This window comes from Chiroxiphia lanceolata, chromosome 3, assembly GCF_009829145.1.
Source record: "Chiroxiphia lanceolata isolate bChiLan1 chromosome 3, bChiLan1.pri, whole genome shotgun sequence".
NCBI lineage: Eukaryota > Metazoa > Chordata > Aves > Passeriformes > Pipridae > Chiroxiphia > Chiroxiphia lanceolata.
Window position 1 is genome coordinate 98,792,791 of NC_045639.1, and position 72,089 is coordinate 98,864,879.

The following is a 72,089-nucleotide window of genomic DNA, read 5'->3' on the forward strand; positions in this document are numbered from 1 at the left end:
GTGGACCTATGCCTTCCACCAGAGTGGATCTGAGAGGTGATAAGGTGAACACACACGTGATTCTACTGCAGTGTCCTCAAGTCTCTCAGTCTAAAACTTTTTCTGTGTTTAATACTTTCCTGATCTTGGGACTGTGGAAGATGGAAAAGAACCTCCTGCTACTGCCCTTAGGTCCCATCCTGTTCTTCCAGTAAGAGGTCACATATTGGGAGTTACCCAGGCTCCCAGCCCTCTGGGTGCTTGCTTACAGCATGACCCCTCAAATCTTAGCTGGAAAAACTGTGAGGGAGGAAGAGTGGCATAGGGTGCAGACAGATAATTCACAAACCTTTTTTGTAGCTATCAGAGCTACTGTCTTACAAATATAGCAACTATTCATTAGGGAGTATTAATTGGTATAGTCATAAGTGCTACTCTCTATTTGCTCTGGAAACTGAGAGAGAAGCCATTTATATCTGTTGAATTGTAAACTTCTGTAACAGTGGGGAGTGTTCTCAAAACCCCACTTACCACAGGCAGCTGGCCCCAGTTTTTTTCCTGCTTGAACATATGTGGAGTACTGTGGTTTACCCAGGGCTCAAACTAGTCTAGCTGTTTAAGGTAAAAATCAGAATTGTTTATTTAGAAACTATTTTTGATATCACAAAAGTGATATCAAAAGGTGTTTCAAAAAGAAATAATTTGTGAAGATACCTGCCATGTGGATAATTTAGCACTTACATTGTTGTGGAGTGTTGAGATGTGGCTCTGAAATAGTTGCATATTTTACTCAAGTCAAGAATGCTGGAGGCAATTGCAAGAACAGGGAGAATTTCAGTAAGGGGAAAGTGTGTTAATTATCCATGCAAAATGTTCACACTTGCTGCTGTGTTTCATATGTTTTCATATCTGCTGAAGCAAAGCAAGAAAAGTGTTGTGCTGGGGCAGTGTGCATGCATGGCTTAGAGCTGAATAGATGTAAATGGTTAAAAAGGGGTTCTCTGCTAGAGAGGAGGAGGGGAAAGTAAGAGTGCATTCCCAAAAAAGTACATTCCCAAAATAAAAAGCTTACATCATGGACATCTTCAGTTTTCCCACACTTCTTTCCTAATTATTGTCCTGCAGGACAGCTGATCTATTTCAAACAGGAAGCTGTTTACAGATAACACTTGCAACTGTTTTGTCTGATTTGTTGAACTGTCGAAAAGCAAAAGACAACCTCTTTGCAAATTAAAAACTGTCAGACTTCTGTAAACAGCAGCAATGAGGTTCATCTGTGCAGTGTCCCTGCAGGCACAGAGCATTCTGCAGTTCCCATTTTCTCAGCAGCCATAAGGTAAGAGACTTTTATGCTTTAATTCTGTAGAAGCAAGTAGAGGAAAAAGTCTGTGTTTGTTAGGGGGCTACCTTGTATAAGACAAAATATGATTGGCAATCCCCAAATAGTAAGGGAAGGTAAGGAAAAAAAGAGCTTGATATCTCTCGGGTAACACTGGACCTTTCTACTGTGAAGCACCCATGTGGGTTAGATCACTGAATTCCTGTTTCGTTTAAGGGGGTTTGTATTTAAAATATACAAATGCCGTTGGAAGGGCTCACTTTCCATTTAGCAGGGAAGGACAAAGCAGTATATGAATTTTAACTTTTTCTACAATTGAAACTTATTTTACTTCATTAATGGGTTGTAATTTCTGGTAACAGATATAGGCAGTTCTCTGTTTTCTGCTTTAAAAAGTGATCTTTTAATACAGCTGCAAGGTTGGCATTGCAGAAGTGAAACATGACAGAAGATCCAGTAAGAGCTGGAATTACACCACTGGATAATTAAGAGCAATCTCAATGAAAACCAAATCATGCTGGAAGTAGTACTATGCAGAAATGCCTAATGAGATATAAGGATGTATAAAGATAAAAAATCTTGTTCTAAATGAGCGGGAATATGAGAATAAACCATACTTTGGTAAGCAGAAGGGCACGTATGTCTGCTTTTCAGTTATGAGCTATGAAAAATTGAGATTCATCAGGGATTAGTGAGTTTCCATTCTGACCTCTGTGCGTACATACATGTGTGCTCAGTGTAGGCAGTGAAATTCTGAAGGGGGATTGTTTTCAAGCAAAATCAAATAGATGTGGAGAATCTTACCCAACTTTACTTGCCATATAGTGAAACAGAGCAACTGGACTGGAAACACTACAACTTTGACCCTTGGGTATTGAAAGATTTTTAAAATATGGCAAATGTAAAAACTGTTGCCCTATGTTTTCCTCTCTGTAGCTGAGATCTTTTATATTTCATATCTGTATAATCATTTACATGATTACGAACATTTAAGGCATTATAATGATCAGAAAATACAATACAAACACTGACTTAAAGGTCTCACTTATAACAATGATACTATCCTAAAATTTTAGTATGTTACTTATGCAGCACTGGTAAGGTATGCTGATGTTGTAGACAAGAAGTTAGACTTCCAAGTTGAGTATTCCTTTTAAAAATGTTTGGACTGTCTTTCATAAAATTCTTAGATGAACAATGAAATTATTGTTTGAATTAATGTATGAAAGAAAATATTTAACTTAAATTCATAGTCAAAATGGCATTTTAAACATGGCATAGTCCCAGAGTCAACAGAGAATTGCAGTGTGGAAGCAGCAGAAATCTACTGTGTAATTTGTAACTGTACATTATGTTCAAAACTATTTTTTCTGATTACTTTTGAGTGATTTTACACTTTCTAAAGCTCTTATTTAGTCATCTTTAGGGCTGTTCAAAAACTCTTGAGCCAGAATCCTTTTGAAGTAGGAAGACTTCTGGCAAAATACCTTTTTAAAGTAAAGTGTCAGTTCTCTGGGATAGTTTAGTTCTTTTTGTCAAATGATTTTGGCTGAAAACCAGGAGCATTTAGCCAAAAATATTCTCATGGTTTCTCTGGGGAAGCGTAGTTTGTGCTTTGCACTGCATTTCACTACTGGCTGAACTTCACAGCTGAACCACGCTTCCCATACAGCTGTGTGGTCAGGGTCTGGCTATTTTAATTTCCCTTGATGAAAGGAGTGTTAAGATGTATTTTGGAAAAGGTAGTCTAGTGAAAGAGGCACAGACTGGGCTCATAAGGCATCAGCTGGTCAATAACAAGTTGGCAGCTTCTTAAATTTCGACTCCTTCCTTCTGTTTTGCACAAGCCATCCTGTTTTTCAGCTGTGAGAGTAGGACCCTTCAAAACAGTGTGATATGTCAGTAGAAGGTTTAAAGCCTTTTGATGTTTTTATCCATGCAAACAACTGTACAAGGGAGAGAATATTTAATAATGTTTCTAAGGCTTTGTTAGTGCTTCTGCCAACTTCTGTGCTAAACGTGCTCCATTTTATGTATTCAGAACTGAAAAATGCAAGGGAGCACGGCTGAATTTTAAGATCTTTTAAGAACTCTGGAGTCAAGAGGCAAACAACCTAGTAGGAGTCTTAAGCTTTAGAAAGAGGTGGTTTTTGAAAATCCAGCTAGGTCTCATCTCGCCCATTTAAGTGTCTCTTCAGAAAAATGTAGTCCTGGGTGATTTGCCTCTAGTTGTATAAGATGTCTGTAGACAAGAAAAGAATGGAAGTTGGTCTACTCAAGTTCTTCATTAGTGCACCAGTCTCTTATTTGTTCATTAGGATCCAGGGTTCCTTAGCTGCTGGGACTGTTTGGATGCTACTGCCTCAAAACTGTATCAGAAGATTAGTTAGAAGTTCCATAGGGTGTCCTGGAGGCCAGGACAGAGGAGTAAGACAGATGATGGGGAGTTTTAGGGTTTACATTGGTTTCCTTCTGCAATGAATAATAGAACGGTTTGTGTTGGTTAAAAAATCATCTAGTCCAATAGTACAGCACGTGAATGAAGCATAGACATGAACAAACAGTGTCACAGTGCTGCAAGGTCGATACCAGGCTCCAGACCAAGAATCAGCAATGTTTAGCTGTTATATGGAGTGAATGGAGAAGACCTAAGTGCTGAAGAAGGTGACTCACCACAGACAGCCAAGTGTGTGAGGGCCACAGCAGCTGTCTGAAAATTGTTTGTGAGAGAGGTGCTTCATGATTCCCTCTGCTGGATGTAGGAGTGGATAAATTCACTATCTCTAGTGCCAAGTGCCTGGAGAAACTCAAGTTCCAGGAGGTGGAAGCTTGCCTTGAATGTGTGTGCCCAGTTTTCCTTCAAGCATGGAGGCTTTGAAAAATGGCTCTGAGAAAAGAGTTTTCTACAGTTCTCTTTGAAAAATGAACTGCTGCTACCCAGCTGTCATGTAATAACATACTGTCTGGGACCACTTACCTGGGAAGCAGGAGATCCAGATGCAGCTCATTGCACTGCTTCAAACCCCCACCTCCCATCTGCTGAAAAGGTGCCCTTGTCACTAACCAACATAGTAATTTGGAAATGGGACCACTGTGGATTGTGTCCACAGCTCCCAAGGCAGTTTCTGATTGTTGATACTGCTTTGAATTTATACAAGAAAAAAGAGAAGGTTTAAACAGTCCAGGGAAGTCTATTCCTTTGGCATGAGAAGCTAGCCTGCATTAGAAACTAGCTTGCGAGAGAGAGGCATGTCCCCACCATGTTTTAGAAAGGAATGGCAGTGTTTTCTATCCTTCCTGTTTATCATGTGCTTAGAGGAAACTGAATGAATTTGGGTATGTTTCCTTGATGGGCATAAAAGGACTAGGTGTCTTGTTCTCTTCAGGCAAGATGTTGACTATCCCTGGTCTGTGCACTGAGAAAAGCTTAGCTGCTCGAGTTTTCCAATAAAACCACAGGAACCTACTGCCTCTTAAGGTGGCTGAATTGTTAGGAGATGTTTTTGGATGCTTTGAACATGGGATGAGGCCACAGATACAGATTCAGGGGTAGTGTTGACTTAAGCAGCTCTCATCTGGAGGTTCAGGGGTGAAGAATGTGGGCAAAGGATGGAGAGTGGAAAGAGAAACTACCTCAGCTTTGGCTGGTTTTTGAGTAGGGATCTTGAAGAGCAAAACTGTGTCCATAGGTGTGCTTAGGTTCCTGGTGCCTGTCTTTGTCTAGTCTTAAGCATGGCTCACTCTGTGATTATTTTCTTTTTGTCTTGCTTACTAACTGCAGAATAAGTATAAATAATAACAAGAAAACATTCCTACAGACAACACTCTAAGATTTTCAGTTTAATTTGAGTGATTATCAGGCTTTGTAGATCACCCCAAAATCTCCTGTTATGGTGCTGATGATTTTAGCAGATACTGAAACTTGCTGATAATAGGCATGCATTTATGCATCTTTAGTGGACTCTTTAGAAATGATCCATGGGCCTTCAAGAGACCATGGATCAGATGTTGATTTGATCTCCATGTGGTCTGAATGCCAGGGTCAATCTGCTCATTTGGAAGGACAAAACAATATAAGTGATTTTATAATTTTTATTCTACTTGTAAGTAGAATTTTTGATTATCATCAGAGAAAGATTTGTAAGAGATCATCTAATTTTTGGGAATTAAAACAAAGAGCTTTAAAAAATTGATATGTGAAAGAACTGGAAATGTTAGATGGCACAGTAATTATGGCCAATCAAGATAAAAACATCAGACAAGAATGTAATGAAGGCCTAGCCCAGGGAACAGCAAAAAATGTCTTATTACATAGGAAAAGAAAAATGTGTCTCAATGAGCTTCCTTGTCAGAATGGTGTTAATGAGAAAACAGGTCTCTGATGGCTCACTGGGGTGGAGTTACGTTCAGGAAATATTAAGGAAACAGATACTGAGAACATGTGGCAGAGCAAGAGAAGGGCTCATCATGCATGCTGGGGAGACTCCAGGGCAATGGATCTGTAGGCAGCACCCGCAGGTGCAGTGAACTTGAAGTTTAAAGCTAATGTAGAGATAAAGTGAGGTGATGTAACAAGAGCTGTGTTATGAGCTGCAGCTGAAAAACCTCTTTATTGGAGATTTTCTTCTTTTCCTCTTCAATATCATCACAAATTTGGGTTTGTTCCACCTGGCTTTGGGGTGATAATTGCAGCCTTACAGTACCTGAAGGGAGCCATCAAGAAGGATATGGAGAGACTTTTTACAAGGGCATGTAGTGACAAGACAAGGGGGAAAGGGCTTCAAACTGAAAGAAAGTAGGTTTAGATTAGATATTAGGAAGAAATTATTTACTGTGAGAGTGGTGAGGCTCTGGAATAGGTTGCCCAGAGAAGTTATGGATACCCCATTCCTGTAACTGTTCAAGGCTGAGTTAGGCAGAGCTCTGAGCAGTCTGGTCTAGTGAAAGGTATCCCTGCCCACGGCAGGGGGATTGGAGCCAGGTGATCTTTAAGGTCCCTTCCAACCCAGGCCACATGTCAGAATTGCCTTTTGTATAATTGTGGAGTGTCAAAAAGTCTTTAGTCACTCTCTACTTTTTATGACTTATGTAAAACCCATAGAAGGTCTTTGTGGACACCTGGCATCCAGCCAAGATCAACTCACCACATCTGGTCTGACAGTTTTTACTCTGTCTCCTAAGCAACCCTGTGTTTAAGCATGCATTTTCCCATTCAGACTTAATTCACATGTGGTTGCATTCACATTGTTCCTTAATTTTAGGGAAGGTGATGTTAAATATTGCAACTACAGTGTTTGGTACATGGAGTTTCCTCTCTGTGTAGAGTTGGTGCCATCGTTTTGGCAGCACTGAGTAACTGCGACACATCATTTTTGCCCTTCGTTCTTCCTTTTCTTAAGTCAACTGGCAGATGTTGGGATTTCAGGTCAGTGTACTCTTTAACTCCTCTGAAGCCTTTTATTTTACTGGTAGCTGCATAACCAGAACAGTAGCATTAGGGTTTTTTCCTGTACGTGCCCTATAAATTCTGAACGGACACAAGTGGAGGTTCAAGTGATCACTGCTTAGCTGTTCTGCAGCTTCTTAATTTGTGCACAGCTGGCCTGTGGTTATGTTCTAGCTGTGTGAAAGGTGCATCTGCTGCTATTGTTAGAGAATTTGCCGAGTACCAAAGCAGATGGAGATGCCAGCAGTTATCACTTACTAACATAGCTTGTTGTATTATTCCCTAGAAATGCACATTATTAAAATAGAGAAATCTCTCAGGGCAGTTGGTTAGATGAAAGGACTTTAATGAAAAATTCCCAAAGGGAGTTGTCATCCTAAAGAATCTTTTGGTAGCAGAAGCATCATGGTATACAGGTCAGGGAAGCAGCACCTTCAGGTTATATGAATTCAGATAAACATGCTTGTTTTCAAATTGTGTTCAACACATTCTGTCTATTTTTCCTGAATTCATATTTCTTTTTCAAAATGAGATGAGATTGTCAAAAGCATCTCACACTGAATAGTCACTTTTACTTATTTTCAGTTTTTAAAAATATTTGTCAACCGGTGCATTGTACATGGCAAAGGATTTCGAGGACAGGTATTGTGTTATGTGTAAGAGCTGCTTTAGGAAATTTTGCCACTGGAAGATATTCTTTCAGCTAGGTTCCATTTGGCATGCCTTTTAAGTAGGGTTATGACTATTGCCAATGATATTAGACTGATTAGTGAAAGTCTGCTGTAGCATATTAGTGTGAGAATACTTCGACTTCCGAGAACTTTGTCAATGTCTAGTTGTCTGCTGGAATTGTGTCTTTGTGTGTGCTTCTACTAAGTCACATCAGACCCATAAAACCCTGTTTATTTTCCCACTGCATTTTGCTTCTACAACCATTTCTGTGTACCAACCATATATTTTCTGTTAATGTGGGGAGCTGTTTAGATAGGTTCCTTTTTCTTTTGCCTTCTTTCCCTTATCTGCACTTGGAAAGGTGTGTCAGCACTCTTAAGAAAAAAAGGACATTGGGTAGTACTATTGCTATGAAGATCAACTGTCATTTCTCCATTGAAGATATCGTAGAATCACAGAATGGCCTGGGTTAGAAGGGACCTTAAAGATCATCTAGTTCAGCCCTCCCGCCATGGGCAGGGACACCTTCCACTAGATCTGTTTTTTCAAAACCCAGTCCAGCCTGGCATTGGACACTTCCAGGGATGGGGCATCCACAACTTCTGTGGGCAACCTGTTCCAGTGCTACACCACCCTCACAGTAAAAGATTTCTTCCTAATATTTAATCTAAACCTACTCTGGTTTGATACCTTTCCCCTTGTCCTGCCACTACATGCTCTTGTAAAAAGTCTCTCCACATCTTCTTGTAGGCTCCCTTCAGGTACTGTAAGGCTGCAGTTAGGTCACCCTGAAGCCTTCTCTTTTCCAGGTTGAACAATCCCAATTCTCTCAGCTTTATGTCACAGGAGAAGTGCTCCATCCCTCTGATCATCTTGGTGGCCTCCTCTGGACTTGCTGCGAAAGGTCGATGTCCCCCCTGTGCTGGATGCAGCACTGCAGGTGGGGTCTCATGACAGCAGAGTAGAGGGGCAGAATCAACTCCCTCGACCTGCTGGCCACACTGCTGTTGATGCAGCCCAGGACACGTTTGGCTTTCTGGTTGGAGTGCACATTGCTAGCTCATGTCTAGCCTTTCATCCACCAGCACTACCCCTAAGTCCTTTTTGGCAGGGCTGCTCTCGATCTGTTCATCCCCCAGCCTGGATTGATACTGGGGGTTACACTGACCCAGGTGCAGCACCTTGCAATTGGTCTTGTTGAACCAAGGGTATTGCCATGGGCCCCTTTCTTGAGCTTGTCCAGATTCATCTCGCTGGCCTCCCGTCCTTCAGGTGTGTCATCTGCAAATGTCATTAAAAGAGATATTAAATAAAACTGGTCCCAACACAGACCCCTGAGTGACACACTTATCACTGATGTCCATTGGGACGCTGAGCCATTGACCACAACCCTCTGGATGCAACCATCCAATCAGTTTCTTATCCATCTAACAGTCCACTCATCGAATTCATCTCTCTCCAGTTTAGAGAGAACAATGATGTGGGGGACTGTGCCAAAGACTTTACAGAAGTCCAAATAAATGACATCTGTAGCACTTCCCTTGTCCAGTGATGTAGTCACTCCACCATAGAAGGCCACTGGGCTGATCAGGCAGGACTTGCCTTTGAAAACCTTTAGGAAAGTTTCAGCATAGGATCACATAGAGAGTGTTATTTCATCTCCCAGCCTGAGAACAAAAAGAGCCTTTTGTTGAAATTGCATTGATACTGCCCCAGTTCAAATGCCAGATTTTGATCATGCATGCTTATGTACCATGGTGTTTTGTTATGTTGAGGATATAATTCCAAGAAGTATGTACTTGTCATTTGAGGATAACACCCTTGGATCATTTCCATGACTCTTAGTGGCTTGCATGCTATTGCAAAATGCCTGATGTCGTTCTACTTCCTATGGTCTGTATCTTTTGCTGGATATTATTTTCCATTGCAGCCTGGTATTTTGCCATATCTCTCCTCTTTTAAAATGTTCCCACTCTAATTATGTGCTGGACTTTTTTTTTTTTCTGGTGAATTTAGTCCTTTGTATTCTTTCACTTATGCATCTTTCTGCTTTCTGTATGCCTCTGGCATGCGAGGGCACAGTTTAGCAGCGCACTGAAGGCCATCTCAGCTGCTGCCAAGGGCATTTCTTTCCTTGCCTGGCATAATTTTTGCAGGAATGATGGCCATTTTACCCTCACCAGGAACCAAGAATCTAAATCAACAGAAAAACAATATTACAGAAAGAAGAATAGCTTACTGCCTGTGCTAGCTCATGATGGGATCAGCTGGCAGTTGGTGACAGTACAGAGAAGGGGAGGGTAGTATGTGACTGCCGTAGGAAGCCAGGCTGCTGTTAGCCCACCCATAGACTGACTTAGGTAATTAGTGATGGTAGGACACTCCTCACCTACCTACAAGGCTGAGCTAGTCGTACTGGGCAATGAGTAGGTACCTCCAGAGTCAATTATCTGTCCTGTGTTGGGATGAAATGAATCCACATGCCAAGGTGCCTTTCTCTGACTTGGTAATACAGGGAGCTCAGGGTGATTTTCTCAGACTGACCACCTAAGCCTGAACAGATAAATCCCACCCAAGGGTCTGCTTATAACTAACCTCAGCTTGAGGTCTGTATCTAAACAAAATTGTTCTGATAAATAGGCATCTGCTAATGCCAACTGTGCTCTATCTTGTTCACTTTTTGAGGTGTCATACTTGCAGTGTTGGGAGGAACTGGGCAACAGTCTTTATTCTTAGGCAGCTTCCCATTATTTTTAGAACCTCCCTTAAAAATAGCTGTCACTTATCTAATGTGTGAGAAAATGGGGACAAAAGCTATTTCTGCTCTGTGTTCGTTCTCCTCGGTAGGATGCTGTGGCAACCAAAAGCAAACATTTTTCCTGTCCACTTGCCCTCTGGGATGGTGCCATTGGTCATCTGTCTTTTCTCTGTTAGACCTCTGGTTTTTCACTTTTGCTCTGTGTTTTCCCAACTAGTGATCTACATTCTAAGTCTCTTGTCTTTCTCTTTCTCTAGCCTCATAAACTGCTTTGCTTAGATTTTGTCTTCTGTCTGGGCATTCCTGATCTGCCCCTGTGTTTATACGGGAGTCCATTGTGGGACATGAAAACAGAAAGCAGGGAAGGGAGAACACTAATTTTTCCCCTTTTTAATCCAATGTCCTACCACACTAAGCTTGAGCTGGCTTCATCATCAGGCTTCTTCCCTGCTTCCTTCCATCCTTTAATGTGGCATGCCTGAGTGCATTCTAATTTCACTGACTGTGTCCACCCAATATTAGCAATTACTCTCCTGGGGAACTGGAGTTGTGGGTTCAAATCCTTTTAAGTTAAGGATGTTCCATAGCTGGTACTTCACACTTTTTGGATCAATACTTGAGTGGCATTTCTGTTGTGCAAAAGGCAGGTGCCACTGCTACCATGGCTGGGATGATCAGATGGGGCCTTGATAGACCTTTCTGCCTGTTCTCTGTGCCTCCAAAAATGTAGCTGCAGGACTAGGACCACCCTCCCCATGTGAGTTTGCCTTTTGAGCCTGTCCAGTGCCCTCAAGAAAACAACTGTCAGGCCCCCCTAGGAAAACTTCCAAGCACCTGGAGAGCAATAATGTGTTGGAAAGCATAAGTTGCTTGAATGGGCATTAACCACTTAAATACTGCACAAATACCCCAACTTCTGCAACCAGTCCTAAACCTCTGTGGATGAGAAGGGAAGAAAAGCAATGCCTTAAAGCTTCATAAATAAAACTACAAATGCATATGTGCATAATATATATTTATTCATGTAAAGAAAAGTACCCTGCAACATTCTCCACGTTATTCACTGTTTCATGGTGAATCCTTAGTGTTTTATTTCCTACAGAAATAAAACTATGTGTGGGGATAGCATCAGGTACTCGTGTCAATGCTTTATAGGAATGGGGCTGAACTGAGATGGTTTAGACATAGGTTTTAGAAGAACTGACACCTACATTTGAACCCTGGTAAGTTTTTTGTTGGTGGTGTTTTTGTTTTTGTGGTGTTTTTGTGGGCTTTTTTTGTGTGTGTTTGTGGGGTTTTTTTGGCATTTTGGGGAGGTAAAGAATACTGAAAATTTGATCTGACATATATTAAGGATGGCATCCAAAACTGCAAACTGTTTTTGTAAAATATAGTTGCAAACAGCAGAGATCTCGTAATCTAGTAGGGACTTTGATTAAAACATTGCAGGAGAAATTCTCATTAGTTGTATCTGACCAACATTTTACATAAAGATAAAATTCTACTTGAGCATTATTTTCTGCTGACTGAAAAGTCATAGAGAACTATTGTGAAAGATTTGGCACCTGGGTCCCATCTCCCTCTAGTTAAAGGTTTTGAAAACATACTTGCCCCTTTCTGGCACTATTTTGATCTTACCCTGAAGCCCTGATTTTATATTTTTAACACAGATTACAGTAAGTTAATTCTAACATGAATTCATTGACTTCAGCAGAACAACATCAGGAAAAATTTGTCCCAATTTTTACAAACGTTCTTCTTGATGAAAAGTGAGACTACTATTCCTACATATGTCAAAGGCATTGTACAGGCAGAACTAATAGTCCCTTATACCTCACAAATATTGGCTGAGGAAATGGCTCTACTGTGCCAGAATTAAGTGTACTTCGGGGAGTAACCAAAGACTTCCTATCAGTTAGGTTTCTAGGTAATGCCAGACTCGCTCTTTTGTCCTCTGCAACAAACGTTGCTGCTCTTCAGCATTATCGGGACCTGAAACGTGTTATATCTCTGCTTTATACTACTCCATGCTCCACAGATTTCACAGAGACTTGGTAACTGCAGCAGTTATGGTCCTCTTTTTTGCAATTCTACAGTATTAATATTTAGGGATTTTTTTTCAGTCTTTCAAGTCCATTGCTTCAACCTTTAAATCAACATGTAGAATTTAACTTGAGAGCATTGCAATGTTACGATAATGATCATTGTTTAAACAGCTTTGTAACTGATTCTGATTTTTATAGTCTAGCTAAGTGGTGAACTCTTGATTACCCAAGGTAAAGCACAAGGGAGCTGGGAGGACAAATGAGAAAATGCTTAGATAAAGTAAAAGCATAGCTACACAAAACATCTATAGGTTAGGATGATCAGCAAGGCTGTAATGGAGAAAGAAGAGGTCAGTGACACAAGTTTCATCTCTAGTGTGAAAGGCATCTTCCCCAGGGAAGGATCTACAGCCCTTGGGCCAAGGGGTGAAAAGCAGCTTGTGTGAACAGCACTTGTCCGTTCTGCCTCTCAGCACTTCCCCCAGAAACCTATCCCTAGTCTGTGCTGAGTGCTGGTGGTACCCTTGTATCCTGGGACTTAATTTAATTTAAATCATCTGTTCAAAATGTTTGAAATAGCATGAGGTCTGTGTCACAGCCTGCTATTTCACTGTTGTGATTTTGTGGGCATGTGTTGCATCTGCTAGAATGTGGCTTAGGGCCTGCCACGGTGCTTGAGGACAGACAAGCTGCCAGATAGTTCTGGGAGGTGTTGGGGCATGAATGATGAGGGCTTGAAAAGTCAGGGGAGTGAAAACCCTTGAAAGTTATTTCTATGTCTGTAGTGCTGACTCAAACCTGCTTGGGAAAGTCACCAAATGTGGCTGTGGCTCTGCAGATTTATGTGTGTCTGTACTAGGAACATACTTAATTCACAATAAAGATAATTCAGCTCAGATACCTGAGAATAAAGTATAGTTTTAAAAATAACAACAAAAAATCATAATAAGAATGAAAACAACTCAGTAATAGTGAAATAAAAACAACTCAAAGATCCCATAGGATTATACAGAGGATTAGAATTACTCTGTAACTGTTGGCTGGCTGAGCACTAATGCCAGCAAGCATCATTTGGCTTCTGCATTTTTCAGCCTTTGGTTTCAACTGGGCAGATCATCTGTGTTGTTGATTCTAAATCCAAAATAACAGCATGTAACAAGCTGCTGACCCTTGTGGAGCAGCCACTGGCAGATACGGGAACTCCATGCATGAGGCATTTGCTGGCTGAAGTGATCTCCAAGTTTTCGATCCAGTGTTGGGGAGGAAGTGTGGGAGCTCAAGGAGTGCTAGAGCCCAGCTGGCCTGGCCAGTCCTGCAGCAGTTTTGAGCAAGCCTGTGGGGCCTTGGGGGTTCTCTGATGGTCTCTCAAGGACTTGTCACTTGAAGTTTGGCTTGTAAAGCCTCTTCTCTCTTGTCAAGTGAGGTAGATTTCCTAAAGCTGACAGGTCTCAAAAGTTGTTTGGAAATTGTTGTGCTGTTTGCATTGATATGTTTTCGTTCCTAATTGAAATAGAGGCGTTTTACTAATTTTTTTTTTAAGTAAATACTGCCTTTTCCTCCTCTTCTAATTTTGTTTTTCAGTGCTTTCAGCTTACACTGATTTAATGGCCGCTATTATAAGTGCTGCAAATTAAACTTCTGACCCCTGCATAGACAGTGAGAAAACATTTGTACTTTTATAAATGCTGAACATCTCTAGGTTTCACTCTGGCATTGGTTTTACTGATGCTGAAGATACTCCAAATACTGAGACCAAGATGGCATTTTAAAAAACGGGCTGGTACCTTTCTCTAAGGACCACTTTCAGTGGGGCTTGATTTTCTAAATGCCTCTATGAATCTGGGTCTGAAAGGACTTGAAGGTAGGTCGGAAAGGCAAGGAATTTTTGACGATTTTAAAATGAAAGATGCTGCTGTGGCATATACCTGGATATCAAACTCTTATTTCAATCATATGTGGCAATTTTAGCTACAGGAGAGATTTTTTTTGAAAGCAGGAAAAGGTGGAGAAAGTGATATCCAAAGTGCTTTGGGTTTTATTCTACTATTAATGTGTCCCTTTACTGCAGATGCAGACTCTATAAAGTATTTAATCTGCAACCTCTTCAGAGATTTCTTCTGTTAGTGGCTCTTCTCAGACCAAGGTAATTTCCCTGAGAATTTGTACAGATCTGGGTGTTGTGACCTGACTGACACTAAAGAAGCTAATTTTTTTAGAACAAGTCCGTTTTCTCTGTGAGCTGACCTAACACAAAATAGGGTGAGGTGTATCTCCTCTGTCACTGAGGCTTGTAAGCCCAGCAGCAGCTAGTGGGGAATGTGCTGAAGCTTCATTGGAGGTTTTGTTTTCCCCAGAAAGTCCTTCATATCTGGCTGCTGAGCAGAGCTAACAAGCAGCCTTGACAGTTCTCTACTTCGCAATGTCTGTCTCATTTCTGAGCTGTGTAGGAGTTTGCAAAGGCAGATTAATATTTAACATACCTGGAGTCTTTGATCTTTCAATTGGAGTCTGAATACATCTAAATCCTCATAAAATGCAGACAGAGGAGATGATGCTGCCTTTTATTCACTGATGCAGAGACTGGAGCACCCTCCTAATTTCAATTCCTTCTTCCATCTCAGGCTGTTTAATTCTGCTCTCCAGCTTGTCTGTCAAGAAACCTTATCACCAGTCTGCTGGGTGCTCATGCTGAAACTGCCTAATTTCCAGGCTTTCAGCTGTGTATCTGAACCACTTGGCTTGAAAGCCTCTCTGTCTGATCTTCTGAATCCTGAAGTACCCCTGCTACAAAAAAAAGGTGGGATGCCCTTCCTAGGATGTCCTGCATGCTGGTGACCAGGTGCTCTTCTGGGCTGTGGGGTGGCACCTGCAGGCTGAGGCAGGTAGGACCCACATCCTCTGTTTGCTCAGCCCACAAATCCTTTCTCTCAAGGGTGGCTGCTGCTGAGGGTTAAACACCTACATTCAAGTGTCTGGAAGAGCCTTCCAGGCATGAGTCTCTGGCATATCCTCCTAGCTGACTGTTGCAACCACAACTCACTGGTTTTCCTATAGGGAGCACTGGTCCCTAGCTTGGCATTATGAAGGCTGTTCCTGCTATGGACCCCTTCACTTTCTAGTCAACCAGCGCTAACTACTCAGATACCAAGACTGGCCTTGGAAACCTTTGAAGATCTGGAGAAACACCCTTCTCCTCAACCTTTTTTACTGGCTAGTTTTTGTTGCTCTCTCTTTTACTTGCTGATGGTTGTGAATCACAGACAGGAAAAAGAGGTAGGACTGTCCACGGTGGATACAGTGAACTTCTCTAGGCTGCAAGATACACCAAGATGCAGCACCTTGTACTCTGGGATTAGGAGTCTTCTGGGGAGATGTAGCCAGATTCAAGCTTAATGTATGTAAAGTAATTTTAGTATGCACATGAAAGTATTTTGGAGGAAAGTGCTCTCACAGAGGTTGATACTTCAAAACTATATCAAGACTGTGTTCAAATAATTTGTATAACCTTAAAAAATAGCTGTAAAGTGGCCAGCTAGAAATTACTAGAAATCAGTGACTTGATTTCTAGTAATTCTGGCTGGCCCTGTGCATAGGCAAGAGAGGGCCAGCCTCAGAACAGCAGAGGACAGCAACACAGCAAATATTTTCCTGCTGGTTTTGTCTGTCAGAGCCTTGAGGAGCTGACCTGGTTGCTCCTTCTCCATGGCATCCAAATTTCCATTACTTTTCCCTTTCCTCCCCAGCTATTGCTGTTCTGTGTGTTCACCTTTATCATAGAAAGGCTTGGGTTGGAAGGGACCTTAAAGGGCAGAGACATCTTCCACTAGACCTGGTTGTTCAGGGCTCCATGCAACCTGGCCTCGAACACTTCCAGGGATGGGGCATCCACAACTTCTGTGGGCAACCTGTTCCAGTGCCTCACCACCCTCACAGTAAAGGATTTCTTCCTAGCATTTAATCTAAATCTCTCCTCTTTCAGTTTAAAGCCATTCTCCTTTGTCCTATCGCTGTCTGCTTGTGTAAAAAGTCACTCTCCTTCTTTTTTTCATAAGACCATTTTAAGTACTGGAAGGCCACAATGAGGTCTCCCAAGAGCATTCTCCTCTCCAGGCCGAACAGCCTATCTTTATAGGAGAGATGCCATTTCTCTGATCATATTTGTGACCCTCCTCTGGATCCACTCTAATGGGCCATGCCTGATTTTAAGGTATGCCCTCTCCTCTAGCTCTGGTTCCTCATGATTGGGTGGCAAAAGTCAATTTTGACTCTTGAGTCAAATTTGCACTCTTGAGAAGCCTTGAGTGATATTGCTGCAATTGTGACAAAACTTATCATGACCTAAATATTTGAACAGCAGTTCCACAGTCTTCTGGATATTTTTTCAGATTGACAAAGCTTGTCTATGAAGCAGTTCATGCCTGGCCCGTTAGAGGAGCACATGGTGTGTTGTGGAAATCCCCAGATTTCTGTGTTCCTCCCTTGCCCCATAGGAGGATTACCCAGCACCTGAGATTTTCCCTAGCATTTCCTGCCCCACTGTAGCTCACTAGATTATGACTGTATTGAGATCTCTTGACCTTAGAGCTCTTCCCAGGTCCAAGCATAGACACCACCTTTTTAAGGCATGGGCCTTTAGCTGCAGCTCTCTCTCCTTTGGAAGGAAAGATGGGGAAAAGATTTGAGTCAAAAGGGGCTCACAAGTCTTTGCCCCAGATCTGGATGATCAGTGAGAGCTTAGGGATGTATTGTGGAGTTCCCCTTCTCTGCAGTGTGGGTGGGTGTAGCTTCAGATGGTGTAGCAAGGGTGTTGTGAGGCAGAGCAACCTGACCTGGGACTCATACCATACCCTCCACACATGAGAAGGGAGATAAAATCTGCTCCCATCAGACCCCCTTTCTGCAGTCTCCTAGGGGATAATGGAAGTACAAACTAGACAGTAATTCAGAGGAACAATTTATTCCTGCAACTTCAAAGTCATCTACATGGTCTTTCTGCTAAGATGTCTGTTATGCTGTTTAATACCTTCAGATCATCCCAAAATTAACAGTTCCACCGTCCTAGACCCCAAATATGTTAAGTCATACAGACCCATGTACTGGTCCCATACCTGTACCTAATCTTACTTGACTTATTTTTGAAGAGATTCAGGGAGAGGAGAGTAATATAGCTCTAGATATAAAATACACATCTGTATTGTAGCTATAAAAGATGATATACAGGTACTTTCTCTTGAAACCCTGATATGACTTTCAGCTTATTTGTGTAATACAGAGTTTTAGTGAAAGAAGGACTGGAAAAACATACCAGAAGTACATAAATAACACTTTTATGAAAGTATTTCTACAGGCCCCCTAACTACTGTCTTTTGATGGTCCTTTCACACAAACTCCATTTCTGTGCTGTTATTTTCTGACACATCTCTTCACAGCCTAATTTCAGGCAATCCATTCACTTGTAGGCTTAGACAAGGGGATGTTTCAAAGGTGATTCTCTTCAGGAGTTATTGAAGACTCTGATGTAACTTCATTGCATGATACAGTGAAATATTACCCGCTTTCCACTCTCAATGACTTACATGAGGGCTATTGTGTCAGACAATTTGCTGGGCATAATTCCAGTGCTCAGGTAGATGGGAAGTGAAGTTTCAGGCGTTGAAGTAGGTCTTGTCTTCTATTGACTTGCCTCTTTAGAGCAGTATCCACTCTTTCTAAGTAGGAACTTAGTACTAACATCTTTTAGTGCAAGGCCAGGTGGCCAGGAAGGCCAATGGCATCCTGGCTTGTATCAGCAATAGTGTGGCCAGCAGGACCAGCACAGTGATTGTCTCCCTGTACTTGCCACACCTCAAATCCTGGGTTCAGTTTTGGGCCTCTCATTGCAAGAAAGCCATTGAGATGCTGGAGGGTGTCCAGAAAAGGACAATGGAGCTGGTGAAGGGTCTGGAGCACAAAGTCCTGTGAGAAGCAGCTGAGGGACCTGAGATTGTTTAGACAGAAGAAAAGGAGGCTCAAGGGAGACCTTATGGCTCTCTACAACTCCCTGAAAGGAGTTTGTGGTCTTTTTTCCCAAATAACAAACAATAGGATGAGAAGAAATGGCCTCAAGTTGTGCCAGGGGAGGTTTAAATTGGATATTAGGAAAAATTTCTTTGTGGAAAGCTTGTCAACCATTGGAACAGACTGCCCAGGGAAGTGGTTGAGTCACCACGCCTGGACATATTTCAAAGATACGTACATGTGGCACTTAGGGACATGGTATAGTAGTGGACTTGGCATTGCTGATTAATGGCTGGACTTGATGATCTTAGAGGTCTTTTCTGGTCTAAACAATTCTATGATTCTAAGCCCATATACTGTATTTTCTCTGTTCACCTTTCCAGATCCCTGTCTCTAATGAGAAACCCAAACATACAATTAAGCATTGCTTAATCTCCTTGTTAACTAAATTTCTTCTGAGCTTTATCTCACCCAATCTAATGGCAAAACAAACTGCTAAATGTGCTGCTGCAAGTTGCATGTGTGTCTGAGGAACACACAAACTGCTTGGAGGAGCTGCATCTGTTCTTCTCATGCTGTGTGGATTGTGGCATGCAAAAATACATTGTGTTAGTAGAAGGATGCTGCATGTGTTCAGAAACTGTTGAGAGTCTTTGGAATTCTTATAACTGTTTACTCATTCTTTTGTTTAGGAGTCAGTGACCTGTAAGTGCTCATTATGAAGAGAGATCTGGTTTTCTTGGTGACTCTAATTAGCCTTGCCTTCCTGTCACTACTAAGGTCTGGATATCCTCAACACATTGCAGAGGAGTCCTGCTCTGTTCAGATTCTTGTTCCAGGCCTCAAAGGTAATGTGAAAGCCTACTCCATTATTCAAATATTAATATTTTTCTTCTAACAGGCTCATTTGCACCACTGACAGTTTCTAACAGAGACAAAGAAGGTGCCTTTCGGTTGCCCTCTTATTTGTTGTATTTGTAGCCTCCTTAAAAATGCAGTTTTAAGGTCCATAAGGTGAAATTAAATCTGTTAAAATAAACATGGTTCAGAGAATGCATATGAATCTCCCAAATTTACTCCTGATCAGCAGTGCTTGTTACTCTGATACACTGCCTGGTTGCTCTCTCTGGGTTTATACTCAACAGTGGTACACGTAGCCAAAGACTGCAAAATCAGGCCCTACTTTATTACACCTGGAGAGGTTTTAATTTCCACGTTGCAATGTAATGTGAAGTATTTTGTGTTTTCTAGTATTTTGTTTGTATTCTCTTGATTTCTAAAAGCTCTAATACTTTTTAGAAGAAAGAAAACAGTAGTTAGGTTTTTGGCATTTCTATAGTTTTTGTGGAAAAAGACAACATTTTAATAAAATATACCCCTAAACTATTGCCCAAAGAAGATGGTGTAATAAGTTATTGATCTTTTCATAGCAAAAAATATACCTTACATAAGAAATCAACCAGTGGGAAGAATTAGCATTTTAAAGCAACAGCATCCATTGCAGTGTGAAATTCCAGCCCTGTTTAGTCAATAACAGTAATTTCCCTTGTGAAGGCTATAGTATTTCTATTGGAATTTAGCACCTATGCATGTGGGGAAGTACTTGTTAACTAAGGAAAAAAACCCCATAAATCCTACTAGTTTATCCTTAACAATATATCAAAAAAGCATTTTTTAAGAACCACACAATGAACCTTCCGTTTTCTTCTTGTAATTTTACCTTGTACGATCACAAAACTCACCTAATCAGGAGTGATGCTATTAATCTTTTCTAGTACAAACCTGGGCTTTACCCAGTTGCCTGAGGAACATAGTATGAGCTGCAGGCACTGTCTGTTCTGGTTACCTGATTGTTAAGAGAAGGCTCACTTCTGTTCTGCAGTTGTTCATACAGTTAAATTGTGAGCACAGCCTGGCCATAGATTTGGCTGTAGTGTAAACTGCCCTCTCTAGACATTGCCCAATTTGTGTGTTGCTGCCCTGTGCTTGAACCAAGAGAATTGGGCTGTAGGGTGCAGGTTCTGCTTGGCCAATTGGCTTTAGGAATAAAAAAGCCCTTTGTTTATTCATTATTATTTATTGTTGTTTTTTTTATTATTATAGATGCAGTTTTGGATGCCTGAACTCAACCAAAAGCTATTTTTTTCTATTTACTTCAATAAGTGACTTTTGAAGTCTTAATAGTATTTAGACCTTCTGCAGATGTCCTGCTTATAAAGAACAACACTATATCCTCAATTCTGAGGTTTGATTAAGACTTGAGTAATTTGTTTAATGTGTTTACTGTGGAAAAGGCACAAGATAGTTCTGTTAATGTGACTTCAGAGGAGAACACAAGCTAGTTAAATATATGTTGTCCAAAATTACATGAAAGATCAATTGAAGGGTCAGACTCCACAGCACTGGGGACTGAAGCTTTGAAATGAGTTTTCATTTCAAAGAAGTTGACAGGCTTGGACAAGTTTTGTGACCTCTTTGTCTTAGTTTTCTTATTTGTGTAATCAGTCAAAATTAACATCTATGATTAACATTTTAGTACAAGGATCATTATTATTATTATTATACACAGCAGAGGTTTTTAAAGTGTATAAACAGTGCAGGACCCTGACCCTTTGGCAAAAGGCAATTCTGAACCTGCAAAGCAGAAATAGGCCTGAAAACCATCATATGTTAATGATTTCACTCCATTTTGTGAGATGTAAGCCTTGCAAAATTGAGAGAGATTGATGTACAAATTCAGTGAAGCACAAAATGACCTGATACAGCTCTAGTTAATGTGAAATCCCCAAAATCCTCTCAATGCTCCAGCTCTGCTGTCAGAGGGACTGGCTCAGAGAAGTGACAATGCTGTCCCCCACTGGCACAACTCCAACCCATTTCGGTGGCCAAGGCTTCCTTTAAACTGAGCAGATGTTGGCTATGTGCCCAAATTTCAGCTCCCGTGCAGTGGGATTTGTTCACTGCAGCTTTTAGATCTGCGCCATCTCCTCATCAGCTGGAGTGCCAGCAACATCTCCAATGGTGGGGGAACAGAGCACCATACTGCTACTGGGCATGACACTGTCAGGATTTGGGAAAAATAGGTACAGGGAAGAAATGGAAGAAATTAGGGAGACCATGGGATATGAGAATGGCAGAAGATAGAAGCTGAAGAGGTGGTGCAGAAAGTGGAGCCCAAATGGGGTGGTGAAAGAGAAAGTCACCAGGGAAAAGTACCCAAAAGCACGGGGAATTTTAGAAGAACAGGAAAAGATACAGGGGGAAAAAAACCTAAACAAACAAAAAACCAGAAGAACAGAAAGAATGAGACCAAATGAAAAGACTGGAAACTCGGAAAAAAAAAAAAAGGCACAAAACCAATTAAGAGCCCACAGAAAAAAAGAGAGAATCAGAAGGGGCATGAGATGAGAATGGAGGTAGAAATGGATGATGAAGAAAACCAGTAAAGACATCAAGACTAGAAAAAGCACAAATGAGTTTAAGGTCAGCAGTTCAGGTCTTAGGGACTAGGTTTGTTTTTTATTCGTGCGTTTTTGTTTTTTTTTTATAAACTCGAGAGTATAAAGGAATAAGATGAAATGAGGAACGGAAAAACCATGGCTCTGAGAAGGCAGACAGCAGACCGATCCATGTTTTAGAAAGCTGACAATATTAATAATGGGAAAAGTGTGTTGTGTGTGAAAAAGGGATGGATGATGAAGCCTTGCTACATAGCTCACTCATATTCCTCCTTGAGTCCAGTTCCTTTTGACAGATCCATGAAATTGAAGTTACTACTGTTGTGGAGAAAAAAAAATAACATGGAACAATCCTTGAATGCTTAAATTCTCAGTTTGCTACCTTGTTTTGTCTCCCTTTTAGAATCTAAAGCAGTAATTGTCTTAATAGTCTGAATGACATTCAATACATAAAAAAGTTGATGATAGATAAATAAAACCAACAGTATTTTACACCCACACATGATGCATCTACTCACCCAGGGAATATGAGTAATGGAAGAAAGTTATCACCAGCCAAGAATGCTTAATAGCTCACATAGTTAATATTTGGTGTGCTATTTTCATTGCACATAGATGGTACAGCTTAAGAGAGAGAGGATATGAACATAAGCATAGACAAATCCTGTCCCAAAGAATCCACAAAAGAGGGCAAATAAACAGCAATGGTAAGACGTATCACCTGAACTAAGAAAGATCTTTCCCAGAGATGATGGAAGAAGAAGACTGTAGTAGTGTCAAGGCTGTGCCTGATACCCCTGATCCTACTGCAGCTCAGTTTGGTGACAGGGCTAAAATTTCTTTCTAAGCACTGTGGAGCACTGCTAAGCACATCTCACCCTGTCTCAGCTGCACTGTGCTGATGAAGAAGGTACTGTTTTACGCAGTGGGGCTGAAGCAAAGAGACATCCAGAAAGTGATGGAGAGGAGACTGAGCAGGGGATATGACTGCAAAGGGACTGTGTCTGGCAGAAAAGGCCACAACAGAGCAACTGGGTAGGGACTGTGATGCACAGATCCCAACCTCTTGCTCTGAAGCAACTCGGTTGTAGACCAGAAGAGGCTGGAGACCAGAAAGGAGGCACAGAGGTGTCTTTCTCTAATGCATGAATCAAAAGTTATTGTTAATTGGTGAGATATTAAATTGATTGAAATTCCTTAACAGAAAACTGGGATTTTGCCCATGACACCTGCACAGGCTTTGCTTTCTCAGCTTGCACAGTGCCCAGGATACATATAGCAAAAATAGGGACTTAAATGTGACAAAGCTGAGCTGGACCACTGATCAGTTCCTCTTGCCCAAGGTCTTGCTCCTTAAAACACATTATAACAAAAAAGTGCAGAGTGGTCTCTAGCTGGGCCTGTAATGGGGTAATCTCCTCCCAGAGAAAGTTTCTAAAACACCCACACTAAGGAATGTGGTGCCATCTTATTATAGGAATAAATGCAGGCAAGTGTAATGGCCTGAAGCAAGAGTGATCTATTTTATTGATCCCTAATGCACAGCTTTCACTCTGAAGAACGTGTAAAGCAATAGGCTGTAATAGCCTGTTCTCAGCCTCCAGAGAGCAGGGAAAAGTCATTGTCAGGATTTATCTTTGGGAAGAGAAGAACTCATAACCAGCCCTGAGGGGTGAAAGGCAATCATACAAAGCCTATTGGTTACCTGATAATAAAAATGTGACGTTCCCAAATGTGCCAAATTATAGCCTGTTTCGTACTAACAATATTATTCACTGGGGATTATGTGAAGTTTGTCCTCATTAAGGTCAGAGAATGGCCTATTTTTGCATGTCTGAAGGCAGGGAAGATGGTCTGGAGCCTGCTGACAGCCTGAAGAATGAAAATATAACAGACGGAGGACCAAGTTCAGTTCACAGCCATCTAGGTCTACAATAAGGAGAGAGACAGAAAGAGAGCTGGAGGCTGTGTGTTTGAAACGTGCCATGTTGTGGCATGCCATCTTTCTGGCCCCTCTCTGAACCATAGCTGCCAGCTATGCCAGAGAGCAGAGCTTGTGGGGTACATGATAACCTTTGACTTTACTGCTGTGGTGCTCCCCTCAGCTTCCTGGAGAGCAGTTAATAACTCTCCTCTACAGAAATGCAGTGGTGAGGCATCACGTGTGCTGTGCTGGCTCTGGGTTTTAGATACCGGCATCTTAATTTCTATGGGAGCCATAGAACTTTCTTTTCCTTCATATAAATCTTTTTTTGTCTAGGTGGCTGTGTAAATCATTCTTTAAACTTCTGTTTGTGAAAGAAATTTCAAGTCAATGGCAAACTACAATGGTAGGGGGCAAGAGGAGCTAAGTATCCCCAAATTTTCAGTGAAAGGAACCAGGAAGGAAAACATTTACAAAAACTGATGTTTAAATATGGTGACTCTAATGATGTGCCATGAGCCACGTGCATGTCAGTACACTGCATAGTGGTTCATACCTCAGAGGTTATAAGGCACAGTATATACTGAGGATATGGAGTAGGGAGTTACTCTTTCATGCTTAGAAATAATCCTTTAAATGATGGATGTAGCAATGCCTTTTTATAGTCTGATGGATGGCATTTTTAAAAAAAAAATGAGATTTTAGCTAAGCCATTTGCACTTGAGACTTAAGCATGTCCTTAGCAGAGGCTCAAAAAGTGTTTGGTGAACATAGACCCAGAAGTTTATGTGCTAAACTGGGGCCTAATTCTGAAGATTCTACTTAAATGAATGGTGCTGTTTTGTAGGTTGATGATACAAGTAACATCCACAAAAATAGACCTGTTGTATGAGAATTCAGCAATGTATTGACTTAGGGTTTGTCTATATTTACTCCAACTGAAGAAAATTCTGTTCTCTGTGCATCAAGTAAGGCTGTTAAATCAGATTACATCTGCTTTTATTTTTTCACTGGAGAGAATGGTACTCTTGTCACTGCTGCTAACAGAAAATAGTCCTCTTTTAATATGATTCTTCTTTTTGTTTCCTTTTGTATCAACAGGGGAGGCTGGAGAAAAGGGGGAGAAAGGTGCTCCAGGTCGACCAGGCAGAGTTGGACCTCCAGGAGAAAAAGGTAATTTTGTTAAAGAAGACGTTTTGAAAGCCATTCCTGACAAAATGCTGTCTTTTCTTGTGAGGTGATGATGATGGGAATCCTCTCTCCCTTTGCTGGGTGACTAAAACATTCTTGGCCATTTTTGTTTACTTTTGTTGTGGTTTAACCCCAGCTGGCAGCTCAGCCCCATGTAGCCACTCACTCTCTTCCCCCCCAATTTGGATGGGAGAGAGAATTGGAAGGGTAAAAGTGAGAAAACTCATGGGTTGAGCCATGCACAAGCAAAGCATAACAAGGAATTCGTTCACCGGTTCCTATAGGCAGACAGATGTTCAGCCATCCCCAGGAAATCAGGGCTTCATCACATGTAACAGTGACTTGGGAAGACAAACACCATCACTCTGAACAACACCCCCCTTCCTTCTTCTTCCCCCATCTTTATATACTGAGCACAATGCCATGTGGTAGGGAATTTCTCTTGGGATCCTGGCTGTGTCCCCTCCCAGTTTCTTTTGTGCCCCCAACCTGCTTGCTGGTTTGGTGGGATGAGGAGCAGAAAAGACCTTAACTCTATGCAAGCACTGCTCAGCAATAAAGACTACATTTCTGTGTTATCAACATTGTTTTGGTCACAAATCCAAAATATAGCACAATACCAACCAATGAAGAAAATTAACTTTATCCTGGCTGAAACCAGTACAACTGTATGCATTCCTTTGTAGACTAAGTATTACTTTGTGGTCAAAAAGATTCATTTGGAAATAAAAAAAAAGTCTTGATTTTTTAGAAAGGTCTCTGTGAAGAAAGACATCATAATGTCTTCTTCATAATTTACCTTCTGCAAATGAAAACCTCACATGAGATCAGAGGGAAAAAAATCACAAGGTTCAATTTTCTTGTTTCCTTTTTTTTTGTGAACACTCATTAATGAAAACCATTGAGGGAAGGCATAATAGGCAGAGATGGCCATGAGTGTTTCCACATATTTTGGATCACAGTTCTGTAATATATATGGAAAAATGGTGATAAGGCTGTGTGCATTGTAGTTCAAAAATATTTGGAGCTCTTGAGAGGAATGGTGCTCAATAGTGTTCAGTTATACAGTGAGAGAAACATGGCACTGCTGTCTTGCAGGAAATGCTGTCTTTTCATGTTTGTTTTCCTCCTGAAGCAAGAAGGAAATTTGACCTTCATAAGTTTTCCAGGAGGTGCGTTTTCTGAAAGGTTCACATTAAGAGTAGTCAAAACCTTTTATTTCTATATAGAAATTAAAGGTTTGATATTCCTGTCATCAGAACGATGGTGTGAGTTAGTTTTTACTGATCTGAGTTTACAGTCTTCCTTTCAAGGCAATCATAGTGGTAATTTATACTTCCTTATGATAATGCATGATCTCTTGTTGTTCTTTTAGGCAATTATGGGAGTCTGATACCTGCAGTTTTCCCTGGGACCAAAATCCATAGCTAGAGCTCTTCCCCCTACAATGCACTGAAAAATTTATAACTCCCATGAGATGTATGTGTGTTCAGTCAGTGTACTTACCTTATGTAGGTGTACTTTCAAGGACAACTGTTAGAAAAAATATTGGAAACTAAAATTTCAGCTCTTGCAAGGTAATGCAGCATGAAGTTAAAGTATGACAGAATAATTTAGGTTAAAAGGTTGTAAATAGCTCATCTAGTCCAATCTTCTGCTTTAAACAGGGCAGACGTCAATATTAGAGTAGGTTGCTCGGGGGTTTTTTCCAGTAGACTTTTGAAAATCTCCATGGATGGAGATTCCACATCCTTTTTGATCAGTCTGTTCAACAGTTTCATCATGAAAGACCTTTTCCTTGAAGCCTACTGAAACTTTTCCTGTTGTAGCTTGTAATCATTGTGTCTTGTCCTTTCTCTATGAGTCTCTGAGAAGAAAATGCTGCATCTTCTCTAGAAACTGCTTGTAAGTATTGGAAGACTGCAATTAGGTCCCCCCTTACCTTTCTGTACTGCAAGCTAAGCAAAACCATCTTTCTCAGTTGGACTCTGGTTTGTTTCCCATGTACGAGGGCCCAGAAATCTCTGGGTCCTTTTATGCAAAGGAGTTTTTTTAGCCAGCCATTGGCCAGACTTCATCAATGCATAACAGGTGAGGAACTTAGCTGAACCCATGGTATTCCTGTCAGTGTATTTCTGTAGCGTGTTGAGCTCTTCTGACTGGCAGCGGTGTCCTCCAGCGCACCATTCCTGCCAGCATGGAGCTCATTCCTCTTCTTCCTCCTGTCACTGGTGAAGGACTGGTTCCTGAGGAATGGCATTCATTATTACCTGCTGATTAGACTTTGGCAGCCTTGCAGCAGTGCCAGATAGCAGTCTCATCACCCTTGAATGCTTCTGGGCAGTGCCATGGACCTGTGTACATCCAGGTGAAGTAATTCCTCACTCAATCATCCAATGCCAGGAGTGGCATGTCCTCCTCAGATCTTTGCTACCAGATGTGCAGAACTGGGAGGCCAGAGAGCAGATTTTGCCAGTAGAGACAAAGAATGCACTAAGTGCCTCTGCCTTCTCAGCCTCCTTTGGCACAAGGTTGTCTTAACCTCTTGAGAACCTCTCTCATTGTGCTGTCTTGCATGTTTCTCTAGCTTGGTAGTTTGTCAAATCCCTTCAAAATGCTTTAGACCATCTGAAAAGTGGAAGTACTCTTTTTCAGTCAGACCAACCCATGATGTAGCATTTCATTTATTTATTTTATACTACTAAATTGGATTTATGTGGAAAATCGTTCTCATAAGGAATGCTTGATTAACTCTAATAGTAATGATAATTTTCCAGTTTTCCATACCTCCAAAAGTCCAAAATTTTGATGAGATTAAAAGAAGAAACACTGAAGTGGAAATATACTGCAAGAAAACACACTTGAAACAGAAAAGAGATGAGAGAAAATCAAATATTAATGCATACTGTATTGGTATTTTTCTAAGAAGTGCTTTCAGTTAAACACAGGCAAAATTTCTTACTACACCTGTAGCAACATATTTTTTCAGCTTTCCTTTATGCATCCAGAAATGTCTGCAAACGAGGTCTTGTTTTAAGTAAATTCTAATTAACTAGTTTTTCATTAATGCTGTACATTATCAGAATCACATTAATTTTTTTTCTGTTGCCTTTCTTTGTTTCATTTTACTAGCAAGTTCATATAAGAAAATAGGCTTAGTTTCTTGGAACTCCATAGGTATGTAATAACAAAATAACTTACAAAAGAAATGGTTTTCTTATGGTATATTAGACCTGAAATGAACAGCTCAAGATTAGAAAGTGCTGCAAATGTTTTTATCCTACCCTTTCCTCATGATATTTTCAGATTTTGGTAACTCAGAAACTGAGAAACATTAAAAGTTTCTGGTGCTTACCTGAAATAAATCTTGTTCTGACTGTCCTGATGCTTCAGGGTGACATCAGAGATACAGATGTCTTTGGGTACTGATTAAGGTTAAATTCCACTTACTTTCTTCATTGCTTTTAATTAATTGTATAGGTCAATTATGATGCATAGCATGTCAGCAGAATATAAAACTGTGTTGGCCTTATGTAAAGCGTAAAGCACTGTATCAAGTACAATGGCTGTTTCAGACAAGCAGTGTGTACTGCAGTGCAAGTTCTGGGGTGTGAAGTTCGTGGAAGTAACTGTCACTACGTGCACAGATGGCTGTACTGTGCACTCCCATGTTGGGAGTGAACTTCATTATTTCACTGAGTCATGATGCAGTCTGTGAGGCCATAACTTCCATGTGTACAAATTCCATACAGATAGTTCAGTAACAGTACAGTCCTGTGAATATTCCCAGAGTACTTTATGACAATCAAAATAAGGAGGAAAGGGTGAATTTGCTGTTGAAATGCATCATCAAAGGAACAGAACATTAAAAATATGTTCTTCAAGACATTTTAATTTTCTTAGAACTGTAGCCATTTGAAAATGCATTATTTTAGTATTTTAAGTTCAGCCTTTTTACATTGGATTTCGTTTATACTCAATGGTATGTTAAGCAAAGTCTCATCCTGTTCTTGGGCTTGGAACTCAAGTGTCTGTACCTTTGCAGTGTTAGCACAGCAACACTGACTTTGGCTTTTGCCAGCTAGCACTTTCCCAGGTAATTCTTGGGCACATTTCAGGAGCTGTCACAATGAGCAGCTTGCAAGTGATTATCCTGGCTTGAAGAGTAAGGCAATTTAGTATCGTGGAGTGTACCATTCTCAGCCACCTAGTTCCCACTGCCAGGGAACAGTCCCAGGCATTTAGTTTACTAGTACAGGCAGAGCCTCTTAAGTAGGAGAGAAGACTCATTAATTTAACTGGATTGGAGCCAGAGTGCTCAGTCATTTGTATAATCAAATTCTAAAAAGAGGCAATAATATCTTAATTTATATTTTATTATTACTGATTGCTCATTAATATGTAATCAATCAATCCTTTGCATTTCTGAGTCAACTTTTACATGAATTTATTGCTCGCTAAGGAGTGCTGCAGGCAGTATTCCATATAAAAATCCTGACACTGACAGTTGTGAATTCACAAAGTGGGTATCTGGTTCAAAACTCTCTTCCAGTTCCACCTGAACCCAGTAGGATTTTGAGAAAATCTGTGGTAAACTGAGTGGACAAAAAAATGGCAGATGGGCTTCAATGTAAATAAATATATTGCCTAGGGACATTAGGGATGCATAATTTAATCCATACTTACATGATGCCAAAACCCAAAACTGTCACTTAAAACTCAAGAACTGCGCTGAAGTCATTAGCAACAGTCCCAAAGCCAACAGAACACTGCCCATTATCAGAAAGGACAAAACAGGGAATTACTTTTTGCAGCTGATTTTGCTCTGTGTAAAATCCTGACACGCACTGTCTCAAGTAATGAGTGTGGCTCTGGCCTCTGTCTCTCAAGAGGGACATGAAAGATAAGAGAGGGGCACTAAAAATGTGAAAAAGAATAGCTGCCTCATAAGGAGAAACTGGACAGGTTGAGATTCTTGCATGTGTACAGAGGAGTCTGAGAGGGTTGTGATCAAGGTTACAGAATCCCCAGATCCCATCACAGCTGAAGCTGCTGGGGACTGATCCAGCACTCCACCTGTAATACACTTCAAATAGTGGATGGGATTGTGTGATCTCCCTGTATTGCATCGTTTGCTGCCACCACAGGAAACAAAGTCTTGGGCTGGAGGGATCACTGGTCTGAGCAAGCTTAGTATTACGTTGATAACATAATTCTAGCAATATAGATGTTTCATGAGGGCAGTTATTTGTCTTTATGTGCATCCGACTACAAACTCCTCCACTCAGGAATGTACCATACTATTACCATTTCTTTTGTTTTGAGTGTACTTTAAAATCCTTTAAACGTTTTTGCTGCCTTCCTAGATTGTATTTTTTTCTCACTCTCTTTAGTTTTCTTAGCTATTCTGATTTCTAGTCAGTATGGATTGATAATAGTCTACTCTTTTTTTCCCTCTTGTTTTTTGTGCAAAGCTTTCAAAGTTTCACTTTGTCATTAAACTACCAGTCTGCAACGAGTGTGATGGATCACTGCTGAGAGGTGTTTATTTCTCCATTGCCTACCATGGGAGCTTAGATAAACAGTTTAGACTAAAAAACCTGACTTTCAGGTGGCTAATGCTGGGTGAATATAGTTGGCTTGCCTCAACTACATAAAATGCCATCTGGGATTATGCACCGTTTGTTCACATAAGAATATATGTTTAACATCTTTGTCAACAACATGGACAGTGCACCCTCAACAAGTTTGCCAATGACGCCAAGCTGAGTGGTACAGCCAACACACTGGAGGGAAGGGATGCTATCCTGAGGGACCTTGACAAGCTTGAGAGGTGGGCCTGTGTGAACCTCATGAAGTTCAACAAGGCTGAGTGTGAGGTCGTGCGCCTGAGTCAGGGCAATCCCAAGCACAAATGGAGAATGGGTGGAGAATGGATTGAGAGCAGCCCTGAGGAGAACTTGAGGGTGTTGCTTTATGAAAAGCTTAACATGATCCAGCAATGTCTGCTTGCAGCCCAGAAAGCCAGTTGTATCCTGGGCTGCATCAAAAGAAATGTGGCCAGCAAAATTTGATGGAAGTGATTCTCCCCCTCTAGTCTGCTCTCATGAGACTCCACCTGGAGTGCTGCGTCCAGCTCTGGTTCCCCACCTTAAAAAGGACATGGACTTGCTGGAACAAGTCCAGAGGATGGCCATGAACATGATCAGAGGAATGTGGCACCTCTACTATGAAGACAGTCTAAGAGAGTTGGGCTTTTTCATCCTGGAGAAGAGAAGGCTTATTGTAGACCTTATAACACCTCCAGTACAGAGGAGATCTACAAGAGAGCTCGAGAGGGACTTTTTACAAGGGCGTGTGATGATAAGACGAGGAGGAATGACTTTAAACTGAGAGAGGGCACATTTAGATTAGATATTGGGAAGAAATTCTTTACCACGAAGGTGGTGAGACACTGGGATAGATTACTCAGAGAAGTTGTGGTTGCCCCATTCTGGGTAGTGTTCAAGGCCAGGTTGGATGAGGCTCTGAGCAACCCAGTCTAGTGGAAGATGTCCCTGCCCATGGAAGGGCTGTTGGAACTAGGTGATCTTTAAGGTCCCTTCCAACCCAGACCAATCTGTGATTCTATGTAAGATGTAACTATGTTGTAACCACTGTTCCCTCACTAATCATCAACCTTCATTGGTGTGGATAATTCAGATTATTTAGCATAAAGTGGTGCTGTAATTTATTGGTGTATGAGAATTTTCTAATTTCCAGTTACCAGTCGTTTTTAAAAGTTAAGTGTCCTGAGCATAGATTAGTACTATAACATAATTAAATCCTTTAAAAATACCATTCTCATTCAAGTTTGGTTAACTATTTGCATTGGGAATACTGACTACTGCAAGACTGTCAAGGTACACTCTGGGAAAGACTTTTTAATCTTCGCCTGTATCTTATGTTCTTTTTCTAAGTATCCTCTGCAGATTGCTGTCAAAGATGGCACTAGAGTCAAGAGGCCTTTGGTGTGGTTTGGTACACTTCTACTTTCCTTGTTAGGTAGGTGTCTGTGATGTCCTCTAATCATGAAGAATTTCTGATTTGTCTTCAAATCATTAGTAAACTACTGCTCTCTTTTCTTTGACACAATTCAATTAAATTTTTCTGTGACATGATGAATTTGTATTTCTGCTGGATTTGCCTTTCTGACACCTTTTTATTTTTCTAAGTAGTTTTATACCTTCTTGTCTGTTCCAGTTAATCCTATCTGAAGCGATTGCCATACTGTATGAAGACCCCCATCTATAGTGTTGCACAGAGCCAAAACCCTAATTTTTTTCCCTGGTTGTGCAGCCCACAGTTTGTCTCTGGTATTTTATTTTTTCCTTTGTTGTTGTTGTTGTTGTTTTTTCTTTGAGCCTGAAAAAGCCACCAAGAAGATCATTTAGAGTTTCCTTATCTTCAGTTCCTTTTAAAATCCTTTAAGTCTTCTATAATTGGTTCCAATGTATGCCACCTTCATCTAGGAGATAACAGATGACTTGCTTCATATTCTCCATTCGAACTTCATGTTCAACTTCCCACTTTTGGTCTATGGAGAATTAATTTCTTCTATTGTCCTCATTTCTTTCCAGCTCTTACTTCCTGATTTCATTAAGACTCTTCACACTGCATTTTTGACAACCATAGGGCCACTAAAAAGTGCTTTACAAAAAGTATTAAAACTTTTGAAACCCTCAAGGCATATGGGTCTCTCCTGAAACCTTGTGATTTAGTCTGCAGAAGCAGAATAAGGAAGCCCCCGGAGTGGAAGCAGGGGTTAGTCACTGTAAGAGAAAACCAAATCCAAACAATTCTTTTAATGAGCACAGGAGATTTAATGTATGTCTTCATTGCTTGAGATAACACAGTTTTACTTCTGACCAGATCACGTAGCTTTTACTGGCTATGACTGAGAAGCAGCTCATTTTCTGGGCAGTATTTATGAGAAAGAAAGTGAATTAATTTTAGATATTGTATTTTATTTATGCATTAGATCTATGTGTTTATTTAATTTTGTCCTGAAAAGAAAAAGCATTCAAACATCTGATAATCTGTTACAGAAATCCCAATTCATAAATATGTAAAGCAAGAAAGGTCACTTTCAGAGCAGCTCGATAAAGTCATTACAAGCTGGTACTTTAAGGATTCTCAAGGAAAAACCCTCTCAATATACTATCTATATTGGATAAATATCCAGTGGTAGCATCAGCACACCTGCACAGCCCAAAGGATTGCATCTTTAAGTCAAGCCATGAAACTGTTCTGAAAATGAAGCTGTATTCCAGAAAGCAGATCTTCAATTGGCTCAGTGGATTACTTCCATTCTTCCATTAGGAAAAGCAGAAAAATATTTTTGCTTTCTGGTGAAAGCCTGTGTTCAGTAGTGTCTGAATTTGATACTTATTGGAAACAAAAGAAGATTATTGATTGTAGAGTTTGCCAGTAATTAATTAGACCAACAAACCATACACATTTGGCTTCTCTCAGTTCAGAGGAAATTATTTCTTCTTGGTTCATGTCATCAAGCTACAGTTGCTTGGGACTTCATGGAATAATACAGAGGACTTCTCTTAGCCCAGTGGTGATCAGTTTATATTCTGAAACTTGTTATTTATTACACCTTTAAGTTAAAGGTAATGATGAAATGGGTCATAATATTATCCAGCTTTCAAAAATATGTTTGTCTGTCCAGCTGCAGTAACAACAGAGGGCAACAGACCTTCAGTTGCATAGATCCACAACTGAGGTTGAGCTATGACAATTTGTACAAGTCCAGTTGCTGGATCCCTATGGTAGATTTTCCTCCTAACTTGTCTCATTGTTTCCTTGCTCCTGTCTAGACAAACGGTACATAATAGATGTTGCTTTGAGCAAAGAAACAATCTTTTCAACAATCATTGAAAAAAACCTGCATAAATATTTCCTAAAACAGACTTGTGTTTCTGCAGGATGGAAGCCTCAGAGGGCATTCATCCCTGTAGTCCCTCCATACCCACTCTCCATTAATTGTCTGGTACAGTGGAAAATATTATCTCCTATGACAATATTTATATTGTATAAATAAGACAATAAGCCCAGAGTCAACCCTCAGTTACAGTGGAGCTACTATCTTAGATGAACTGTCAGTTGTGCTTGGATCCTTTAGGTCTTCTCAACTCCATGACAGTTTTACTCCACTGATTCATGTCTGAATGCAATCCCCCTATCCCCTCGTTGTCAACATTATTCTGTCAGGATCAGCTGAAAGAAGTTTGCAAAAGCTTTTCCACTGGCTCTCAGCCAACATCCATTTTCAATTACACCTTCATGCCTTGTTAATGTCAATTACTTTGCAAGGTTTAAGTCACTGTCTAGGTTGTCATATGCAAGTTCTTCACAAGGAGAGAGCTGGACCTCTGGAGTTCAATAAATATTGGGGATATAGCATGTTTTTGCTCATTGTAAAAACTGATGCTGCAAGCATACTAGAATCTGAATGAATCAGGCTACATTGCTACTTTGTGTCTTTTGTCTTTCTGTTGTATAGGAGAAATGGGAGACAGAGGACAGAAAGGCAGCATAGGACGGCATGGAAAAATTGGTCCTATTGGTTCAAAAGGTATGCTTAATTCAATTGTTTCTCCATTTGTGTTTCAGATGAAAATGTGTGATCATTTATGTTTGAGAAAATTTAGGGGCTTAAAAAACGGTTACCAAGTCTCAGAGCTTACCATGATGGGAATTTTCTCACACTGTAGTCAGCCAGGTTACTGACATCTCTCAGCCAGCTACCTTTTCCTCTGACAGCAGTATATTTAGCCTTAAAGCAGCATGAGTATCCTGGTTTGAGGCTAAATAAAGAACTTTGTTCCCTGTCACACAAGTGTGGACAGTTAAGAGAAGCAGGTGGGAAGATGCACTGTACTTTTACAGACTTTTAAGAGCCAGAAGACTTGCTTTCTAATGTTGCCTACTCCATAGTGACTTCCTATGGGACTTTTGTTGAGCATTTGGACCAATGTTTACCTAAGCATCTAGATTATGATTTTAAATTTGGGCATATCCAGCCCTTTTCCCTCTACAGCATCTGAATTTACTGGTTCTGTGAAGTTCATGAATGTCAAAAAGTGGATATTGGTATATATTCTTTGTGTTCAAATTTCATAGCTTTGTCAACCTTTGTTGTGGAACGAATAGGATAGAAAAATCTTTATTTTTCTTGAGCATATTTCTACTTTCCACATTTGAATTGTTACTAGAGAAAAAATGAACTATTGACAAAAAAAGGTGCCTTAAATTTATATTCTTTTTCATGTCTTTAGGTGAAAAAGGAGATAATGGTGACATAGGACCACCAGGTCCTAATGGTGACCCAGGTAATCCATAACACACCTTGTGTGTGTGTGAAAGACTTTACAACATGCATGCATCATCACCAAAAATATGTCTGTTTACATACTGGGGGAAATAATGAATAATTTTTTGCATAGATACTGTACTATTTCACTGTGATATTTTCAAATTACTTATAATCATTGGAGTTGCAGTAGTTGCTAGATTTGTAGTGTATGTGTTACAACAGTGTCTCAGAGTTCTCAGAGATGTAACCTCTCCGGAAGTCTGGTAGGTACCAAAGTGGAAACTGTCCATATCATTCATCACCAGTGCAAAGAGACGTCTCTGCATATCCCACTCTGTCTTCCAGCCAACACAAAGGAGCAGGTTAGAAGCTGGATTATTGTTAAAGGACCAGGAGATTGTCAAGAATACAGACCACAGAATCACAAATGTGTCAGGTTGGAAGGGACCACAGTGGGTCATCTGGTCTAAGCCCCTGATCAGGCAGGGTCATCCTAGACCATATGGCACAGGATTGTGTTCTTGAACACCTTCAGTGAGGGAGACTCCACAATCTCCCTAGGCAAGTTGTTCCAGTGTTTGGTCACTGCACAGTAAAGAATTTCTTCCTCATATTCAGATGGAACTTCTTGTGTATCTGTTTCTGCCAATTGCCTCTTGTCCTTGGCACCACCAAGAAGAGCCTGGCTCCATCCTCTTGGCTTCCCCCCCTTTGGATAATTATATATATTAATGAGGTATATAGGTCTTCCAGAGGTATATAGATCTTCCAGAGAATCAGGTGAAAGCCTGACATAAGAAGTGTAAACCTTACCAAGAGCAGCAGGTTCAGATTTTACTGAATTTGTCCCTTCCTGGTAGAGTTCACTAGAAGTGCACCAATTAGTTTTCTCATGAGAATATAATTTGTCACTCTAATTCTTGAGCCAGAGTACCATATTCCTAGCCATCATGCACAGTTTTTCAGGGCAAGTACCCTGTGCTTAGACTGACTTAGACACCTAAGATGATTCATTGGGTAGTCAAATGCAGATTTTAATACTTACACACAGAAATGCAAACTGAAATTGATCCTCATGGAGATTTGTGCTCAAAGATGTAACAATTATCCTTTTAGTATTCACATTCAGATTAGCTTTGTCAAACCTATACCAATTTTGGTTAATAGATGGTTTTCTATTGTCTTGTTATATTGTAAGAGTTACTGTAAATTCTGTATTTTCAAAAGTACAGAACTTCATTTCGCATCAAATGGTTGGAACTTTTGAATCTGCTGTGTTATGTTCCTTGTGAGGAATGCCAAACAGTGCGTGTGCAGGTTTTTGCTGTGAAAGAAGTGCTCTGTGAGAAAACTGAAGAGAAAAATTTTACTGAAAATGGGAAATTTTGACAAATGTTTTTGTCAAAGAAATTGTGGGTTTTTGCAGAGAATATCTATCTGTGTTTAGATTAGCATTAATCATGCAGGGCTGAAGCTTCATGGGAAGTGAGCTGAGCTGTTCTGCACAGGCCCATAGAGAATCATATAATGGTGCAGGGTAGTGAAGGTTCTAATTTTCTGTCTGTTAGTTGCAAGACAGCCCTCTCCAGGGCTGTCAGGCTGGGCCTTTTCATAGACTTGTTGAGATAACTATTGAAATTGGGTAGCTTTTTGATTTGGGTATATCTGTATCATTTCACAGGCATCCCCTGTGAGTGCAGCCAGCTAAGGAAGGCTATTGGTGAAATGGATATCCAAGTAGCCCAGCTGACAACGGAACTAAAATTCATAAAAAATGGTAGGTTAATTTTATATAACTGTTTTTCTTTCTTGTTGCCTCATTTTACCGGTGCAATTGCTCGTAGAGAGTGTCACCGTTCCACATCTGATTTGTGAAGCTATTTTGGGGTGTACAGTGACTTGGTTTATAGAAATGCGAGTGCTCACTTTTCAGCACTGCCCTCCCCCGCAGCTGTTGCTGGTGTGCGTGAGACAGATAATAAGATATATCTGCTGGTGAAGGAAGAGAAGAGATACAAGGAAGCCCAGCTCTACTGCCATGGAAGAGGAGGGACGCTGAGCATGCCCAAGGATGAGACTGCCAACAGTCTGATTGCCTCGTACATCAACCAAGCTGGGCTCACCAGAGTCTTCATTGGGATTAACGACCTAGAGAAAGAGGGAAATTTTGTCTATTCCGACCGGTCACCCATGCAGACCTTCAACAAGTGGCGCAGCGGGGAGCCCAACAATGCTTATGATGAGGAGGACTGTGTGGAGATGGTGGCCTCTGGAGGGTGGAATGATGTTGCATGTCACATTACCATGTATTTTGTGTGTGAATTTGACAAAGAAAATGTCTAAGCTTCTCTGCTCTTTCTTTATTTTAAGAAAAGTTTTTAAGCCAATTTTACAGGTCACTCCATGTTTATGAATTCAAGTGGCATTTTGCAAGTATGTGGCACCAATGTTGTACAGCTGTAAATACAAATTAGGTATTTCAAATATCAGTATTTACCCTTCAGAAGGGAAGAGCAGTAATAAGACATAGCTTGTTTTTTTTATTTTTCTGTAGAAAAATATATATATTTAGATAAAAATGTGGTTTGGGGCTAAATTTTGCCCTTACAACAGTTGACAAATGTGATTACATGACTGTAAAGGGAAGGCAGAATTTGGCCTCTAGTTGTTAGAATGATTAGAATTAGATTCCTGATAGTCTTTTATCTTAGCAAAATTTGTAGTTATAAATGTTAATTGCTTGTAGTGCTACAGGGATATTTCAGCAACAAGACAAATATTTTGTATACTCCAGTTAATTAGTACAAATATTACTGTAGGTTTGTTGGTTGTTAAAAGTTTTTTTTTTTTTTTTTGAAACAGCCAAAGCAAGCCAAGAAATAGGAAGTCCTACCAATTTTGTAATGTTTCTTTATTAAACTGTTCACAGATGTATGACGAGAAAACATTTAAGTAAACTGGGTTTTAGTGGTGAGGGAGGACAAAGTCTAGAGAAAGGTGTCCCTGCCCACAGCAGAGGGTTAGAACTAGGTAAACTCTAGGGTCCCTTCCAACCCAAACTCTTCTATGATTCCATGATTCTATGATATGAAAGTTCTTATAATTTAGTACTTAAAGAGGGTTCCCATCCAGATGGTGTTTTGGAGTTGGCTAAAGGGAAAAGTAAGATTATGATTTTCTGCATTCCTTAGTTGAGAATGATTCAGTGCATAAAGTATTTCAGACCCCAAATAATTTCTTAAAGTAAGCACGTTTCACATTAAGATGATCTTGGTGCATGTTGTTCCAAAACAAGCAAAATACTAACCCTCCACAATTTAAGGCAGATTTCATAAATAGACAAAGAAGCTCATAGAAACGCTTTAGCTAGCAGTTCCTTTTGGCAGGAAAACAGCTTACATGTTTACGGAGCTTGTAAGGATGATCCCCTGAAAAGAAGAAAAGTTTCCAAAATTTTCCTGATCATGTATATAGCAGTAATAAGTAACTTTGCACAAATAATTTATGTACCAAATTTACAATTGCATGTGATGGAAAATGTGATGTATATTTAAAAAAAACCCCAACAACATCATATTTCACAAAGGAAATGATAAATTACTTTGGATCTTTCTAGAAGCCAGTTGCATGCCATCTTATCTCATTGTTAGGCATAGGAAAATCAGCATTTCTTCAGGAATACCTTGCACAGTGCTTTAAGATTATTTTTAAGGTAAATGATCCTTTGCATAACATACTAATCAAAATATGTATCTGCTCATTATGGGAGATTGGTATACAAGATATCCATAGTGGATGTGGCATCTGGTCCCAGAGATTTTTCTACAAGGCAAAACCAACTCCTATCAACTCTGCAGTGCTGTAGTATGTAAACAATCAATAACCATACAATTCTGTTCATATCCACAGAGTCTGGCATTTGATTTGTCTACCTACAAGAACAAACCATTTTGCTTGGTATATTTACTCTGCGAATTTGAATCTCTTATGTATATATGTTTGCTATTAATTTTGAAGATCATTATCCATACTATAGTATCCTATATTATTTGAATATCAGCCCAGCTCCAGAGCAATCACTCAAAATGAATGGGTCCTTTGATTGATTTTACTTTCTTTTAATAAAGATAGGTATGATACCTATATGTTAGTCATTCTTCTAACTGCATATTGAAATATATGAAATAACGTGAATCTGGTTCTACACTAATATTCAAAGACTCTTTACAGAATTTTCAGGTAGTTAACAATGCCAGTAGAGCAATTTGTTTATAATCACGCCTTTTGAATATCATGATTGTTTCCTGCCTGCTGTAGAAATCCTCACAAACCATTTAAATTTCCAACATACTTTTGTCAAATTATTGTAGCTATATTCAGACAGCCTGAACCTGAGATACCTGGAGCTTCCTCATTATGTGTGCTGAAGTTGCTGTTTATTTCTCACCTAGGTTTTCAAAGTCTCTGTTGTATTGTTCAGTTTCCTCAGCAAGATGAAAAGAGGCCTTTTAGAGAGGTGGGAAGCTTTTTGAGATGCCAGATGCTCCTATTACAGCTGGAAGTCACACAACATTTTAAAGATTGCCTCAATATGGAGAGCATTAAACAGTCTCAATTTCTATAAAAATTTAGGATAAAAATAAAGGCAATGGAAGAAAATCATTTATTTCCACTAGTTTTCATGTTCTTCAGGATATAGTTTTGCTGTGCTTGATGTGTTGGATAGAAACTAAATTAGTTTCATTGTCAGATCCCTGTACAGTGGCTACAAGGCCCTTATTTCATCATTTGGCCAAGAGGAGCAAGGCTACTGTGTAAGGTCTCTGGCTGTCCTGCAAGAAGCGACGATTGCACATCTGATATTTACCCCTTTGAGGAACTGGGCAAGAAATGATGGAGGGGTTGGAAATGAATGAGCCCTTCATAATTTCTTTCACTGTCTAGTTGCTGACCTCCATAGGTGGGCATTACAATGCAGGTTTTAATGCACATGGAAAATACCCCAAATAAAAGTACCTCCTAATTAATTTCATTTCTTTTAAACAATAGTTCCAAATTCCACTGAGACTAATGGAAACCTTACCAAGCATGTCAGCAGGCTTTGTGGGGGCTGAGCATTACATGCAACATTGATTTCTGCCTCCAGTTAGTTCTATTTGGGGTATTTTCCACATGCATTAAAACCTGCATTTTAATATCATTACTCATTTCGTGTGGCTCTGTGGAAGCCTTTGGAGCATGTCTGTCTGGGAAGAAGGCACAGGTGTTTCTCAGACTGTTCTTATATGCTCTATTTTTGATTGGATGATTTTTCCTCATAAATGCTTCCCCATAGCCCTTATTTATTTTATTCTTAAATAAAGGGCATTCTGGGGATTTTAAGAAGGTAACAATAGCAGTTGCTTTTTATAATATAATATAAGTATAATATAATAATAACCCACTCATGTGCTTGAATTACTTCACATAAAATGTGCATTTCATTCAACTATACATCGCACCTTTAGCTGCTAAGGCTGTGTTGTTGTATTACTGATGCCAGGGCCAGATGTGCAATCCTGCTATAGGAGATGGCTTGGTAAAGGTGAAGCATTTAACTGTCTGAGTCCAAGAGGAGTCCCATTGCCAGTGAGAGCTCTGCTTTGCTGTGGACATCTCAGGAGAGCACTGGATCATGTCTAATCCTGATCACCATTCAGATTTGCCACTCCACATCCTGACTCCTTGGTGGAAGGTGCTGCTCCCAGCTACCTTGTTATCCTACTTAGCTCCTGGCTTGCCATCCCTCGAGAACCAGCTGCTCCTCACTGTGCTCTGACAGCTGAAACGATTATCCCCGGAGATATGGGTTCGTTACAGGTTTATTAGCATCAGAACTTCTCCCTGACTGTGAGTTTTACACAGCCTTATATCACAGAGAAGAACTGTAAAAAAATTAATATTCATACATGGGATATAGAGCATCCTTATTCATGTAAGTAAAATGGAGTTCTTCATTTTTCATAAGCTCAGGAAATGCCAGTTTAAATATGCATTACAAAATAGCAGCTGGTTGGACTTTTTTGTTACAGATTTTGATGAAAAGTGAAATAAGATGTAATTAAAATAATTTTAATTGTAAAATACTATTAAGGTTTACAATGGACAAAGAGTTTTGAAGTAGACATTTTTCAAAATGTTTACTTTTGGAATTTTTCAGAATTTAATTTCTGAGTTCTAAAACTTTATTTTGACCCATAAAGGGATTAGGTTTTTATGTTATTGTTAATATGTTTTACATCATGTCAGTGACAGTGTTCAGTGTAATGCTTGAAAGATTTTACTTTTTTCTTTATGTCTTGATTTCCAATGGGAACAAGTTATCTTTTGAGGGTTCTGTTTGCCATACTGAAAAAGTTTGACATTGCAATTGCTTTCTTCTTCTGGGCTTGCTATGACACTGTAAATACTATGAATATACAGCAATAGATAGTTCAACCAACATTACAAAGAAGATATTCTTACTGATTATGAAAATTATTCATTTAAGTATTATGCCATATAATTAGCAGTTTATGCACTATCACTAATGTCCAAACCAATCATTAAATAGGATAAATGCAAGACTTTTAAAACCTGAAAATCTTACAAATACACTTTCATCCTGAATTAAAACACAAAGATGTCAAAGTAACCAAATTTACAGTAAAGCAGAAACTCATGGTTTCCCCTAGGTCTAGATCCAGATCTAGTTTTTGTGGAAAACTCAGTGACTTGTGATGCTTATGGCTGAATCAAATCCTAGAGTAGAGAATTAGCCAACAGTGCAATGATGTGTGACTTTCCCCCTTGTGCTTTCTACACTGCTTTCCCTTAGCCATTATTTCCAAGCATTCTTCTCACTTAGCTCTGTATATAAATGTGTGATGAGGTTGTCCCAAGGATCAGTCTCTTTTCACTGGAGATTCTGGTCTTCAATTTTTGGCTTGCCCTGTGGTGTCAGTAGGTCCATGTCAATCAACATTTGCCACAGGTAATGGACCAAGAGGTGGGTATTTTGTCCACAGCAGATAGCTAGAAATGCTCCATGGAACCAGCTGTGATGGGAGAGGTATTGTGCAGCCCTGGAGCTGGCCACTCACCCATTCCCTGGGGTGCATATTCCTGGTAAGGGAGACACAGCCCAGCCTACCAAGAGAAGAACTGACCTTGTTATTGTGGGTAAAAAGAAATTAGAGTCTTAAGATTTACTCAGGGAAAAAATTGTGCAGTGGAGGATTTTGGCTATTTACTTCATAGAGTAGCTGTGAGAAAGAACAGTTTGGTTTTAATTTTGCCATGTTAGAAGAGTACGAACTACGTGAATTGGGAGAGAAAGTGTTTGTGGAGAGGGCAGCAGCTCTGCACTCAATGTGTTTTTCTGGATGTGAGTCTCCTCCTAGCCAGGAGTTTTTCAATTGGATGAGAAGGGGTATCCTCTCAAGAGGGAGAGCATGAAATAGAAAAGGTGGGAGAAGCAATGAGTGGATGTGCAGAACTGGCAGTGAGTGGGATGCCCAAGAGGCGGAATGTAAATGTTACCTCCAGCCATTCTCCTGCTTCCTGCTAGGGAAATGTAATTATCTTGCCCTTTCCATCAAAATGTCTCACTATGGCTCTGGATGGATGGCTACAAAAATAGAAGGAGGTGACCAATTTAGCATAATGTCTGTGTTTAAATAAAGCCCAGTTTGGGTCTATGGCCAAATAATAGCATTCGCTGCACTCTGGGTATATTAATGCCTGAAATCACAGGGGATATAATTAAGCACTGCTATTCAAAGGCTAGCTATGTAGTATTGATGAGCTTCTGGGTATTCTTTACATATAAAAGTGTGAATACTGCCAAGAATTCATCAACAAAAGGTCTGGTGTGCAGCTGAATGATACGTGTGTTACCATACTATCATCTAGTGGCAGTAAGAGCCAAAATGAAGGAGATGAGTTTTGCTTCTGCTTGTATCAGTTGCTATGTTATTGAGTGCAATCACTGATGCTGTATAGAACAACTGATTTTTCAGCTCCAAAGTCTGAAGTCAGCTTTCTTCTTCTCTTTGTGAAAAGATTATTTTGAATTATTACAAAGAGACGTGCACTGATTTTAAATCCAATTCTCAGGTGGAAGTTTTGACTAAGAAGTAAGAAGTGTGCCCAAATGAGCTCAATTATCATGCCTTGGAGTGAAGCAAAAGAAAACAAGTCAAGCTGTGCTCTGCAGGCCAGCACCTAAATTGCAGGTGCAGATCTTCACCTGGCATCAATCAACTCCAGTGAAGCCAAATTGATTTATACCTGCTGAGGATTTGACAAAGTATTGTCATCAATTCTAGATCTATGCTTATTTCAGAAAAAGAGAAAGTGGTATTTTGGTGTTTATAATTTATTCTGATCACTGTTACTTAAAGTCTGAGCTACTTTAATGAGTGCATCTCCCATGGAAATTTCTGGGCTATAATCAGTTGTGAGACAAATACTGAACATAAAACAGTTGAAGTAGATGTATGATGAGAAGCTTTACCCTGCAAGTACACAAGGGGTTTGACGGAGAACACAAAAGAAGCAGTAAAAGCATTCCATATGAAGAGTAAGTCCTCTATCATTTTATATTCTTCTATGAAAATGAAATCTTTCTTTTTGCTATACTCAACAATGATCCATAGGAGTAGACAGGGTGCCATCTAGTGAAGAAAAGATTTGTTGCATATCTGAACATCCACTTTGTTCCTGCTTTATTCTTAGTATGAATGGAATGATACGGACATTCTGCAAGAGGGAAACTGAGCAATATGTTCAGTCAGCTGTGTTTGTAGAGCACACTGAAATAAAAGAAGGTATAAAGATGCAAAATACTGATTTCCTTATTACAAAGGGCCCTGCACATATACATATGAGCTTGTTATATTTAATCCAATTCCCTGCTTCTTCCCCAGCATCATTTCCCTTCTGCTCTAGATAAAAAAGTATAATATAGTAACGTGAGACTTACCTAAGTAAAATTCGCTATCACTTCTTCATATCTCCAACTGGATTAGCAGAAAAGCTTATAGTTGACCTTGATGTAGAGAATTCCTTTTCCATGTTGCTTTTGGGCCACATCTTACTATTCAGAAGCTTCTGAAGGTGAAAGATAAATTCTGGATCCCTTAACCTGCATTACAAAAGTATAAATGCCTTACAGCTGATGTGTTGACACCATGCCTAACACTTAGTGATTACGTCTCTTTAAAAAATGCTCTTTGAAGATACTGTCCTGGTCTACACAGTGTCATCAGTTTTTTTCTTAAAGCTTCTCTTCCTTTTGCATCTGATCAGACCTAAAAGTGAAGTTAATTATGTCCTTTTATTATACGTTCCATACTGTAGTATCTTGGGAATTGAATTGCCTGTGCGGTTGTTTTGAATCATAAGTAATTCAAAAGGAATTCTTTGGAAATATGGTTTAAATTGTTATCAAAGGCAAATCTCCTTTAAGTCTAGACGTTTTTTGATTTAGAGAAAATAGAATATATACAAATCTAACTCACAAGACAAATCTGCTTTATGATTTGAAATTAAACTGAAACAGGCTGGTTGCTAACCAACCATGAGAAATCAGTGGCCACTGATCTCTAAGTTCAGGTAAAGCTGGGCCTGAGTTTGCTGACCCCAGGCTGTACTGTGGCATGTCCACTATTAGCTGACACCAAGGACACCCATTCTGGTGCTTTGTGGGCCTTACATTTGGCCAGTTTTACACAGCCCTAAATCTCTGGTTTTGATGCCACTTACAGATCATTACCAAGCAGCACAGCCTTGGTTGTCAGCTGCTTCTTCAGTCAGCAGGGTTAGCCTGGTTTTTGAAGAACAAAACTAATGATTGTATGGCATATTTCCTTCTTATAACTTTGGAACCTTTTAGCCATTTTCTAACAGGTGTGACAGAAGGTCTTGGGGATCTGAAGTTTTTAAACACTTTGTGTAAAGATGTGAGTGGGTGACAGAAAAAGATTTCCCTCCTCAGGAGATGGCTGCACTGGGAATTCATGTGTTGTTAAACACTAAAGAGTCATCTTGGAGACAGACTATACAAAATAACCATAGAGAAAGATTTGATTAGAAATTTTCCTGTTTAGGCACTGAAGACTTGAGCTAATAGTGACGGATATCATAGGAAATAGCCTTTCTCAATTGATTGCCCACAGAACAACTCATCTGCTCTATGATGTCCAGTTGATGATATGCTGGCTGTGGGGAAAAGGGACCATTAGAACATGTCTTATCCTGGAAGAGAACATCTTCCATACATGTCACTTTGAATCAGCTTTGCTGTGAGTGTAAATGGTATTTGATCGCATTTTTACTTAATCCCAAACTGATCCTATGCCTTTCCCCTCCCCTGTCAAAATCACTAACCAGGTATGAAGAAAGAATTTTCAAAATCACTCAGCATTGTCCTGGCTCTCCTGGGAGCAAGAATGGGCATAGACAGAGCTGGGCAATAAACTCCTGTGCATCCCACCTTTTCTGCTGAACGTATACTGCATGTTTTATGTTTGCTTTGTTTATGCTGAGATGGGATATAGGGAAAAAAAGAAGGCCTTTTCTGCTGTTTAAACAAATAATGTATATGTGTGATTGGAGGCTGCAGATAAGTGCCTTCACAGAAATCCATTTTTAATAGTGAGCAGACAGGGAAAAATCATTTGTCATAAGATTACAGGAGGAATATTTAAACCTGTTATGAAATCTTTGAAGATCTTAAGAAGTATGATAATGATTATGCAGACTAGATTTGTTGCTAGGTATGTAATGAAAATGAAAAGAAATCAAGGAAAAACACAGTGGAAATCAATATTAACTAAGGAATTATGATTATGTATGAAACTAGTCTTGAAAATAAGAGAGTAATATTTAATGTAAAAAGGATTAAATGAGAGCAGTCATGGAGCATAATTTACTGGGCTGTTCCTTACTTTTGTGGCTTTTGGTGAGCCTATTTTATCATCAGTTGCCCTGAACTGTTTTTTAAAAAGGTTTCTTCAAACTAGGCACCGTTTTTTGGCTTATTCTTATGGGTTGCTTTGCATGATCTCAATCCCTGCTTTGTTGTCAATCTCCTAATAGAGGATGGTTCACCTGCTGTGAACTGTAGGGTTCACTGTACTGGGAGCAGCATTGCAGTGGACAACCTGACATGGGAGATGTTTTGCTTAGCTGAGGTCAAATTTTGCATTCCTTGAACAGAGACAAGTGGATGAATTTGCTGAGTGTCTTGGATGTCTTAGGGTGCCTCAAAGGGCACTTGGTACCTCTGTGTGAGGCAGCTGAATTGAGCCCATCATGATAATCAGTTCAGCTTTCTGGTTTTGCCAGAACCCTTGGCTCAGGTGTGCTGGTTGGGAATTGTCTCCTAGTTTTTAACATCAGTACTGTAGATACCTGCATCTGAGCTAGTCACACTGTCTCTCTAGTCTGTGGGGAGAAATAAGTGCATTCAGGATATGATTCACCTCTCTTATTTTAGATGTCTAAATTGGGTTGGGAATGTTCCTTGTTCTGACTCCTCATTTCTTTCATTTGCCCTGTGGTGAGACCAAGGTGACAAGCTAAAATGCAGACATTTCTGACTGATCAGATGAATCCCACCCATCAAATCTCAGGAGCTTCCACCACAAAATCCCCTTTATTTGGAACTACCACTCTGATGTTTCTCTTGCTTACCAGCTGTGCTTGTCATGTAAGGTTATGAAGAGAGGCTGTAGGAGGCTGTGAAAGGGGTGTGACCTCCACTGGAAGAGCATGACCTGCGACGGGTGACTTTTTGTCACATGGTGGATCTAGATGCCCCTTCTATCATGCAGCCCAGTGTGGTACAGACTCATGAGTCACACACAGGAAAAAAATCAATGCTCTGCCTGCAGAAAATAGCTCTCCTTTCTTCCTTTCTCAAACTGGCAGTTATGATCACTATGTGAGAGGCAAGCTGAATTTCTTCTTATTTCTCTTCCTTGCATGAGAGAGGGAGAGAGAATAATGGTTACCTGGCATTGTTTCTTCATTCCCTCCAAACTGTGATGTTTGCCTTTCCTTATCTGTGCTGCAAAGCAATAAACAGCACCGCCAGGAGAGACCAGAAAGAAGAAACCACAAACACAGACTTAGCAGACACCAATTCAGTGACTTCCATGCACAGAAGGTCTCACTTGACTAGTTTCAGCAGCAAAAGCTCGACAGAGAAAAACTGTGTGTGTGCTCCATAACCCAGATGGGAACACACCATATTAAATGTGTTAAAAAGACTACTGACTTCCTGCTTATAAATGTAAAATCAAACAGTTGTTCCCAGTCTGGGAAATAGCACTTGAATCTCCTACATCATACTCTGTGTGTGGTATCTCTACCCTTTTAAGTGTGCATTGGGGTAAAATGCCATTGTGGAGGAGTGTGGAGACATCGTGTGGTCCTGGCACAACAGTCAGTGCTAATCAGCAGAGAGAGGGTTCAGACCTGCAAATCCAGCAGCATTGCTGGGGAGCACAACTGTATTTTAACTACCAAGAGGACAAATGCCTGGAGGTACATCATGAAAATGCTCTACTGAGGTGCTGGTACTATATAGACATTTTTAATTTGATGGAAGAAGCTTTTGTCTGCTATGATGAAACAGTAAAGGCTGAAAGATTCACTCTCTCAAGGTTAATTGCAATCAGAACTTTGATGCAATTAATTTTAACAAGGTAAGAGAATCACAGGTCAGAAGAGAGAAAGGGCAGGTTAAAGAATATTTAGATGAGTTAGAAGTGTTCTAGTCAGCAGGGTCAGGTGAAATTTGGTTGAAAGTTGCCAAAGCAATTGCTGAACTATTAGTGGTTGTCTTCAGAAGCTTATGGAAGATCAAGAGGTCTCAGAGCATTAGAGAAGCTTTCACATAGTACCTGTATTTAAAGAAAAAGAAATATGAAGTAGCTCATCAGGCAGATTAACTGGGATACCAGAGCAAATGGTTAAACAAATAAGGGAAGGCACTGAGTAGATAATAAAGTGATGGAGATAATAATTGTGGATTTGTCAAGAACAAATCATATCAAAACTACCTTTATGTTTTTGACTTCTTTGCTGATCCACAGAATGTAGAAAAACAGTAATATGTTGTATTTCTTAATGCTCACATGCCAAATGGGGAATAACTGATTAATTGCTATAAAGTGAGTGCACTGCTTAAAAAAACTGCTGTCAAAGAAACCTTATCAGTGCTATGGGCTAAAAACATGAGGGCATTTTAAGTTAGAATTCTGCGAGGTTTACCCTGAACACAATTCTACTCAGTATTTATATTACTGTTTTGAATGACGTAATGAAAGAGTAAGGAGGATTTCAAGAACTGTGGGAGACAGGATCATGTTTAAAAATGATTTTTACTCTATGGAAAAATGCCATATCAACCAATGAAATATAGTAACAGAAAGGGAAAGGTATTATACCTAAGAAAAAGTGACTAAATGCCACAGAATATGTGAAAGACAGAAAAGGTTGGGAGGTTTCAGAGTTAATGTCAGTGTTAAACTGCAAAAGATTTGAAGATTTGTTGGTTTATCAAGATATTTCAGTCTGAGATATACTCAAAGATGTGCAAGGGAGTTAATTTCTTTTCCCTTGTGTAGGTGGGGTCTCAGCTGAAATACTGGGCTCACTTCTGAACAGTGGATATAGACAAAGTGTTGAGAATCCTAAGGTGGAGCAGTAAAACTGATCAACAGCTGGAAAATATGACCTATGAAATAAGCTCCATTTAATCTAGAAAACCCTTAAGTAAGGAAGTGTATGATGCAAGATATAAAGGCTTTTATGGTAACTGTCACGAAAAAATAAGCTAAATGTAGCCAATAGGATTTGATTTGGATACCAGGAAAAATATAACAAAAGGGACAGTTAAGCTCTAAAACAGGCTTTATAGTGAAGCAGTGCTATCTCTTATTGTTATTATAATCATATTTCCATGTACTTCACTGGAAATATTTCCATATTAGTTGCAAAAAGTTCTTCTTGCCTTGTTTTAAAGGCAATTCTTCCTGTGCATGGACTTAACTAGTGATTCCTAATACTGCCGCAGCTAAATCTCTCTGCTGCTGCCTTAAATCACTCTTCCGTGCCCCACTGCTTCTGACTCCTGTTGCTACTCCCCATTCTGCCTCCCAGCCCTGCTTTTTCTTTGTTGCTACCATCCTGCCCTCCCCACACCAGCCTATGCTGCTGCTGTCCTCTGCTCTCCTCTGAGTTGCCACTTAGAGCAGTGGTGGCTGGTAATGCAAAAGACCCCTAAGAGACAGGTGTTACTGGCATGTCTTGCCAATAGGAAGCCACTGGGCTATATAATTCCTTCTCTGATCCCTTCTATGGCCACTGCCATGATGCTGCAGCTTCTTTTCCTGGCAGAGTGTAGTGTGGCAGTGCTTTAAAATGAGTGGGAAGCAGAACTGTGCAAATAGGGTTTTGAGCCTTCTCAGCCAGCTGTGTGCTGATGTGGCTGCCTACCTATGCCTGCTCAGCATCAAGAGTGCACAATTATGCTGACTTCCAGTAGCTGTGAGGATTTTGTTGATTTTCCTGTCCAAAACCCTTGCAGCTCTCATTTGTAGCTCAGGCTCCTTTGGGCTGGCTCAGCACCAAGGGCAAATCAAGTAATAACAGGGTAAGCTCCTGTGGCTGGTAATGCAAGTGCTAGTGCTGTGCTCCTGGCATGGTGTAACACAGGCCAGAGGCAGCCAGGAGAATGTGCTCTAAATGCAATCTTGCTGTAAGCATGTTAGGCTAACTTCTGCAATGCTAGGATATAAATAGCCATATGTGTTTACACTGCAAAAAGAATTGCACCCACGCACATACAATATCACTCCAAGATAAGGAAACATAAACTGTGAGTGTTTGGCCTTTTAGAATCAAGATTAAGTCCAGTGATTGCTTGCTGTTCAGAGGTATAGCTTTGCTTTGGGATTTCCATAATGTTTTCTCAGCTTTGATCTCTCAACAGACAGTCTGTAGCAGATACTAGAGTGAAAACAGGCATAAGGTAATTATTTTTTTTAGGGTTTCTAAGTAATATTTTTGAGAGGCTGAATTACTTTTCATAGAAATATAAGGGTAGTTCCACAAAAATTAATTATTCAACTTCAATATTTGTTTTCTAAAGTAATTTCAAAGAACCCTTGTAAATGTTTCAAGAAGTGTTTCACAACATTTGCTTGTACTGAGCATGATTCCAACTAGCTTTATCCGATAGCTGGACTTGCATGGGAAGAGCCCATGAATAGTCAGTTCTTTCCATACCATGTGTGCTTCACACAAATCCTCAGGCCTTTACTGTAACGCATCCCTCTTCCTAGTCTATTTAGATGGTTCTCACCTATTTCAAGGCTGTGAGTATGACCCTATGTCATGGTTTGAGATAGCCCAAATTCCAATTCCCTAGCTCCATCCCCCCTCCCACATCTCAACCCAATGTGAGATGGGTTTTTTTCCAGACAAAACACAACCAGACTCAGAATGGGGAAAGGGAATATATTACAATGACTATACAAATAAATACTACAATACATTATACACACGACTACAACTATCTCTACCATGACATAAGTATTTACAATGGATCAGATCTCTTCTCCCCTCCAAATAAAAGTCCAGGAGGGAAAGAAGGACAGATCCCTTCCAGTCTCTTAGGGCAGCAGCTTCTTCAGAGTAGCAGTCACTAAGCAGCAGCATCTTCTAAGGCAGCAGGCTCTCTCTGTCTCTTCTGTTTCTTGTAGCAGCTGATAGCTGGATCTCTGCCAGCACACACGAGGGGGGTATCCCCCTCGGCCACTCGTCTCTCCAAACGAGTGGTCTTCCGTGGGCTTCGTCACCCCAGACAAGGTCGTATCACCACGTCATATCACGAAGCACAGGGGGTCTTTGTGACGGTCTGGTATCTTCAGGAGATTCAAGCTCCTTGCAGGGCCTCTGTGCCCTGTCTCAGGCTGCGAGCTTCTTTGTAGCTTGCAGCAAGGGAGGGCCTCAAGGCCAACCTCCCACACTCTGTCCTGGCTGAGTTCTCAGGACGACCGAGCTTCTCAGCTCCTCTCTGCAGTGCATGTTGCACTTCAAAGCTCTTTCAAGTAAGAGTCTATCAACTTCCTCCTTCCAGGAGGTCTCAAAGGAGTTTTGGGGGGTCTGGTATCAGTTCTTACCCCCAAGAACTCTGTAGAACTCAGCTGCTGACTCTCCTTCCCTCAGGTCTCCTTCCAGGAGTCCCTTCTCTGGTGCTGCATGTCTTTGTTGCTTCTTCGGTTCAGTTCTGGCTGCTGCTTTCTCCGGCCACTGCCACGGCCACTGCCCACGATGGAGAAAAACATCTCCCAGCATAACTATAGGCACCTAGCCCAGCATTATGCTGTTCCAGGTCCCCACAGGCTCCAGCTGGGGCTGGGGGGCCAAAGCCCCCCCTGTGGGGCTCAGAGCCCCTTCCTCGTGGCTCACAACATGGCCACCTTCTTCTAACCTAAAACTACAACTCTTCTCTTCCGTTTGGTTGTGGTATGTTTACATTTTTGCAGGAGCGCTCATTGGACAGAATTTCAAAACTTCCAGGGGTTTCCACCCCTTGGGGTCTACCACTTTTCTTATCCTCTGGGGGAAAACAAAGTCCAAACCACTACACCCTACCATTTCTTCTTCCCCTGCCACTGCCCCACTCCTTTTTTAACACTACAGTATGTCCTGCTCAGGAAGTAAGTGATGGATTGGACCAGCTGTTGGACTCAGCCAAAAGAAGAGACAGAGGTAATATAGGATATGTTTTTTTTAGAAGGCTTCAGTGGGCTTCGCTGTCTCCACATGAACTGCCCTATACTCATTGCTTTGGTTTATGTTGTTCTCCAGAACAGTGTTCTGACAACTGACGCTCAGAACCCTGGAAGTAAATTACTAAATCTCTGACTGAAAAAAGCTCACAGCAACTCCCTGTGCCTACTGCTTGTGTCTCTGATGCAGACAACGTCTTACAACAGCACAAAAATATTTTCTAGGATGAACCTAGAAAATATTAATGTCTTAATATCTTAATGTCTAAGCTATGCAGGACATGGATCGAGGCCCATCAGTTGTGCTGTGGCCCTAGCCCAGTGCTTCCTATCCGATCAAGGCCTCTGGGAATCACCCTTACTAGTAAAAATAATGCTTGTGGTAGGTATATCTTTTGATATTATACAAATAAATAAAATAAAACCATAACCTTACATCCATGAAGCAAATACAACTTTTAAAAAGTTATATTCTACAAGTCTTTGTCATCTAATACATGCCTTTTACATTTTTCAGTATGTGTGTATTGTAAAACATGTAGATAGTAAAGAGTATCTTGAGTAGACATGTATGTGCTTTTTGAAACTAATACATAATTCCATTCATATTAGTTGTGAACATGCAAAACAAATGATCTGTAACAGTCTGGTCATCTCAAAGCAGTATTTATCAGTATTTATTTGATTCCCTATATGCGAGCAACTAAATGTGAAAGAAGATAAAGAAGATAAGTAAACTTTTGTTTCTAGGTGAAGATCAAAAAGTGTTTCACAGACTGTAAAAATTAAGGCTCTCAACATCCCTGTGCATTATGATCTAATTTTACTTGTGGGAGAGACTAAGGCACAAAGAAATCATCAGATTTATGAACCATATCATTTGCAAGCCTGTGATAAAAATCAGAATAAAGTCCGGAAATCTTCAGCATAATTTTAATTAAAGCTCTTTCCTAAAATAAGTGGTTCTCAGGAATTTTAGTAGATGTACAGATTGAAATTCTACTAATATAACTCATTGAAATTTATATTGAATCTTTTTAAAGCTTGGAAATGAAGTTCCTGTCTTCTCAAGGTGGGCATGAACAGCCTACAGCAGAGCTAATAAAAAGGAAGTTAATTTTTGTTTGGCAAAACACTCTCCTCAATATACTTCACCATACGCTGTAGCTCACTAGCATAATCAGTTTGGGGTTTTTTTGCCTTTGAAATAAGTGGAATTATATACTATAAGTGGGAAAGATTGCTAATGAAAAATATCCTGTTGAATTGCTGTGTATTATGAAATCTCATGCTTATATCCATTTGCATGAAAGAAGAGAGACTTTATTCTTTAAAATTATTTATAATTAAAAGATTTTTTTTATAGTGCATTACTGAATCGTTTATAAATCAAAATGGGGAGAAATCAAACTAGCTGGTAGAGAAGGGGCAGGTGGCTCCTGTTATAGGCAGATGAGTATCTTGGAACTGAACTCCTTGCAAATGTCATGTGAAATAACTGAATTTATTAGAAGTAGCAATTGCACATACAGAAGTTGATGACCTTGAGAAAACATGCAGGCAGCTTTGGGACTGCAGGCTAAAAACTACCCTGCCTATCTGTATTCAAAAACCTGTGAAAAGGCTCTGATAGATTTAGCTGCAGCAATTTCAAATATTACTTCTGCCTGCCTGCCCTATTTTTCTGACAGAGGTTGCCAGTACTTAGCAGAAGAGGCAAAATGGGACAGGTTGCTGCACTTTGCCCACTCCTGGTCACACCTTGCACATTGACACAGTTCTCTCTTCACAGTGAACGGGGTTAAAACACTGAAATGGGGTGACTGAAATGAGACACAAATCTGGTTCTCTTACTGCTGGGATAATGACAGCAGTTTCTGTCAGAAAGGAGGGGAAGAGATGATTAGTAATGTCCTTAGCAGCAGGAGATGAGGCCATTTCACTGCTCTGCTCCTGCAATGATCCCATTACACGAGCTATCTGGCAGGCTGTTTTTGCAATGACAGATGTGCTGTGTGCTGCATACCCTTGGCAGTAAGATGCAGAATTGCAGAGGAGGTTGGACTGACCTTTGGAGGTTGCCTGGTCCAAGCCCCTGCTTGAAGCAAGGCTAACTTCACACAAGACTGCATGTGCACCGGCAGACATTATTATTTCATCTGTGAACTGATTTCACAGAGCTTTTCTTTTTCACATGATCCTCAGGACTAATTCACTTTTCTAGATCAGGAACACAGGGAACAAAAAGATGATTATTTTTTAAAAGTGAAAAGCACTTGGTCACAGATGAAAGCAGATGTGTATGTTCTTTTTGTTTGTTTGTTTGATATACAAGTTTTCACAAAGTATTACATTTCTGATTTCTTTTTTTTTCTTTATAAATATGTTTTACTTCAGGTAAGATTTTTGCATCATCAGAAGGGTTATTAAAGGTACAGTAGGGCAATGCTCAGACTAGAGAGTCTGCATATTATAAAATCCAAATAAATCCAGTAGGGCAGGGGAGACTAGAAGTAATCGTGATGTACATAAACAAATAGGTAGTCTGTGTCTAGTTTCATGTTGGTATTACACAGAAATTGTCAACTCTACAATAAATATTAGGATTTTTTACTCATGTTCTTTTACCTCTATATTTCTTATTCTTGGATCTCAACTTGCTGAGATTGAACTCTGAATATTCTCTATAAAAAGAGGTAAGATGAGCTGTCTGTTTCTCCTGAAGATTATGTGTGGTCCTGAAGCTCCACTGAGAACTCTGATTGTCATCCAATATGCCAAGAAGCAAAAGTTTGCCAAAGAAAATTCAATAGTTATGTTCATAAAGGATGAATTACTAGAGAGTGGATCAACAAGATACAAAAATTATGACCAATGTGACAGTCAAGATTTTGAAATGGTAGATGGAGTGAAAATTTATGAGCATTTAGCTTCCATTCCCTCACTGCTCACTTCAACTGTCAAATGAAGCAGAATGTGGTGACCAAACTTCGGTAGAGGATATGCTAATTATTTAAACAATATTTGTGTTCTTGCTCCTACATTCCCTTTTGTTTTTGATAGTGATAATGTTTCAATGTCATTCTGATACTTCGGATAAGAAAACCAGGTAAGTATATTTTTGAGTGTTGCAAAAAACTTTTTTTTTTTTGTTTAAAACCCAAATACAGCACTAGGAAAAAAAATTTCAGAAGCACGACAATTAGTATTAGGCATAATTTAAAGGAGAAAAAAGAGGTAAAATTAAAATGCATTTTTTAATTTTTTTTGTTCATCTTGTAAAAGAGCATCTGTGAAGCAGTGTTGCCAGGAAGATGAAGAGCTGAGAAAGAAATTACTGGGAATGTCCAGAGAGCTGAGTTATTAAGGAACTGGTTACCCATGTAGCTCAGAGAGCTTGGGAAGCTGCTGAGGTAGGATGTTTTGGTATTGCCTGTGGCATGTGGAGTCAGCTGGCTACAGTAGCTCTAGAGAGTTCATCTTTATTGTGGTACTATCTTGATTTCCAGCTGCCCAGGGAACTGCTAAACCTTACCAGCTCCTTTAAGAGCTTGGATGGTGCTGAGAGCTCTACCAACCAGACCATTTATAAAACCCCCACAGGGCTCAAGAGATTAAGAAGCCAGGGTTGGCTAGATAAAGGACTTTAGCAGCCAAGCTCCCGGGAGGTGGGCTGGGGGGGGTTGGGTGGGGGTTGCAGAGTGGCCACAAGTGACTAGATTTTCCAACCTTAAATGGTTTCAACCGTTTTGCAACAGAATTGGCATATTCCTGAAGAATGCTTTGATCCTGTCAAATCCCTTATTTTCTAATGGATGCGGGGAAATTTCTGACAAGCTCCAAACCTTAAAAAAAGCAAAGTAAAAATCTTTGCATTTGTGTATTTGTTTTTTAAATAATACAGCAATAAGATATATAGGCAGATTTCTTTCTCATCCACTGAGAATGCAGTGCTTCAGCTTTCATAAAACTCTCCTGTTCACCCAGTAGGTAAAATTAATCTCTACTGGGCTGTGAAGAGCTTCACATATATCTGGGTACTTTTTGTGGTGCCACACGTCTATTCTGCAATGGTCCTTATAGGGGGGAAATATTAATTTTTTCCTACTTTGCACTGAAATATATTAGTTCTGAAAATTTTCTTAACTTGACAGTGGTTATAGTGGTTATTTCAAAACAGAGATACATCCAGACTGAAGTTTTGCAACTGAATAATTTCATTAGCCAAATTTAGATTTTGGTGTGAATGGTCAAAATGGTCCTTTTAATAAAATGAACTGGGCCAAAAGTCCAGATAAAACCAGCAAAATCTTGAAAGCCTTTCCTTCACAGATCAGGATCCCAATGAAAAAATTCTCATTTTTAGTGCTTACTATGCTCACTATGAATACCTAAGCCCTGTAACCAATACATATATACATTTTAAATTAGTCATACTCTTTTTCTCAAGAATTTTTCAATTAACTTTTTCAATTTAAATGATTCAATTAAACTTTTCCTTTCATATCTAAAGGTGAAGAAAGTTAGACCACTCCCTTTTCTCCGGTCTAGTGGTTTTCCGGAAACCAAATTGGTAAGTGAATGCTATCCCTAAAAACCAAATAAATCTAAGATAAATACTTTCACATGGTTTTGATTCCATGCAAATTCTTTGAAAAAAAATTGGGATGTGTTATGGGGTTTTTGATTGCTTTGCAGATGTAGTTTGATTTTTGTTTCACAACCTGTATTTGTAGATAATTTTCAATGTTGGCACATTCCACGTGCTAAAATATTATTTGTTTTTGAAGTTTAGAGAATGTGCACATCTTTTTATCTTAGTTACAAACAAAAGAAAAGTTATATTCTCTATATATCATTATTCTTTACCAGGTATGATCGGTCCGTTATCCAGCTGTGAGCACCTGGCATTACCTGTTGTTAAGAGGTAAACCTTTCTGTGATCGAAACTGTGTTCCTCTTTTATGAGTTCAAGCAGCATGTTTGAAGTGACATAAAAGACTTATTTTGAAACAAGGTAAAATGCTAGTTTCTGAAAAGTTACTAGATTTCTTAGAGAAGGAGTTGTTGGATCATTACATTGTGTAGTTAAGGACACAGGTACCAATTTACTTAGGAGAAATTGGGTTTCAGAGCTCATAATTGTCATAATTAATTCCTTAAAACATGATATTTAGAAAACAATAGTGTTGCAATAGCTATGTCTTATCAAGGACAAAATTACAGTGGGAATGAGTGAGAGAAGAAACAGCAGCTGCTTTCATTGCTTTTTAACACATATATTTTATTAAGGCTTTGCCATTAATAACGGTTTTAAAGAAGATCATATCTTCTGGCTGTACGAAGAAAAATCCTTCAGATAGGATGCAAGGCCAGTAACCATCTGGAGAACCATTTTCCTTGGAGGATTCCTGAGTTGCTTCCATAAGACCAAATGAAATACCACTCTCAGAAGAAGACTATGGAATTAGTGCAGGGTAAACTTGCCTATCTGCCTCTATCTCTTTTTTTTCTGATCACTGAGATGCTATCGGCTTTAACAAAGCCCGTGCAACACAGGTGTCATATCACTGTGGTTTTCCCTCAACACTTCTTTCAACATCTCCCCTTGAGATCTTCATTTTGCCTGGCAGATCTATTCTGGCTTCACTGCCAAGGAGTGTTTTGTGCCTGGCAAAGGGAACTTGATTTGTCAGAAAATATAAAAACAAAGAACCAAGGTACTTTGAAAGAATTAGCTAAGATAATTTTTTTTTTTTGACCAGAAGATATAATACCTCACAGACCTTCATATGCAACGTTAATATGTAATTTTCTGTTTTGACAGCTCGTACAAGATGCAGGGTCACTTCTTTAGTGTTGTGATAACTGTGGAATGCAAGTTATTTATTGTTTACACTGTTTTGAATCAACATCTCTTTAAAAATTTGTGCTCACTCATTTTGATGCAAAATGCAACATAACATAAGGCATTGTGTTTTCCAGACTTGCATTTTAAATAGTGTTAGGTTATGAAGATTATCACCACTGAAGGTATATTGTGAATAGTCTATTATATGGAGATGTAAAAAAATCCAAATACATCTTTGAAGAATTAAACATCTTATTAATTTAAAAATTAATCCTGAATAATAATTTGTTGTCTAGTTTGATTTCTTCTATGTATGTATATGGCAACATAAATTGTGACATGAAGTATGACTCCTATAGTTTGCTTTTTTAAACACATGAGAAAGTTTATAAAAAAATATTAATTTCAGAAATCATAATGACTAGGCTTCGTGAACGAAGATTTGGGAAGGGGTCTATCCACATTTGTTACAAGCATGCTGGTGGCTAAAAAGGCCAATATGAGATAGACAAGTCTGGTTGCAAAAGGCACAGCAGAAAGACTCCTTAGATGGTCTATTCTGCATACATGATTCTTTCTGTGTTGTCTTTTCTCCTCAGGAGTGATCCTGCCTACATTCTCAAAAGAAGCAGCAGCGTTATAGATGGTGTGTCTCCAGTGTGTCTCTGGCCTCCATTGGAGGCCAGAGTAGACCAGTTATGTTGATCAAACTTAAGATTGAAGTTGAGTTTACAGCACACAAGTCTATGGTCTGTTTGGCATTCTGCACTAGGCATCATGCAGGTATGGTGGACATCACGGACGTCTCTCCGTCACACCAAGACATAATCAATGAGGTGCCAATGCTTAGATCTAGGATGCATCCAGGTTGTCTTCAGACTATTTTTCCGCTGAAAGATAGTATTAGTGATGGTGAGCTGTTGCTCCGCACAGAATTCTAGCGGAAGTCGACCATTATCGTTGCAGTTTCCAACACCATGCTTACCTAATATTCCTTTCCAGGCTTCAAAGTTCTTTCCTACTCTGGTATTGAAATCACCAAGGATAATGATCTTATCATGTGCAGGAACCTTTTGGGTAAGGTGGCGCAGGTCGGTGTAAAATTTATCTTTTTCAGCAGGGTTAGCTTGGAGAGTTGGGGCATATATACTAAAGAGGACAATATGTTTCTTGTTGTGTAGTGGAAGGTGTAAGGAGATAATGCAGTCAGAGTGATCTGTCGGCAGATTTTCGAGTTTAGGAACAATAGAGTTTTTAATCATGAAGCCAACTCCTGAGAGATGCTTTTCGGTTCTGGGTTTACCTGACCAAAAGAGTGTGTAACCAGCACCATGTTCTCTAAGGCTGCCTTCTTCGTGGAGATGAACTTCACTGAGAGCAGCAATGTTGATGTTGAGACATGACAGTTTGTGGGCAATTAGGGCAGAATGACACTCAGGACATCCACTATCCGCAGTATCAAGCATGGTTCTGATGTTCCAGCATGCGAGAGTCAATTTGGGTACGCCTTTGAAGGCAGGTGTATGCCTTTGTCTTTTGATCTTTGTGTGACTGCATTAGTAGAAGATGCCCGTTGGTCGTGGTTAACCAACTGGGTGAAAGGTGGAGATGAGCTTTGGTTAGGTCACCTTTTCTAGGCCCCTCTCCGAGTGGAGCAAGCAGTGCTGTCCTTGAAAAAGTCTACTTGGTCATTCAGGGTGCTGCCAAAAGAGACTGTCATCTCTGGGGGAAGTCTCAGGCGACCAGTATCCTGAACCGCCTGTATGCAGGGTTGGGTCTGTGGCTTCCAGTGCACCTTTCACCTGCCGTTTCAACCCTCACCTGTCACTACAGGGCTTTACAAAGTGGATATCACCCTCGAGCCTGCACAATGGATTTTTTAGGTGAGATGCAGTATGCGCGGAACTGAACTCACCCTTTAATCCTAAGGTTCATCTGTCAGGGCCTAGCAAGCTTGGACGCTGACAGCGAGGTCCTCAGGACGTAGGTTTGATTAGATTGTCCTTCTCTTAGATGGATGGCCTTACAGGGCTAAGTGAACTCCATCTACCCAGGTTTGGAATTAGAGTTGTCCTTCTCCTAGGATGATTGCCAGAAGGCTAACGAGCTCATCCTGCCCATGGATATATTTTATCTGACGCTTCAGATTGGACCTATCTGGCATGGGCGACCCTACCGAGGGCATGTACCATCACCAGCATAGCTCGCAACCTCATGGGGGTACACAGGCTTCTTTCCAACTCAAAACGGTTAGGGCAGGCCTTTCATTCCCTACTTTTCTGCCACCCATCTATACTCAAACCCAGGGAAATACCCAGGAACATCCCTTTGTCCTGACCACCCTTTCAGGACGCAATAAATAAATCCAAACCAAACCAAACCTGGGCAGTAGCCACAGGTGAGCCAAAACCAGACTGTTCCGGCCCCCACACCCACTGGGGGCTCGGGTGCCTCCCATGACCCCAGCCTGGCCAGAACCCCTCAACCCCCCAGAAGAACCCACTATCCACCTTGGCCTTATCCTCCTCCCACCATGTCACTACAGATCTTCCCTCACACTGCTCACCTGCGACACTCCATACAGGACTGCCCTGCCCACCCTCCTGCCAGTCTGAGGACCCCTATGGCCCACTCGACACCCCTCCCCTCCCCTAAGTTGGACTGGCAAACCTCTGTGCATTCCGTAGTTCTTCCTCTCCTCTTCCACAAAGGCGCAATCCCCACCAGCGGCTGTGTGGTGTGCCTGACGGCTGTGTGGCCGTGGCACAGCCTGGAGGGCAGCGCGTGGCCCCGCAGCACAGCCCCGGCGGAACCAGCGCATAGCAATAATAATGTAACCATGTAACTAAAACCAATATAACATTAAAGTAGTGAAATAGCTCTCATTTGTAACATTTTTCTCGGAATACATTGTGTGACAGCCAAGTGCCAGAATATCTATTTTGTCCAGAAAACTAAGGCAGAAACGAGATGATATAGAGACAGTAAACAGGAAGTCTGTAAAAAATATGAGACTTGATTCCACATCTCCAGAGCCAGGTTAGCCTTAGGACTTTTATTCCATACCAATGGAGATATCTCGTATCTTATCCTAGAAACAACCTGGTCTTCATAGCTGGTCTTCTGTTCCTTTCTGGTCCACAATACAGTTATTGCCTATGATGCAGTGTGTAATGCTATCATAAAAAAGGTTTTTTTTTAGTTTATCTGCATTTCCATATTTTGTGTTTCTATTTAATCAGATACTTCTTCACTGGTTATAAAATAAGCTTAATTTTTTGTTGTCTGTGTAAGGGCAAACTTTGTGAGTCACTAGTCCAAACAACTCTTTTTAGATATTGTCTTTCATGTAAGGACTTTGGGTCCTTAGTACCCCTTTCTGTGCTGACTGTCCTATTGGAAAGGAGTAAAACTGTTGAGGAAATCCAGATAAAATAAGAAACTCCTCAAGAGTGACATTCTAAACTTGTGATAAAAATCCAGGAAGAGAAAGGCACCTCCACACGAGCCCCAGCTGAACTCTTCAGTTCTTCCCCACCTCTGCAGCTCCAGGAAGCTGGCTGCCCTCCTCAGTGCTCCCCAAGGACCTCAGCATCTGTTAGAGAAGAAAAAACAACCATGAAAAAAAACATGGAATAAGAGAAAGGGATGAGAAAGAAATGACTCATGCAAAGACATAAAAGCCTCATATTTCAGGTAGGTCTTGCTAATTTTGAAAGCTTATTTTCTGTTAACTGGGAAGCAACCTGTAACATCCACCCCAGAACATGATGTTTCTCAGGACATTTGCAATATTTAACAATGAACCTCAGGAGGTTTTATCATTCTTATCACCTTTGTGGATCTGACCCTGGCAAAGCCCATATCCATACCCCCCTGAAATGACTGACTCCTTGGGCTGAGCAGGCGGGATGTGTGGATGGGCAGGGGGAGGTAGGATACCATTTTCTGGCTCCCAGCTGTCTCAGCTGAACCCCAAGGGGAGATCACAGGGCTGTCTGGTCCCCACACTGGGCTTCCTGGGGTCATGAGGGGCCATCATAGTGCTTGGTGAGGGAGGTGAAAACCTTCATGAAACCCGTTATCAACTATGCTTCCCAGGCCTCTGTCCTTGACCATTTAAATCGTCTCTGTCAATGCGGCAGCAGGAAAGGGCTGCCCTGTCCTGTGGGGTTATAAACTGCCTTAGCATTACCAAGGTTTTTCATCGTGAATTACTGTACATCAACCAAAATATGCCTGAAAGCATAAAAAAGGAAGAGGAGGAGGTATGGAAATACTCTTCCCTACCACCTATTACAGAGGAAAGGCAAATTACCTACTGGAGAAAACACCTAAGTTTTACTTAGTCAGGTTGCTCCTCTGAGAAACATTGATGATCAAAGGGTTTTTTTTCTTTCTTTAATGCTGTAATTAATTGTCACCCTGCAAAACTTTTCAGAGCTCATCTTAGAACTCTCTGCTCTCATATGGACTACTGTAACAAGGTTCAGCTGTTCCTGCTCTGAAAAGGCAACATCAATGCTGTCAGTAGCAGCAAAACAAAACTGTGATTTTTTACCAGTAAGGGTGATGGTGCTCACAGCAGGCAGTGATTTTGAGCAAGAGATCACTGAGCTTTTAGGGTGTTACATTTTTTATCCTGAAATTCTGTGCAAATAATGAATAATCTTCCCAAATGTAGAGATGACTCTGTTAGGTCTCTGTTTTGTCAAACAAGTCAAAACCAGTAAGATTTGTTCAGTTTTACTGCTACACTGAGGAACTTCAGAGTACAGCAGAAATAATCAAGAGCTTCATAAATTCAAGTGGAATAACAGAAACATCCAGTGGCCTTTTTTTTTTACCCCTTTTTTTTTGAACAGTGCTAGACTTAATGGACCACTGCAAAACAGAATTCAATAATTTGAATTCAAATCCTGAATGACTGATAAGCTTTTGTGCTTTCTGTTGGGTATTTTTTATCACCATTTGTGAGCAACTTTTTTTCTTAGTGGAAGTTGATACATATGGTTTCTTAAAAATTCTGAAGGTCTCTTCATACATCAGTATTGCCAATAGCAGCACAGATGTAGATATTTAGGGAAGGAAGGGCTTGGAAGACGTAGCATTAAAAACCAGAGGTTTATGTCTCTGGCTCCTGGGCTGTAAAGAATCTTTAACCATGGCCCTCCTTCAGTGTTATAGCTACTTTGACAACCCCATCATCATCATGGCTAGGTTTTGTGAATGAAGATTTGGGAAGGACTCTACCCACATTTGCTACCAGCGCGCTGGTGGCTAAAGAAGCCAATGTGAGATAAACAAGACCACTTGCAAAAGGCACAGCAGAAAGACTCCTTGGATGGTATCGACAAGACATGATTCTTTCTGCGTTGTCTTTTCTCTTTGATGGTGATCCTGCGTGCTTTCTCAAAGGAAGCAGCAGCATTATAGATGGTGTGTCTCCAAGCCTCCCGATTGGAGGCCAGAGTAGACCAGTGATGAAGATCAATATGGCCAAGGCTGAGATGTTGTTTCAGGGAATCCTTGTATCTCCTCCTCAGGGTTCCTCTCTTGCGGCAGCCAGTGGCAAGTTCACCATAGAGCAAGATCTTGGGGAGGCGGTGGTCCTTCATCCTGGAGACGTGACCTGCCCAGTGCAGCTGTGTTCTCAGCAACATGGCCTCAATGCTTGTGACTGCTGCTTGTTCTAGAACAGATGTATTAGTCACATAATCTGACCAGTGGATGTTTAGGATTGTACGGAGACCACGTTGATGGAAGTGTTCTAGGAGTCGCAGGTGGTGGCGGTAGATGACCCATGATTCGGACCCATATAAAAGAGTAGACAGCACAATGGGTCTGTAAACACTGATCTTTGTACTTTTCTTCAGGTGTTTATTTTCCAAAACTCTTTTATGGAGTTTTCCAAAAGCACTATATGCCTTTGCTAACCTGTTGTCTATCTCTCCATCAATCTTACCATCGGAGGAGATGAGGCTACCTAGGTAATTAAACTGCTGGACTGATTTGAGCTCTGATTTGCCAGTGGTGATAGGGGGATGATGGAAGACTTCCTGAGGTGCAGGTTGATAGAGAACTTCTGTCTTCTTCAAGCTGACTTCCAGTCCAAAGAGCTCAGCAGCATCTGCAAAGCAGGATGTTAAACGCTGCAGGGCTGCTTCTGTGTGAGCGACGAGGGCAGCTTCCTCAGCATAAAGCAGCTCCCGGACAAGATGATTTAAGGTCTTGGTGTGGGCCTTCAGTTGCCTTAGGTTGAATAGGCTTCCATCAGTACAATATCAAATGTAGATACTATCTTGATCATTGAGGTCTGCCGTGGCCCTTTGGAGTATCATGCTGAAAAGAATTGTGAATAGGGTTGGTGCACGAGTGCAACCTTGTTTCACACCACTGGATATCAGAAAGGGCTCAGAAAGTGTGTTGCCATATCTGACTTGGCCGCGCTGATCCTCATGTACTGAGATGATAATTTTAAGGAACTTGGGGGGGCAACCTAAACGTTCCAAAATCTGCCACAGACCTTTTCTGCTCACAGTATTGAAAGCCTTTGTGAGATCAACAAAGGTTACATAGAGACCTTTGTTCTGTTCCCTTTGTTCTGAACTTTGTTCTGTTTTGTTCTCTTGCAGCTGTCTGAGAACAAATACCATGTCTGTGGTACTCCTGTTGGCTCTGAAACCACATTGGCTTTCAGGTAGAATTCCTTCTGCTATAGTAGGTATTAGTCTGTTCAAAAGTGTTCTTACCAGGATCTTGCCAGCAATGGAGAGCAGAGTAATACCCTGGTAGTTTGAGCAGTCTGATTTATCTCCCTTATTCTTATACAAAGTGATGATGAGTGCATCATGAAGGTCTGATGGTAGTTTGCTTAGTTCCCAACAGCGCACCACAAACTCGTGAAATTTAGCATGGAGTGCTTGGCCCCCGTGCTTCCAGACTTCAGGTGGAATTCCATTAACCCCAGCTGCCTTGCCAATTTTCACCTGCTGTATGGCCTTGAGAGTTTCTCCCAAAGTAGGGGCAATATCCAATTCAATCTAGCAGAAAAATTCAATCATGCGCAGATACTGGTGATTACAGAGGGTTCTATGAGGCCTTGAAAACAGCATATGGGCCTACATACCAGGTCCAAAGCCCTCTACTCAGCGCAGATGGTCAAATGCTTCTCACATATAAAATCTCCATTCTGAATCAATAGTCTGAACACTTTCAGACTCTTTTCAGTACCAACCGTGTAGTTCAGGACTCAGCAATTCAGTGCATTTTACAGCAACCGATGACAGCCCCATATACTCACAAAATCACACAATGGGTCAGGTTGGAAGGGACCACAGTGGGTCATCTGGTCCAACCCTCTTGCTCAAGCAGGGCCATCCTAGAGCACATTGCACAGAATTGTGTCCAGATGGTTCTTGAATATCTCCAGCAAGGGAGAGTCCACAACCTCTCTCCCAGGGCTCTGTCACCCGCACAGTAAAAACGTTCTTCCTCATATTCATGTGGAACTTCCTGTGCATCATGTTGCCTCTTGCCCTATTGCTTGGCACCACTGAGAAGAACCTGGCTTCATCCTCTTGACACTCTCCCTTCAGATATTTACAGACATTGATGAGGTCTCCTCTCAGTCACTCTTCTCAAGGCTAAACAGGTCCAGCTCCTTCAGCCTTTCCACATAAGAGAGGTGCTCCAGTCCCTTAATCATCTTTGTTGCCTTCTGCTGGACCTGCTCCAGGACCTTCATGTCTCTCTTGTATTAAGGAGCCAGAACTGGACACCAGTTCCAGATGCAGCTTCACCGGGGCTGAATTAGCAACAAAGACAATTTTTTTTTCTTTATCTCCTCATGCTGGATCTCATTTTTGTGCTTATTTTTGCTGGGATGTATTTTGTGAGCTGTTCTAGTTTTTGGTATTTCCTGTCAATCTGAAAGTTGCAAAATTTTAACCTGCAGTTAAGTTGCTTTGAGTAATAAATCACTTTCCTGTGAAATTAAGGAATTATTTCTTTTCCTGGATAAGATTAGCTAGTTGGCAGATGTCAACTTGAACAAAATTAATCTAACTAGTTTGATATCCAACATCAGCAGTTGCTTACCTGTGCTACGGCACTGAAGATTGCACAAAAATTTTGGTCAAATTTAATTGAAAAAAAAGATTGCAGAAATAAAGTCTGGCATGTACGTAATGGTGACTATCTACTGTTATACGTCTGTTATATACTGTATATATTTACTGTTATATATATCTCCGTGGATCAGCCTCTTTAGACAGCCAAAGCCATTTCAAAAATTGGATTTTAATGGACCATTTACAGAAATCTGTTCTGGAACTGAGTAAATCCAGCCATGAAACCCTCACTCTATATACTTACATATATACATAAGTGCAACATATCGGAGTAGGCCTCATAAAAATAACTATAGGCCAGAACTTAAACCACAGTGATTTAGTTAAACTATGTTAGTCATTTGGCTGTGGTGTGGATGGTGCCATCACTAGCTACAGTCGTGAGAAGATATATAACAGCCTTCAAGGAGAATTTTGAACTCAGGACTGAGAGCTGACAGAGGGCATTCTCTCTCCTTGTCTCAGTAAATTATTTTGTGCAACTGTATTTCATACAGTTATATGTGGCTAGTACCTTTTTCTGGCTATCTGCAGGCAATTTCTGGCAGAGTGGAATTTCTGAGCAGCCCTTTGGAAGTGGCTTAAAGCAAATACGTGGAGCCCTGTGCCTGATGGATTTCAGACTTTGTGGTGGTGACAATATGTTACATTTAGTTTCCAGTTCTGGTAAGTTGAAGGGATGTTACCCATGTCCTGTTTTTGTGTCTCAGTCATTAGATAAGGATATCACAGTGAGGCCAAAGTATTTTCTGATTGTCTATTTTATTTGGGTACAAATGAACAAGTTTTATCTGCTATGTCCTTTTTTCACTACAGTTAAATTGAAATAGAAATTAAAAAGCCTGAGGGGAAAAAGAATGATGATGAGTGTTTAATTACGAATACTGCCAGTTTAAATTACTATGAAAAAATACCCATTCATTCCTTTATGCATGTTGTGGCAGGAGAGCCTACCCCCGATAAGACCTAAAATCCAACACAATGCAAGCTATCAGCTGCTGGCACCAGGGTGCTGTCTTGGTGTTAAAGTATGCTAAGACCATCCTGGTTCACCAGGACTTTGAATACGCATCCTGCTCTTGAAACAGGATTTGACAGATAAGTTAGTCTGCTGGCTTGTAGATCTGTGACTAGCAGTCAATCATAGAATCATAGAATAGAATCATAGAATCAACTGAGTTGAAAAAGACCTCCAAGATCATCAAGTCCAACACTTGATCCACTACCACCGTGGTTACTAGACCATGGCACTAAGTGCCACATCCAGTTTCATCTTAAAAACCTCCAGGGATGGTGAATCCACCACCTCCATGGGCAGCCCATTCGAATGTCTGATTATTCTCTGTAAAAAATTTCTTCCTACTATTCAACTTAAACCTCCCCTGGCACAGCTTAAGATTGTGCCCTCTTGTCCTACTGCTGGTTGCCTGGGAGAAGAGACCGATGCCCACCTGGCTACAACCGCCTTTCAGGGAGTTGTAGAGAGTGATGAGGTCTCCCCTGAGCCTCCTCTTCTCCAGGCTGAACAACTCCAGCTCCCTCGGCCTCTCCTCATAGGACTTGTGCTCCAGTCCCTTTGCCAGCCTTGTTGCTCTTCTCTGGACCTGCTCCAGCACCTCAATATCCTTCCTGAACTGAGGGGCCCAGAACTGGACACAGCACTCCAGGTGTGGCCTCACCAGTGCTGAGTACAGGGGAAGAATCATTTCCCTGGTCCTGCTGGCCACACTTCCTGATACAGACCAGGATACCATTGGCCTTCTTGGCCACCTGGGCACACTGCTGGCTCATGTTCAGCTTCCTGTCAATCCAGACTCCCAAGTCTCTTGGGAGACTTGGGCTCTGGAGAGCCTGGCTGTTCTCCAGCCACTCTGTGCCCAGCCTGTAGCACTGCATGGGGTTGTTGTGACCAAAGTGCAGGATCCAGAACTTGGCCTTGTTGAACCTCATCCCATTGGAACCAGACCATCTCTCCAGCTTGTCCAGGTCCCTCTGCAGAGCCCTCCTACCTTCCAGCAGATCAACACTCCCCCCCAGCTTGATGTCATCTGCAAATTTGCTAATGGTACACTCATCCAGATCATCAATAAAGATATCAAACAGGACTAGGCCCAACACTGATCCCTGTGGGACACCACTAGTGACCGGATCCCAACTGGATGCAACACTGTTCACCACCACTCTCTGGGCCCGGCCCTCCAGCCAATTCTTAACACACACAGGGTGCCCCTGTCCAAGCCATGGGCTGCCAGCTTTTCCAGGAGTATGCTGTGGGAGATGGCGTCAAAGGCTTTGCTGAAGTCCAGATAAACCACATCCACAGCCTTCCTCTCATCCACCAGGTGGGTCACCTGATCATAAAATGAGATCATGTTGGTCAGACAGGACCTGTCCTTCCTAAACCTGTGCTGGCTGGGTCTGATCCCTTGTCCATCTTGTAGGTGTTGTGTGATTGATGATCTGCTTAGATCATCACTTAGAATGATCTACTCCATAACCTTGCCAGGTACTGAGGTCAGACTGACAGATCTGTAGTTTTCCGAGTCCTCCTTGCAGCCCTTTTTGTGGATGGGCATGACATTTGCCAACTTCCAATCATCTGGGACCTCCCCAGTGAGCCAGAACTGTTCGTAAATGATGGAGAGCGGCTTGGCAAGCTCTTCCACCAGGTCCCTCATCACCCTAAGATGGATCTGCTCTGGTCCCATAGACTTGTGAGGATCCAAGTGGCTCAGCAGGTCACAAACTGTTTCCTCCTGGATTACACAGGGGCTTTTCAGCTTCCTGTCTCTGTCTACAAGTTCTGGAAGCCAGTTGTCCTGAGAACAACCTATCTTACTGTTGAAAACTGAAGCAAAGAAGGTGTTAAGTACCTCAGCCTTTTCCTCATCTTTGGTGACTATGTTCCCCCCATGTCCAATAAAGAATGGAGGTTTTCCTTGACCCTCGTTTTGCTACCGATGTATTTGTAGAAGCACTTCTTGTTATCCCTAACAGAAGTACCTAGATTGAGTTCAAATTTTGCCTTTATATTATAAAAGTCCAGTCACCTTGCATACAGTCAGATTTTTCTAACATAACCCTTCTTGGGGTATATGTGTGGAAATTCCTCCCTTGGCTGAGGATGCCCTCCAAAGTTACTCCTTCAGGCTGAGCGAAAGAGATCTCCCCACAAGTATGGGTGAGTTATATCAGATCTCTACCTAATAATTATTTCTTTTTGCTAGCTTTAATATAATTGCTTCAATAATTGCTTTGTTACAGTACACTATGTTACTTTATGCTGTATTATACACTACCAGTAGATTTTTAGTGTTTATATTGTGTAGTAAATAGTTCTAATTAAGATCTTTTGTCTGATCATTTGTATAAAATAAATTATTCATTTTATATAAATATTCTCATTTTGCCAATCATTAAAACCCGTGGGACAAAAGTTGTTCAATCATACATCTATAATTCCTTAAATTTAAACCATTGACATAATTCGAGGCTAGGAGTGGGTTTAGCTGCACCTAGACTCCTCTCTGAGAAGGGATTTAGAAAGCAAGGGAGTCCTTTCTGTACCTCGAGACTCACTGGCAAAGCTTTGCTTTTTAATAAATGTCTGAGCCTCCCACTCCCACCTGCGACACTTGTATAGTTTATATTTAACAGTTAATGTGTGCTATTTCAGGGAAGAATTTGATATGATAATAATAATAATAATCTGCCTGAGATTCATTATGCAAAATTTTGGATAAAAATATAATGTTAAATTGTCCTAACTTTCCTTTGTCCTTACTGTGTAACTATTTAAATATCAGTTGACTGGCAATAAATATTTTCAGGAATTAAGAATAACTATTACTCTCCTGCATTCTTTGTTGTAGAGTGTACAGGTAGAAGTTCAGACAGTGTGAACTGTAGATGACATTTAGTGATTAATTATAGACACGGAATTGTTGAGATTGGAGGGGGCCTCTGGAGGTCATCCAGTCCAAACCCCAGAGCAGCAGGGTCCACTAAAGCAGGTTACTCAGTGCCATGTCCAGTCAGGTTCCGAATGTCTCCCAGGATGGAGATTCCGCAATCTGTCTGGGCAACCAGTTCCAGTGCTTGACTACTGTAAAAAAGATCTGACCTTGGATGGTTTTCATCTCTCAGCTGAAACCAAGTAAGTGAGGCCTTCTCATTTTTATGCCTGTGTGAAGTCAGAGAGACTGACCTGGATCACACACATGTTAAGTTAGTTTATTTGGAATAAAACTGCTACAAGACATAAGAAACATTCAAAATTAAAAGGTAAGAACCACAGATCGTAAACCTAAATCTGCTAAGACTTGGTCACACAGAATACATACAGACTATTTTTCTAACTGCTTTTTTTCCAACAGATGTGTTTTAGTTATATGTAATCCAGATAACATGAATTACAGGGAGTTTCTGAGACAGTATTGATACTGATAATGCAATGTTAAACTGTATATCCTTTCTTAGCCGTTTTTGGCAGTTTGACCTGCTACATGTGCATTTACATTGTGACATCTCTGCTGTATTAATCATTATAATAACACGTTACTGCCCGAGACATAACAGACAAAATGGAAGGCTGGCACTACTAAAGTCCCGTTTATATCCCCCAGATATATCCTGAGTGGTTCAAATGGCTTTTGCTGGAATTTAAGCGAACGAAATACTGGGCTATATTAAGATTGAAGGAAGCGCTGAACACTATGTGCATATACAGAGTAAGCCTGTTTAATATATGAAATGAGTCTAATCTGGTCTTTGTCTGGTCTTCTCCCTCTGCAGAGTAGGTAGAGTCCAAATGACTGGATATGTGTCCTGTCTCAATATATAATTTTGAGTCCATTCTTGCTACACCATTCTTACTGAGAATAAACAAAGTTAATAATAAATAAAATAATTTCCAATCAATTTTTATATGAATAAGAAACTTTGTTATTACCTTGATACATACTCAATATAAATTACTAAACTACAAGTTTGCAAAATGCCATAGTAACACCCATTTAAATTAACCTTTTCATTACTGTGAATAAAAAACTAACAGTAAACTTGTATTCTTAGACCTACATTTTCAAATTTATTTTAAGGAAACAAACATCTAATTTAAACAGTAGCATTTCTCTTTGTACAGCTGTTTGTGATGTACCTCATAAGAGTGATTTGTGAATAGAGAAGACTTACAGAATATCAGTCTGGAAGTGACACTTGCAATATGTTTTTTTTATTTTCTCTCTATTGAATTGAATTTCGAGCCAAATTCTGTTTGTTTGTGTATATAGACTGAAAGGCAGAGAGACCAGATCTAAGTGATTATGGAGTGGATGACTTAAGTACCTGGGAAAACCAATTCATGGGCTGGGGTGGTCAGTCCAGCTGTATCTTGTCTGTATGTCATGATGAGACTTAGGGGTTTATTATTCTCCCTTTCTTCTACTTTCCCTTCTGCTTAAATGATACCAGGAACATGGACAGAAAGAGATCTCTAGGAAATAGCTATAGCTATAATACACAGTGCCAGAGCCTGTGTCCCTGTGGCTACATATTACAACATATTAGTACATTAAACAATCTCCTAGAATATATTTGGGTACCGGAACTCAATTATCTGTGCTGTGACTTGCTTTTGGCTTGTGCCAGATCATACATCATATCCCAGTCACTGTCTAGAAGTTAGGATGGATCAGAGACCATTCTCAATAAGCATGAACCCTATTTTTGAGACTAAGTGAGCTTAATATAATGGAATAGAGAGATGATGCCATGTGGTTTTGGGACTGGGGAATGAGTATTGTCACTGTTTTGTTCAGTAGCTTATATGTAGCAAGTTCTTATATGGCTATCCTGAGGGACCAGGATTTTGTGATAAATTGTCCTGCAATATTTTGCCAGTTTAAGGGCTTTGTTGTACTCCACAAATATTCTTTAAAACTAGAAAAATAGTAGACAAAATGGAAATTAAAGGACTAAAATGCAAACATAAGTTGCACCATTGCCAATCAATTAACATATACTCTATAAAGACCTGTAACAGCACTCAGTGTCCAGCTTCATACTGTATGGACAGCGCAGGAACAAGTTAAGCCAAGTTAA

At 40.5% G+C, this 72,089-nt stretch overlaps 1 protein-coding gene across 6 annotated transcripts; it reads left to right on the top strand.

Annotated features, from left to right (window-relative positions):
- Positions 1 to 238: 238 nt before the first annotated feature.
- COLEC11 (collectin subfamily member 11) lies at positions 239 to 38,735 on the top strand. 6 transcript variants are annotated; one of them, XM_032683834.1, is made up of 9 exons: positions 240 to 1,315; positions 11,297 to 11,417; positions 14,861 to 15,036; positions 18,929 to 19,084; positions 24,720 to 24,791; positions 34,363 to 34,434; positions 35,138 to 35,191; positions 36,857 to 36,952; positions 37,109 to 38,735. In XM_032683834.1, exons 4-9 carry the CDS (start codon positions 18,955 to 18,957, stop codon positions 37,516 to 37,518), a joined length of 834 nt encoding a protein of 277 aa, XP_032539725.1. In that variant the 5' UTR covers positions 240 to 1,315; positions 11,297 to 11,417; positions 14,861 to 15,036; positions 18,929 to 18,954; the 3' UTR covers positions 37,519 to 38,735. The 6 variants fall into 6 exon arrangements, with proteins under 6 accessions (XP_032539727.1, XP_032539725.1, XP_032539726.1 ...); XM_032683836.1 differs by lacking the exon at positions 14,861 to 15,036 and having other exon boundaries at positions 239 to 1,315; XM_032683835.1 differs by lacking the exon at positions 11,297 to 11,417.
- Positions 38,736 to 72,089: the final 33,354 nt, after the last annotated feature.

Excerpts from the sequence above, each read along its gene's own strand:
- COLEC11 (XM_032683836.1), top strand. The coding sequence starts at position 18,955 with ATGAAGAGAGATCTGGTTTTCTTGGTGACTCTAATTAGCCTTGCCTTC. Across the intron at positions 24,792-34,362 it reads TGGACCTCCAGGAGAAAAAG|GAGAAATGGGAGACAGAGGA; the intron begins GTAATTTTGTTA and ends TCTGTTGTATAG. Across the intron at positions 35,192-36,856 it reads AGGTCCTAATGGTGACCCAG|GCATCCCCTGTGAGTGCAGC; the intron begins GTAATCCATAAC and ends ATCATTTCACAG.